Source organism: Odontesthes bonariensis, chromosome 6, assembly GCF_027942865.1.
Source record: "Odontesthes bonariensis isolate fOdoBon6 chromosome 6, fOdoBon6.hap1, whole genome shotgun sequence".
Taxonomy (NCBI): Eukaryota; Metazoa; Chordata; class Actinopteri; order Atheriniformes; family Atherinopsidae; genus Odontesthes; species Odontesthes bonariensis.
In genome coordinates this window covers 34,896,220-34,968,308 of record NC_134511.1, presented here as the reverse complement: position 1 = coordinate 34,968,308, position 72,089 = coordinate 34,896,220, and the positions used below count along the sequence as shown (strand labels likewise).

The 72,089-nt window shown below is 39.8% G+C and overlaps 2 protein-coding genes and 2 long non-coding RNA genes across 4 annotated transcripts; 2 read left to right on the top strand and 2 right to left on the bottom strand.

The window, feature by feature from the left end:
- Nucleotides 1-17,555: 17,555 nt before the first annotated feature.
- LOC142382988 (uncharacterized) lies at nucleotides 17,556-18,592 on the top strand. The gene is made up of 2 exons (XR_012769982.1): nucleotides 17,556-18,216; nucleotides 18,384-18,592. It is a non-coding gene; the product is annotated as an uncharacterized LOC142382988 (long non-coding RNA).
- On the bottom strand, nucleotides 18,261-19,211 carry LOC142382987 (uncharacterized). Its single transcript, XR_012769981.1, has 3 exons — nucleotides 18,918-19,211; nucleotides 18,614-18,822; nucleotides 18,261-18,519 (listed from the first exon to the last, which is right to left on the bottom strand). It is a non-coding gene; the product is annotated as an uncharacterized LOC142382987 (long non-coding RNA).
- A 2,286-nt stretch (nucleotides 19,212-21,497) lies between these two features.
- On the top strand, nucleotides 21,498-35,518 carry zbtb34 (zinc finger and BTB domain containing 34). The gene is made up of 2 exons (XM_075468510.1): nucleotides 21,498-21,673; nucleotides 29,057-35,518. The coding sequence occupies exons 1-2, from the start codon at nucleotides 21,656-21,658 to the stop codon at nucleotides 30,617-30,619; spliced, it is 1,581 nt and encodes a 526-aa protein (XP_075324625.1). The 5' UTR covers nucleotides 21,498-21,655; the 3' UTR covers nucleotides 30,620-35,518.
- A 7,056-nt stretch (nucleotides 35,519-42,574) lies between these two features.
- angptl2b (angiopoietin-like 2b) lies at nucleotides 42,575-53,827 on the bottom strand. The gene is made up of 5 exons (XM_075468509.1): nucleotides 53,199-53,827; nucleotides 47,830-48,716; nucleotides 45,616-45,809; nucleotides 44,445-44,715; nucleotides 42,575-44,333 (listed from the first exon to the last, which is right to left on the bottom strand). The coding sequence occupies exons 2-5, from the start codon at nucleotides 48,689-48,691 to the stop codon at nucleotides 44,134-44,136; spliced, it is 1,527 nt and encodes a 508-aa protein (XP_075324624.1). The 5' UTR covers nucleotides 48,692-48,716; nucleotides 53,199-53,827; the 3' UTR covers nucleotides 42,575-44,133.
- Nucleotides 53,828-72,089: the final 18,262 nt, after the last annotated feature.

Genomic DNA, 72,089 nt, shown 5'->3' with positions numbered 1-72,089 from the left:
CGTTGTTGTGCTAGATGTGTTAAATATCTGTATTCAATTACTTCTTTCAACAGCTTTCCTTGTTCAAACTATTTTCAATTGCATAGTAAACAATATGACCTGAACCCAGTGGGGCTTTTGACTAAAAGCTCCACTGGGTTAGACCGAGCTGTTGTCAGCTCGATCTAACACATGACTGGCTGCCGTTGCTTGAACGCTAAACATCAATGTTTAGGAGGTAGGTCAATAGTATGAGACAAAGTAAAAAAAATTTTGGCCATCTTTATCTTTTGAAATATTACTAGTAAGTGATGGATCTCACAGAGAACCATAGAAAAACAACATGTGCTCATAAAATAGAGGTTTGTTCAACACAAAGCATACAGTGTTTTGTTGTCTATTTTACTCTAAATGAGACTTCAATTTACTAAATGAAAACTGTATCCTAATAATGAAACCATCCCTTACGACCAAGATTCTAACATTTTTTAGGAAAACGTATCTGAATTAACAGATTAAGTATGAAGTTAGGTCATGTTGTCATGGATTTCTATTCAGACTTCCATAGTTATCCTGTACTGGCCAACAGAGATAATGCAGACAGGAGGGGGCAGTTCTGCATTGGCTTATCATTTCAGACCAGAGGATACATCCATTTTATGTATTAATTCAATTCATTTATATGATTACTTGTTTGTTTGTTTTAAATATACCATGTTAACCATTTTAGTTTGCTAGCAGGCTAACATTTGCTAAGTAGCGCTAAAAAAGTGCAGCTGAGAGTTTGTAAAATAGAATAATTGAGTGTGACATATGGGGATTAATCCTTGATTTATAATTTACAGAAGCACTTCAATTTAAGTTCAGACAGATATTCTTACTGTCCACAAATTTAATTTTGCTTTTATAATCACTGCATCAGCATAAGGCTGTGCAATGGTATAATATTGCAGACTACAGATAGAAGTTTATGCATATACACATATGTAATTATGGCATGCCTCATTAATAAGGGCCGACTGATGGTTGATCCATCAAACTGTACTCATGTGAAGAGTGATTGGTGATCAGTACTTTTTTTGTCAACGCTAACATATACTTGTGGGATTAAAATCATTCCCCAAGCTATCTTTTTGACAAATAGACAATACCAGTAGAAACCAGGTAAACCTTTGTTTGTGCAACTGTCAAACTACATATGTGAATTAATTCTGTCACTGAAGCAGGTAAAGGCAGCGTTCATATAATCCACAACAGTTGAAGAGAGTGCAATGCAGTTCAGGTTTCTCAAGCAATTTGCAAATCGTGTCAATAAAAAAAAATAAAAAAAATCCTTTTTAGCTGTGTTACTCCGATTCCAACAACATAGCTGCATATAAAAGGTGATTTTTATCTGTGTAGTCCGAAAGCTCATTAAAGTTTGATTTCACAGTAACTCCCTTTTCCTTGGAGTATATATTTGAAGACGAGAGGAGGCAGTCTCTCTTGGCTAATGCATGTCTTTGGTCAGACTTTCTGTTCAAAGCAGCTCTCATAAACTCTACCTCTGGTTGTAGGTTACAGAGCCCCGGACTGTATATACATACACATATATATATATGTGTATGTGAGTGTGTGTGTGTGTGTTTCAACAAAACTCACCTGTGAAGCTGATAAATCACTCACAGTGTACACACAGAGCTGAGCGTGGACAGTAAATCTGAAAGTCAACAGTCAGTGAGGGCTAAACCAAACTGTTAGATTTCTGTCTTTGGCAGTTTTCCTGTCATGTATACCCTGTTTATTATATACCCTTAATGGCTCCAATGAGAAGCTTTATATGGGCCATCAACAACTTCCAAGGCATATATTTGATCTCAAAATGGAGCTTGACCTCTGTCCTTTACCTAGAAGGATATAAAAATAAATCTGGAATAGTACATGCCTTTTGCTTGTTTATATGAATTAGATCGAATTTGAAGTAATCCCCAGAAATGTTTTTAAAACTGTAAATCAGAGTGCCACACTAACTATTGCACCTAGCTCATCTAATGACCACTGGGCCACATTTGACCAGCTCCATGACCTGTTCACGCTCGATAATCAGTACTCTCAGAAGACAGAGGTCAGTGCTACTCTGCCCTGATGGGGCTTTTTTCAATGTAACAAGAACCAACATGATTATCAGCTCATCATGACAATAATTCATATTGTTACATATGAATATTATTTGTTTGTTCTGTCTTTGAGTCCAACCCCCCCAGAGCCAGAACTCCTTTAATCGAGTTTTGACGTGCTGTGCATTGATTAGCCCCCTGTTCTCAGTTAACCGGAGCCAATCATCCTTTGTGCACCGCTCTGCCATTTGGTGTGTTTTTGACAGTTTTATTATAAGAAGCAAAATGGCCCAAATAAACAGAGGATTAACAGCCATCCCTCAGTAGCGCTTCAAAAGGTTAGTAAATCTCACCATATGGATTTTTTGGTGTCTCCACCAAATGTCATGGCTTAATTATTAACTGTGAGGCCATTTTGGAGAGAGATTTGCACTTTTACAATATTGTTATGCCTGGTGAGGTTAAGTGTTAAGAGTTCACGGAAGGCCATTGTCTTCCCTTTGTGTTTAATGAAGATGGATTTAGAGATGAAATGTTGAGTGTAATAAAGACAGCGTGACCTTTAAGGTTTTGCCACAAGTACAAAACATGCTGATGGTTTGAACAGACAAATAAACATTCATTCAAGACACACACAGGTTTCACTGACTGAATTGAACTGAGCGAAGCTACATGATAACACATTTAAGCAGTAAAAGGTATTCGTAGTATACACTGTAACTGATCGTTTTAATTTAATCGGTCATGTAGACATTTTTTTTTTTCTATTTTGACTAGATCAGGCTCTATGAACTCTGACTCAAGATTATAGCCAGCCATGAACAACAAAGGTTGTGACCTCCCAGTGTGGCCGTTATGAGTAAATATTGATTACACTCCAGTCAGACAGCTAAGTGAAGCCACCAGAGCAGAACACAGCCATGTACTGTGACATTTTTTCACACAAGTAATATCAGCTCTAATCCCAGCTTCAGTCCTGTTCTCTCCCCAGTCGGTGCACTTCTCTCTGCTGTGCATTTATCAGCATGTGTGGCTCTGCACAAGGCTCGGGTTTCCCAGAGCTCCTGCTTGGTGCAGTCAGACCTTCACTGCGGTGCATCAGAACAAGCTCCCACAATCTTTCGGTCCTCGTGCTTGTGCTTCCTCGGGGGCACTGACTGGCTGACTCCCAAGACAGCACAAAAGTATCTGAGTTCACATGTTCCTCACCCCCACCGTCATGCATGTCATCAGACTCAGTGTGCCCACCTCAGTGAAAGTGCTCTGTTGACTTCCTTTGCTGACAAGCAAGACCTCACTAGTTCCTTACCGTTAAGCTCCAATCACTGAGCGGAGCCGTGAAATAGAAGAAAACTCTGTTATGAAATGCTTCATACTGCCAAATGCATTATATTAGCTGTCATTACTAAAACGGCTATTTTTGAGAGCAGGCAATGACTTGTGACTAATTTGAGCATGTTATATATTTGTGCTTTTCCAGATTTTTTACTAATATTTACTGTCTCATGGTTGGTATTTTAGTTGGAATTAGATGAGCAGGATTGTCAGCGAATGGATACATTGTCCAGCAATGACCTGTAGCAATTCTCCAGTTGTTGTTCAAAAGCACCGTCTAACCAAACATATCTTTCCTCTGTAGTAAATAATATTACTAAAAGTAACTGAGCTACCCATAAACTATGAAAACCGGAGTTACATCCAAATTATATTTGTTTTCAATTGTTGTTTAAAGCACACAAATAAACACCCAAATACCAACTAGCTATTTCAAACAAACACATCATCATTCAGGAATCAGTGTTCACAACGGCATAGGTCGTTTGTGTTGACTCTGCTGTAGGCCCTGCAATGATCTAACAAAGTGGCATAAATCAAACATAGGTTTGGATTCAAGACTATTAGCATAAATCACAAAAAAAAGTCTGATTATATCATGAATAAAGGCTTTTGAGCCAATCACCAGCATATGTGTCAGCCTTCAGATTATCCTGATTTGCTTTGGAACTGGAGGCAGCAAGCCCTGACAGAGAGCTGCCATCGCACACAAACCTGCCCACAAAGTCCTTGCCTGTGGCTTTGCCTTTGAAAGTGCATGTCTCTTCTTGACATTTCTTGTCAACTTGCCTTGGGAACATTGAATTCCATCCACTTGGTCTAAATTTTTTTTTTAACTGTGTGTCATTATGCAGGAATAAAAAGAACTATACTGTCATTCAGGGAGGTGCAAAGTCCTATTCCAAAACCAATGCATCAACTAGCCGTCCCATGTTCTGGTTTGACATCATGGGTTGAGGTTAAAAATGCTACAAATTAGCACAGTTTCAGCTCATCCACGAAAATGCAAATGGTGCAGTTCAAAAGGACAGTTTTTTTTATTTACTGCTCTCTTTTATCAGAATAACAAGCAATTTTTCTACATTTTCCTTTGTATGTTCATGAGAGTTAATGAAGAATATGGCACATTTGTGTCACTCCAGCAATTGGAACAGAACAACATTAATAGACCATGCGGGTTGTAATACAATTATAACATAAATATGCAAAGCATGCTCGGGTGCCAGTGCTTTGCTGCATATGTTGAGACAGGTGCCAGCCATCTTTAGTGTTTACAGCAAAGATACTCCAGCAAATGGCATCACGTTGATCAGACCGGATTAATTTGTGATGTCTGGGAGCTTAAATTACCACATGAGTTCAACCTAAAAAAAACAGTAAATGATGTCAGCAGGAGGAACCTTGTTCTAAAAGTAATATGAGGTAGATTTGTATTAATAACATCACATTTAGAGTTTGCACTGTCAAGCAAACAGTCAGTGCTGACTGATGCTTTCATGAGAAGAGAGTTCCTACTTATTACTTGTTATTCTGCATAGTAAAAATTGTAAACACTATTATAATGTCATTATGCAATTCAATGATCATCATCTATATTTAATATTTATTTGATATCAAAGGAAGTGTGAAAAAAACTGCGCATGTCTGAACAGAAAACTGCTGGGAGGCTACTGCAGCAGATAGTAAACGTCCTGTCTGTTGAACTGACTCTGGCCTGCTGACATGTCCCTTCCTCTTGCAAGGTATTCACTTTCTCTTTCATCAGTCTCATTCTTGGTGGTCCTGTGTTCAGTTTGGCTGATTGAGCTGACGGTTCCACTTGCCTAATGGCAAATTCAACAGATTTACGCAAACTGTCAGTCAAGAAGTGACTATCCAATATTATAGCCCCTTCAGCCAATGCCCAAAGACATGTTGGCCATTACAGCGCCATTATCACTGAAATCCTTGTCTGCACATGCGGAGGGAAACTAATGTGCTCCTGTAACAAAAGGTAAGAGATGCATCAACAGTCGAATGGAGGAGATGGGATCAATTTCAAATTAAACTAGTAGCTCTGAGTATAGTGACTGGGTTGCTGCAAGACATAGTTCTCATTATTAAAAGATAAAAACTTTGGTTCAAAGAAGTTTCACCCTCAAATTAGAAACTTTGATTGTTAACATTAAAAAACAAAAAAAAACAAATCAAACCTTTACAGTGGTTTGTTTTGCATGCTTTTAGATTTCTATCATGAATGTGCTTGAGAACAAAGATTTATAAAGCAAGGCCTTTGTTGACAGCTGCTGACAGCTAACATGACCCAAATCACTCAGATTGATTTAGAAAAATCTTAAATAACAACAAACGTTGTTGCAGATTCTGACAACTGTAAGATTTACGATGATCAAATTAGAATGAATTTACATTTTAGGCAAAGTAGCAAAACTTCTGGTTTTAATCACAATGTGGCAATAGTATACAGTAGACAGCTGTTCACTGTAAAAATTAGCCATGTAGATAACTTCTGTTCTGCTATAGTTTCTGACGAACTTAATTCTGCACTCCCACATCTGTTTTTATTTTCCTATGGGTTTTAACTGTCTATCACAATGTGGTTTCCAAAATTTGTTGGGTGTTTCTCAATATACCCACACAAATCTTTCCAACCCATGTAATAAAATTACTTTGCATTTCTTCTGTGGTTACCCATATCTACTATAGTGTTTCCTCCACTTATTGTTTCAGTACATATCTTAAACATCGTAAATATGATTCTGTTATTTTGGGGGGCGTGGAGGTTGGCGTGGGCTGAAAACTGCCTGATTCCACCCTGACATTATGGAAACGAGCTACAGAATCTAAAGAACGTCTTCAAGCTCAATGATCAGGACGTTTAAGAGGGCAAGGGAAGCAAAAGTTTTCCTTCGGAGGGGGAGGATCTTGTGTCTTGGATTAATTAAGCAGAGGAACTCCCAGTTTGGGGAGCTTAGCATGTGCAGGGTGATGTTTTCTTCAGAGTCTTTTCCACAGGGATAGGTTTGCACTCATCTTTGATAGTTAACCCCATGCGACCCTTCCCTAGAGCTAGAGACCGCTCCCACTTCTCTGCTCCTGCTTCTCATTAAAGTCTGTCCACTAGTCTGACTTGGTCTAAGCAGACCGCCACCCCAGCCACTGACACACTGGTCCTTCCAAGTGATATAAAATACTACGTGTGTGCATTCTCATATTCAGACGCTGTGAGCTCACAAGCAGGTTTATCAGTTATTAAACTGTCACTTCAGTTCATATATATGAAAGTAATCTTCATTTACTACTAAATTAATAGGAATCCATGCATGTTTGACTGCAATTACAATGACACCATTTAAATTGTGTACTTTGGATCATTAATATTATTTAAGGCTTGTTTTTCTTGACCGAGCAGAGAAGAAATAATCTCATTTGAACTGCCCAAATATCACATCCATACAAATACAATGAGTTTATCTGTTAAAAGAAAAATGTTCCTTTTGTTTTAAAAAAGCCACATGTGATAAGCTGTTTCAGTCTTTTTTTTTTTTTTTTTACTACGGCTGAGGTGACAGAGTTGAAGCTGCAGCTGAGTCATTATCCTGTATCATTGCTATCTCAGTGTATGATGAGACATGAATTTGTCTGACCTGGGCAGTACAAAGGGCTGAATTCAAAGCAGGGCACCAAGGGGCCAAGCTGGCGGCTGGCCCAGCTGAGGAGCACCAGCCAGTCACCACCTGCATACTGCTGCCCGCCCGGTCTCCCCAGCTTGCCTCAACTACTCACCCCTTCCCCCACCTCCCCTGCTTCGACAAACCTCATCTGCATCCCAGTCATATCCTACTCCCACTCCTAATATCTGCCCAGTCCATCTCATCTGTCCATCACACCACCCAAATTCTATACGGAGGCAGTGCTGTGGCCTCAGCTGTGAACGCTCCTTTCATTCTGTCACTGCGCTGTTGTCCAGCTGATTTTGAGATCTCTCTGTAGGATCTTCAATACAAATCATGTTTAATATCTACAGATTAGAATTTGATTGTGGAATCCAATATTGCCCTTTTGTTTCATTGAGCATGTTCTATAATTTGTATTTGTGGACAAAAACAGAAAAAGAAAATCAATTTTACTCAGTAAAACTTCAATCATATGTTACTTGTGTCTTCTGCAAATATTCAGTCAAATTTTTGTTAATTTATTAAGGTGAGAAGAACATTTTGCATCTCTTAATTCTATTAGGAATGCGGTTATCTGATCAGTCTCCCCAGAAATATACAGTCACTCGCAGTCATTTTACCCAACAGTGGGTAATGAGCTGAGTGAGAGAAAGTCAGGTTTATATTCTATGTGTCGGACAGAACTTCAAGCTTTAATTCAATTGATTATTCGGTATAAATGTATACGAAACATCCAAGAATTATCAGTATGATTTTGATAATTTGCCTAATATGCTGTCCATGTGCTTAGACTCAACACAGCCTTGGTGTTACGAGTTTGTTTCTCTCTTAGCTCAATAGTGCCCCCTGGAAAACAGTGTGTGTACTGCAGTCAGGAAAAGTGAATCAGGATGTAAAAGATGACTGATCATTTAGTCTTTCCATCTGTATCCTCTGCTTTTGTGGCCAGGTAAGGTTTAAGGTTTATCATCGAAACACTTAGATATTTTCAGACACAATGCAGTCTGGATGGCTGTTAGACCACAACTTATGAAGCCAGAAAAAACAATCATGTCTTCATTGTAAGGGTTAGTTTTCATAAATGTGGAGGTGATATCATTCCGATTAGCATAGTTGCTAATGACAAAGGCTCTCTTCATCCCCTCTGTTTTTTTGTCTGCGTCACTCTGAGTTTAAATTTTCACCTTTATCGCGATCACTGTTTGCAATTCATTTCCCGTCAAACTCAGATGTCACAACCCAGCTGACCCTTGCCCTTGAGCAAAACCAATATCAAAACACTGGGCTGGGAGGACAGCGGAGCCAGACAGGGAACACTGGCATGCCAGACAATAAGAGGGCAAAATGCTGGATGGTAGAAATTCTCCTCCCAGCTGTAGACCTTGTTGGATCCCTATTCCAAATTCCTGAGCTTTTCTGAAGGAGCCCTCAGGGCTGGCAGAATGGCAGGGTGTGTTGTGGGAGTCTGTCCTGTTTCTGTAAGCCCAAGCAGGGGGTTTGGCAAGGGGGGTGGAAGGTGCAAGTGTTTGATAACACTGCATTTTTGACCCCCTCACGCTGTTGCTGTCTCTGCTGCAAAGTCTGATTCATGTGGAGGCATAGGCGGCCCTTCAGACCTGTCTCTTAGATTCATGCCAAGACTAATTCGCCGGTTTGTTGTGGGCAACAGTGTTTGACACCGAGCATCAGCTTCCACGGTGGACTAATGGGAGAGTTCACAAAAGGTTAAAGGGTTAGTGTGCTTTACTACTGCTCTAACCTTGATCACTGAGGTAATTATGAGTGAGGGAGGGACTGTGAACATGCCTGAGGCTGTGGACATGGCAGAATAGAAGAGCACAATCTCTATGTGTAAAGATTTTTGTGTGCACAGTGTGGATTGGCTCACGTATTAGTCAGAACACAAGCAAAAACAAAACACCACTGCAATATTTCACACATAGAGTCTTATCATACAGACAGGGATGTAATGTGTAATATTTAGGGTCATGATTTACATTGGGCATCATTTTCATTTCAAATAGGCAAAAAAACAGATAACAAAATGGCACAGAGCATCACATTTAGCTTTGGGGTAATCTGTGGCTCGGTTGAGTTACTAAATTAAATAAAGACAAGTTTAAAGCACTGAATGGTCACAAATGGTATTTTTCTTGCAATAGCACTAATGCAGAATATGAAATATGAAACAACCCTTCCGAAACTTCCAAAAATCCTTTTTTTCTTTGAAGTCATTTAAACCAGTCTTCAAATGAATACACAGTTCTAGCAAAAAAATATTTTCAGATTGAAATGTGAAGGTTTACTGTGAAGAAAGTGAAAATCTTGAAGGGGGACTCATACACCAAAGGAGGCTGTCATATTGCATGAAAGTTGACATGTCACACCATGTGTGTTCATCAACATGCTGCAGACCGCAGCTCTGTGTGCAGGACCAGTTCGGCCTCTGAGGGAGGCGGTTCTGGAGGTGATCCACTATCTGTAATGGGTCAGGGTCACACAATGGGGGCACTTTGTCAGATCTGTTGGGGATGCACTGCGGTAGGCAAAGGGGTCGCTTTGATCTTGTCGCGTATGCTCACCGGAGTGTGCCATGTCTGAAAACTGATCCACTCTTTGACATTGCCCTCCCATAACCATCTCAGAATCTATATGTCTTCTCTGGAAAAAAAAAAAAGATTGCCTATATTCTGTAAGTCATACTGGCTACCGCATGGGGTAAAATTACAGCCTCATGCAAGTAACTTCAGTGTAGATAATATCTTTGTCTTTGCCATTGGTTCTCCTTTGTAACAAAGATAAATGGGCAGTTAACAGTTGGTATGTGTGTGTGCACGTGTGCATGCAAGTGTGCATCTGTGTGTCTCAGATAGGAGCCCGGACAGCCCAGTGTTTGTAGTTTTTGTAGTCTTGAGGGCCCCTGGTGGGTGTGCTCACTTTAAAGGGCCCAGTGAACTGTGAGGACTTGAGACATGAGACTGTGCCGCCCAACTGGCCCCGAGGACACGGGTTCACCCAGAGAATGTGAGCTGAGCAGGGTAACTGGGCCGAGACGAGCTCCCACAAACCTCCACTCCATTCCACCACACAGCAGTCCCAACTGAACGACCCAGCTCTCGCTAGTCAGAGGAACACCCTACCTTTCTTCTGTCAATTTGCATCTGATTTGCCTCTATGACACCAACTCTGCCATAGTTGGTGTTTCTTTCAGTTTTTGACATTTTAGGTGTACATTAAGAATGCTGAAGAAGTCATAATGTTTCATCAACAGCAATCTTGCCACGTTAAACAGTTTCAGCAAATTGCAACATTTTATGTTTTGGCTCATCTTATCAACTGTGGGCACAGTCTGGTGACATTCTAAATTTCTTTCTTACCATGGAGAAAAAAGACATTCGAAAAAACAAGTAGCAATGCACTGATTCTAGTAAGTAGACATGTATTGTCAGAGACTCCATTCATGTCTGAAAACTATCAAAAATAACATCAGTGAGTTCTCAGGTATTGTACTGGGTGACATACATATAAATCAGCCTTCTGTGTTTAAAACTCACCAGCTAACCAAAATATTCTTTGACAGAAATTAGTAATCCCAAAACACATCACCCCTCAGCTGTTTACTTCATATTTTATATTAAATATATGTCTGTGACCATTTCTTTAAACGTTCTTCTTTAGTGGCAAACATTGAATTTGGGACAGAGTTAGAATGGTCTTTACTGAGAATAACAAAAAAATAAGTTACTTTAGCTAAAGTTTGATAAAGAATTTGGGCCATTAAACAAAAAAATCAAAGCACTTTGGAAATACTTTTTTCCCTTTAATATCAGAATAACATCTGCATTTCCGACAGATCACACCCCTAACACCAGCGTACTGTAAGTGAGATTTATTTTTAGCTATGCAGATAGTTTAAGGAAGCCCTTATAGATTGCCCCTTCCCAGGAGAGAAAAACAGAGACTCCAGAAGTAAAGCGAACCCCAGCTGAGTGTTGATATCAGGTTATGATGTTTGCTGTTTTAACATGAGCCTCCTTTTTCTTTTCTCCTGTTGTTTTTTCTCCTCTTCAAGGGTAGACAGGCAGACAGAGCCTGCGGCTGTATCTCCCCAGCTGGGATCTTAAGGTTAAGCTCCAAAGAGAAAAATACCAATGTTGTTTCTTGGTGCATTTCCTTCATTGCTACTCTATTTTACATCCTCCACTGGACAATTCCCATCCATGGCTTTGCTGTTGTAATATGGTCTCTGGTTATGATATTTATTTATTCATTTTTTTTAAACTCCACTTTCTATAAGGTAAAAGGTTATAAAAACACTGTCATTGCAAACTGCAACATAAGTCCCCTGTTTGTGTTGTTGTATTCATATCAATGTAAATAATTTGAAAGCACCCCAACAAAATCTATGATCATGGAGCAAAGCTGGACAATCTCTACTTCAGAGGTAACAATCACTGGAAAACATAAAAACATAATCAGCATTTTTTTGCATGTCCACATTCATCAGGTTGGGCTGCATAGGTGTGGTCTTGTGGATGTCAGTTAAAGGGTCATTTAAAAATTCAAGCAACAAAGTTTGTAAGTTGTCCCTTGGGTGCAGTTATGAGGTGGAGGGTTGAGGAGAAGTAATGCGGCCTCAGCTCTCCAAGGAGCAGCCTGAACGCCAGGCAGTCAGTGTGGATAGTTGGGAGGCATCACGGCTTGTGTTACAGTGTGAATTAAAGCTGACACTAAGAAGCGCTCCTCACAATGACCTGCAGAAAACAGCAGACAAAAGAGCCTATTTTTAAGCAGGACAAAGGGGAGGTTAGAGGAGATACCTGAGCCTGGGCTGGCCGAGTCAGCGTGTCTGTGGATGGACGAATGGCTGGTGCAGCGAGACCACCACAGCCAAACTCGACAGGAGAAGAAACACAGGGAAGAGCACATTCCTGCATACGCAGAACATTTGAAAATACATACGACACCCTCATGTATGCACACGAGAATATCCCGAGAACTAGCTGTAATTTGTAAGACATCATTTTGGTATTGATATCAGTGTTGTCAGTGGCTTGACTGGTGGTGTACTGGGTTTGTCTGGTCTCACATGATTTCATAGGAGTTCAAAACACAGAGACACAATTTGTTATGTTCCCTGGAGGACTTTGTCATGTGCAAAGAATATTTAACCTTTCAGATCTTTTCAGAAATCTAATTTTCTCTGCAGCAAAGTCAAATCAATCATTACCAAAGACATTTTGAGATGAAATTCAAAAAAATACTTCAGCGACTGCTCCATTGCTCTCATAGCAACCCTCTACCCCCCCAAAAGCAGCCAATGAGTGCTTGTGAATTCCACAGGAGTTTGCGCTATCTCCCTTCATCTGCTGTCACTATGGTCCTCAGCATGCTTTCACCTCCATCCTAATCCCCCACTTCATCTGAAAGTCGGAATGACAGCTTTGGCTCTTGTCTTCTGTGTGTGTGTTTGTGTTCACTCTTTCAACATTCGAAGCAGCCACCTGTTCTTGGTGCAGGGAGGTTACACAGAAGTTGTTGAAGAAAGTGGAATCTTTGTACTCAGATACTCCTTTCTTTTTGCTAATATATACATCAAATCTCTAAAACCCAACCACCCACCTCCACCACAAAATAAGCTAGCTTAAGACCTGACATACTCTTTTTTAAACAATAGATCATTTGCTTCAAGCCATGCTGAGAGCATCCTGGTTAGTGTAATTACTTTCTGCAGACATCTCCTGGGGTGCAAAGTGTCCAGACGACAGCAACATCCTTACTCTGGAACGCCGAGGGTCACTGTGAGGACACAGCTCACTGCGCTGCTGGGAAAACCATCTGAACTTCTGTCTTTATATTCTGTGTTGCTGTTATATGCAGAATGACTCACTTTCTGAAACTTAGATGAAAAGATGGTTGGTAAAATAGTTTACAGTGAAAAACAAATATACAGCTAAAGGCTTGGTGGAAAAGCTTGCTTTCCTGTTGTGACTGTAACAATACCATGACACTACACACCACAAAGTTGACAGCTACAGGAAAAATGCCAAGTCAAGACCTGTCATGTAAGAGAATAGCAATATGGACTGAATTATGAGAGATGGTAGAGATTCAAATCAATTTATGTTATCTACCAACACAAATGCTGCAGTTTAAAAGAAATCTTGAAATTCATTATATTATTGATATAAGTGAACACTATATCGAGCAATTTGTCTTACACATATGTAACAAAATGCACAATAAAATGTTTTTTTATTGTGTTTTTTATGTGTATTTTTTAAAATGATATTTTACAGGTAACATTTCATTTTATATGTTCAAGGAATAGCAAATATGTTCAATCAAAATAAAATCAAAACATACTGATCACAGTTACACTTGTGCTTCTCAGTCTCAGTCAAATGATCCTTCTTCAAAAAGGTCTTTAATTTATTGTTCAAAATTACTCTAAATTGACATGTTTGGTTCAGGACCTTTGCATTAATGTTATACTTGTTTTGTTGCAATTTTGGTAAAGAAAAATGTATGTTAAATGCAAGTTAGATTCATACAACATGCAATACTAAATACAAAATCTGGTAACACTGCACAGTCTGACAGAGTAGCCCCAGCAGGAAACCAGCAGCTTATATGTCTCCGGTCTCTACTGATTAACATGGATAACTGTGACCCACAGAACGGGTGAGGATTCCTGTCTAATTGAATTACTGTCAGTCTTCTTGCCTCCAAATATTGTCTTGAACTTATACCCCTCTCTGTTGCCAGAGACTATTTACATTATATATGCTTAAAGTTTCCCCACTTTCTACTTAAGTGCCATTCAGCTACAGGGTCTTTTTTCAGAGTCACTTTATAAATAATTACAAATGAGCAGCATACCCACACATCAGGCATCCGAACCATAAAAGAACCAGTATTTGAATGTAAACAGCTTGAGGAGAGGTAGGACAGGTTAAAGAGGGAAAGCTAGTCCTTAAGTGTGAGTCTCATTATTTTGTGGAAGCCAAAGTTGTGTCACTTATGGAATTGCTCTGGAATGAGGTCTAAAGCATGAATGCCAGCTCTTTTCCTCTCTTTGGTCTTTCAAAACCCACAGACAGGACTTATGTGCCGTTTTATGTACGTTATCTTTGTTTGTATCATGGGAGAACACAAAATAAAGGCCATTCTGCAAAATGCGTCCCCATTATGTTCACTTATGAACATCTAGCAACAGTTCCCTCACAGAACATACATTTGACTTTGAGATTCAAGACACGCCGACATGAACATTCTATAAAATATGCATATCTCAAATGTCCATGTTGGATTTCAAAGTGGACAGTTTAAGATTTATGGTACCATTGACCCTCATTGCTATAGTGCTTCCTCAAGAGAGCTTGCCACAGGCTGTGTGCCAAATGCTTTAAAATTTAAAGAGGTGATGAAGAAACTATCCAGAAGAGACAAAAACACATCAGTTGTGCCACAATAAGACTTTTCTCTTCCTTTCTACCAGCTTCCTCTTTTCAATTGATTTATCTTAAGCTCAGCACTCATTGCCAAACATTTGAACTAGGTATGCTGTACAGTTGTGCATAAATGAATTTGACATACCAAAATTATGAACAAGAGATATTCAAAACTCTTTCTCTGTGATTTTGTAGAGCTTTGCCTGTGCCTTTCCACAGAGAGCAGGATGAACAAGGCTCGTGGATGGTGATGGGTGTGACGGGTTTTATTTTCTTCAGGCCCTTTGCTGCAAGCAGAACACCTGCATTCTTTCTGGTCTTCCAACAGCACTCTGACCTCAGTTTTCACGTAAAATACTATCCAGCATTTTTTTGAATGTCAGAATGCCACATAACTTAATTGTTCCTGACATTCTGTCTTGAGTATCAGATCCCGAAACACCTCTCTAAAAATGCCGAAAGCTGACAAGCCTTTTTGGGAGGAGGACAGAGAACAAGAACTCCCATATTCTCACAGCAACAGCTCTCTAATCTGTCTACACTTGCTAGTAAACAGGGGGGATAATATCTCTAGAGTGTCTCATAAATGTTTTTGAATCGACCTTAAAGCATTTGCTGACAACAAACTGAGCTATGAGCAGGTGAGGGGGAGCGTCATTTCTCCCAGGGGCAGAAGATGATATTCTCTGACAGGCACACAAAATCTCTGTCTGGTACTCTGCACTGACCCTCAAGCACCTTCCTTTGCTCCAGCCCTCGAGCCTGAAAATTTCTCCTCTGCAGTATTGGGTTCCGGGACCCTCTACTCTCTCCTGGGACTGACCCAAGCCAGGGAACAGGGGGCTTTCATGGGAGATCACAGGTGCTTATATACAAAATGGCAATTTTCTTCTTCCATAATTCCATGTTACCGCATTACCAGATCTTATCGTGAGGCCAGTATCTCATTCCTGAGGTTTTAGACGTTAATGAAAGATGCTTTGCCTCCGGCCACTGGGGGCTAAATCAACAAGCCCTGGATTCCTGTTGGCCTTTGTAGGGGAATACCAAAGACAGGGAGCAGACTGAGCTGAGGTCAAAGTATGGAGCTGAAGATGAAAAAGCTGCAACCAAAACAACTTTGTATGCAACCGTGTGCTCTGGTGAAGTGAACCCAACAATAGGGCTAATTTTCTAGTTTTGATACATTTCACATCGTACAGAAAGCTTCTTATGGAAGTATTTTAACCAAATCATAATTTTCTGTCTCTTTTTTTTAGTTGATCTTCTTAAACTTTTCATGTCATCCATCCTCCTGTAAAAGTACTCTCTGGAGTGGCAATCACTTTACACTACATAGCCAGCTTAAATATATTGCCCTTATTATTCCCACATCACACATGATAATCACCTGACACTTGTCATAGAGTATCATTATATAAACAGAAATAGTAAAATGACTGCACTGTATCCATGCACACCATGGTATAATAACACCAGATGAATGGCATACTATTCTTTTCATTGGAGAATTGGAACATTTCGATAATTACTTTTTATGTCTTTAGTGTGCCCTGGAATCAGACTAAAACAGTCTCAACAATATGTGTTGAGGATATGTAATTTCACCCACTTAGGATCATTAAAAAGAGATCATATTGAATATCACTTCTAGACAGGGAAAGAGAAAGCGAGAAAGAAATAAAGAAGAGATTTGTTTGTCAGTCAATTCCGACTCACTCAATCTCCTTAGTCTTTGAGAGAGAGGGGGAGAGAAAAGGTCGGGGTCAGCTTTCTGTAAATCTTCTGATGAAATGTTGACAAAACAGCCAATTTTCTGTAATTTTGCTGGAGCCTTCTTTCAGCAGCTTACTCACTCAGAACCCCTTCATTTCAAACAGCAGCACACTGCGACCTCTGACATGTATCTCGTCCCCGGCTTCTTTGGCCAGGCAGAAAGACGTAACAGTTGTGCCTTTTAGGTCAGGTGGATGCCGTTTAAGAAGCCAGCTTCATAAAGGAAGCCTTTGTCTCTCAAACAGGCTCTCTTGGGCCCCAGTAAAAGGATAAGAAATGTAGTTAATAGCTCAGGAGTGGCCTAATCATCAGCTGCCATTACTGCTCCAATATCAGCAGAGATGACAGACTTATCAATAACAAAGGCCCAGCTGAAGTCTCTACCGCTCTGTCATTTTGATCTTTGCTCCACTAATCAGAGCTTTCATTTGAGCTAAGCACCGGGCAGCACACCTCTCATTCTCTTCATGCTGTGCCAGATATCACTCATCTTTACAAGCCACTCTGTATTCCCTCAACCCCTGGCCACCATTTTCACAAATTGGCTTAATTTCTCAGGAAAATGTATGGCACATCTGAGGGCTCATTATCTTTGCATTGCCAGTAATTATTGTGCTCACTGGCGAAACTCGTTTTAGCATTTGAGGTTTTTGTCCTGAATCGTTTTGGTTGGAATCCAGCTGATTTTCGAAATGAAATAAAGACATGTCAGCACTGTGTGATTTACAAAGATTTCATGAGCTTGTACTGTGTTTGCCTCGATAGTGAACAAAGCGTGAACGGAGGAGGTCAAATTTACAACAAGTGTTTGTGTGTTGTGAAGCATGAACATTTCTGTTAAAAAAAAAAGCCTGACAGTCAAACACAACATAACTGTTTGTGTCACTGTCAGCTTATGCAGAATATTACATAATCCATGGCGGTTGACGTATATGTGTTTTATACTGATGGTTAAATATATTTCTCTTGTTCATTCTTCCATACAAAGCTCCTCCATCAAGGAGAAACCTGAGAGGGCCAGAGAGGTGCTCCCGCACCTGGACGAGCTGGCCCTTTCATTTACAGTCATGGTGAGGATCAAGCTCTGACTCCCTCAGACACCTGCTATTGAGAAATATGCTCTCCATCAGGGAGCTATTGACTATTTCTGGACAGGAGCACTGGGAAGGCATTGTTCCCCACAGCACTGACAGCCAAGGTATTCTGGGACTCTTGGCACAAGTAGGAAACAATGGCCCTCATTTATCAAACTTGCGTAAGACGAAAAACGTGCGTAGGTCGTGTGTACGTTCTTTTCTGCGCAAAGGTTGGCATTTATCAAATCCATCGTGAACACAGGAAAGATGAAATCGCCACGACAGGTCTGAGGCCGTGTACGCACTTTTCCATTTTGAATTGCGGTGACTGCAATACAGCAGCGTCACTAGTGCGTGCTCAGGAGTCGCAACAAATCCCTATAGGTTAAAATGACAGACTTATCACTTTAAAGAAGGCCCATGTTTTATTTGACTTCAACATAAATATAAACATAAACGCAAATTAAATAAATTAAACAAGTACAACTCCGTAATTGGAAGAGTGATGGCTCATTATTCAACCTCACACCGAACAGGAGAGGCGCTTTAACACTGCGCATTCGCGCACGCGTGCCACTGTGGAGAGGTGTATAGGGCTCCTAAAGCTTGATCTGTCTCTCGGCTGCGGGGGGAACCCTATCCGCCCGAAAAGGTATGCAATATTATTATTGCATGCGGGGATCTCCATAACATTGCCCAAAAAAATGGAGTGCCATTTCCAGATGTACATCCAGAGGACCCCGTACCCAGAGATCCCTTCCACCAGCCTGCACAGCCAAGAGCGCTCAGGAGGAGAGAGGAACTTATTCAGCGATTCTGACTTTCGGTAAGCATTCTGTTATTCAAGGAAAAAAGAAAGGAGAACAACGATTTCTTTCAGCATTTATTCTGTGACTTCAGTGTTTCATTTATGTCTTTAAATGTACTGTCGATAGATTGCATGGTGTGTGTTAAAGCCATCATCCACTTCACGATCTCTGTTTGTCTTTCTAGGACCTCTGTGGTTAACACGGCTGGCCGGTGTGACGCTGCAGACCGGGGGGCAGAGGCAGAGGCAGAGGCTTCGGATGTTGACGGGCCGCGTATTCGTTGCGCGGGTCAGGTTGCCCGGATGCCACTTCGGATTCATCTGTGAATGAAAAATATTAGTTTGATTAGGAACCTCATTTGTGTTGAAAATTAAAGCAACTGTTTTATTTAAACCTCTTGGGAGTCATTCTTACCATTCTCGAGCTCTAGCATGGGCGCATCAGTGTCAAGTTTCCCTGGCACGCCTGATGAGGACGTAGCTCCGATCACGCCAGCCACCCTCTCCTCCAAGGCACTCAAATCCAAACCTGGATTCCCCCCCCCCTTTGTGACATGCTGCGTCGGACAGCTGCGACCTTCTTTTTTGGCCAATTTCATATCGGACCACTTCTTCCTGATCTTACTGGAGAAAAAGTAAAACATCGCTCAATTTTAGATTTAATTTAATCTGGAGTTTATCACATTTTATTGACCATCACAGTAGGGGAAAATACATACCTCGTCCGGTCTGCGATTTACATCACCAACGCTGTTGACAGCCGTCCCAGCTGTCAACAGCGTTGACAGCGTTTCTCTGCCGCCTTTCGTCTATCCATGTGGCAAATTCTAGAGGTGCGGCCTCTTAACCCCCTTTTGTAGAAGGCGTGGTTAGGATCATTACGATGGATTTCAGCCACCAGATTTATCAACAGCCGCTCGGTTTTACGATGGGATTGGTGTGGTACGCATGTTCTGTAAATCTCACTTGAGCCTCTGCGTACGACGAGTTCTCCGCTCATATCTACGATGCTTTCTACGACGGCTTGATAAATGAGGGCCAATGTGTTATTCATGTTAGGCTTAAAAATTGTGCTCAGCATTAATGAACAAATTGTGGATGGAGTAGTGTTTGTTGATTGTAACAGAATTGTTTGATAGCTTTTTATATTGTGACATAATTCCAAGCACTACATAGTCAAAAGAGCCACCTGACACATGATGGGATTTTTGTAATTGATGGAACAATCGATAACCTAACATACGAATATTAATACCAATAAGTATCAATTGACTAACCATATGGCTAGAATCGCATGTATAGAATACATATCTTTCATATCAAGCATAAGCAGTGGTCTTAGGCTTAACACAAAACAGTGCAGCTCCTTATTCCCCCAGTTTGATACATGATATGAGCTCTTTAAACAAATCATCTGGTCTCTGCTCCTATACAGTCTTATACAGGGGCATAGGGTTTGGGGATTTTGCAATGTCATCTGGGATTAAAAAGGTGCAGGACATCAGAGCTCCAGGCCACACCACCTGGAGCCCCTATACGATCCTTGGCGCTGCACCACTCAAAACCATCCCCATTAGCTTACTGCCAAATCATTCCTGTTCAACCAAATGACACTGAGCTAACAAAGCCTCATCTCAGAAAAGATTACAACTTCAACAGGAAACCCTTTGATTATGACTTTGTTTGAAATGTTATCAATACCATAATCATTCCTTCGGATCAACAAAACCATCTCTAATCACCATACCTTGGCTGCACCTTCACTTGTGCATCAATGTCCCGAAAAGAAAAAAGAGGCAAATCACTGTGTAGAATAGAAGAGTGACTTGTTTAACAAGACACACGTGCAATGACAGAGCGATTTCTCTCTCTATGTTGATCACCCACCTGCACACAGATTAGGTCAGATATTCACCTGAGCTGCCAAGCTGTCACTCACACTAGATAAAAAAAAAGAAACACACACAGCGCACATTCATTCCTCTCCACTACAGCTAGAACAGATAAAGTCCTCCAGAGAGTAGACAGAGGACAGAAGTTTACTTGTCTCTTTCACCAACATAAAAAACATTTTACAATTATTAATAAAATCAAACATAGCGTAATATTTCAGTAGAATTATATCCTATGAATAAAGGTACGAGTAAAACAAGGCATGGACTTTGTGGTCACAAGATACAGTTCAATACAAAATGTTGTTTACAGATTTCTATATTATGAAATGTATTATGATTTAAGTTCAGCTTTTGTGCTGGTGTTAAGTGCACTGCATGTTAATTTTGAAATGGAAATAGAAATTGAGGTATTTAAAAATTGCTTTGAGTAACAAAGCAGAAAACAAAAAAACGACAGAAAAGAATTTGATAATTATGGTAAACCTGTCAAAACTGATTCACAGACAACGCTTACAAGGATAAACCTGAATCATGTTTTCACTGACAGTATTTTACATTGTGCTAGATTCAAAGGTTAATTCATCAATTGAAGCTCAGATCAAAATTCATAGTCTGTCCACTATGTCTCATGAAATCATGTAGAGCTCCCGATTTTTTCATTACTTGCTGAATGCTCTATTGCCTGTCATGATGCATGAAGTTAATATGCATGGTGAATGAATTCAACTGAGACCACAAAACTTAAACCCACAAAAATGAGGTTAATGTGTCATCACTTTGGTCTCTGGCGCCCCTTTGTGGGATCAGTGAAAAAGTGCATCAATTTATCTTGATCCATTACGATTTAACCATGTGATTAATTAACAAACTTAAAGAAAGTAGAAAGTAGAATACCATAACAAGTTGAAGTGTTATGATCTAAACTTCGTTTGAGTTTATGAATGACTTTTGCGCAACTCAGTGTAATTAATATATAATTTAATGAGCGCAACATCTAGTTATCATGGTGATAAACCTATGCAGGATCTGATTGTAGGTCAAACAGGAATACGTCAAATTATGTGAATACGTAAATGTATGTTTGTGTTAAGATAGGTGAGGGGTGGATGGTACGCAGTTGGACTAATTTAATGTCAGATTTAATTAAAGAAACCACAGTGTAACTATACTGTAAGTTTATTTACATTAGGTGTGTATTGTCACTGTTTCAAAGTGAAAGTGGAATAAACTATCTGCATGAGTGAAGTTAGATAAAGAAATAGCATACCCATGTTATCTGTATAAAACAATTCTAAGAGGCCGACCATTGGCTACTTTTATTTTGTGCTTATAAGCTCCATCACGTCATATATTAGCAACATGATATCTCAGCATACATCACTGACATAAGCAAGGGAGGGGCTGCTGCAAAACACATTGACAGAATGAATGCAAAGAGCCTAAAGAACACTTCCTGTTGATGCAAAAAATGCAGCAGTAACTGTCTGACACATCTGGACTGGAGAGGGGGGGAGGCCTGGCTGTAGTGTTAGCGAACTACTGAGGGGAATGGACAACTTTTAATGCTAATCTGGAAGACGGTGAGTTTGGTGGACTTCATATTTGATAGGGACTGGTGACCTTAACGAGATTGTAATGTCGGCACGGATAGTCTTTTTCAGTGTGAGTAATGGGAAATAATTACCTGTGAAAGTACGCTAGCTAGTACCTGCTAGCAAGCCTTAGCAACTACTTAGCACTGGTCGCTGCTTAGCCCGTAATGGCTGCAAAGCTACGGCTAACTGTTAGCATAAGCTAATTAGCATAGTAGCTATTTCATATGACAGCCGACATACTTTGCACCCGCGTTCGACGTTCTTACTCGGCTATTATATCATACAACATTGTCAAGCATCTTTATTGTCTGGAAATATGTAACTAAACCTTTGGAAAACACAAGCTTAAATTCTTTGTTAAAATAACGCATTTCTCTCAAAACTCGACTCTAGGCTAACTAGTGTAGCTAGTTAGTCACTGCCTGTGTGCTGCTTGATACTCTGGGGGTCCGGCCCTGCAAGAGGATGCAAATTAACCAGCGTTAGTCGAAATGTTATGTTATCGTGGAAGTGAAAGATACTGGATTCCAAAAACTAAAAGCCGGTGACTGTGATGGTTAAGCTAGCGCCGATGTTAGCAGCACAGCTATGTTGACCAACCACCATCAATTCCCAATAATAAAATTGTTTGCATTAAAGTTAAAGACACCACACATTTGCTGCCCAGTGTATCGGCATGTATGCGTATTGAAACTGCAGCCCACGCTCATATACCCCGTTTAAATGCGTGATCATGTTAAAAATAACAAACGAAAGTCTAAATTAGGAAGTTAACTCTTCAATTTGTTGAAAAGTACGCAGTGTTTTTACCCACACGTACGAGATGGTATCAGGCCTGTACGTATACTGTGTCAGAAGCACCTGCATTGCTTTTCGTTTGGGCGTGAGTTATGCTGTAAGACTACGGATAGTGTACTTTGTAACAAGTTGTACCAGTTAACTAATTGAACGGGAACGGACAAAGTGCAGGGACGTGGCATATTCTATCCTGTACACCTGGGTCACCAGGGACGGTGCTTACTACTATACTACTTATTTGAACTAAAAGGCATGTTAGCACAGATTGGAGCCAAACCCATTACCACATTCTAATAAGGTGGTATTGTGTTTTTTTACGTCCTCCCAGTCATTTCTTACTTTCAGGTTTATCAACCGGTATTTGTTTGAATTATTAGCTGATTATCATTATTGCACAGTGCTTCAAGGCATAGGACATTAAATGGTGAAAACAGGACTATTGCAAGACTTGCATTAATCATTAGAAAATAGTTGGCATTGGGCAGTTGTTGCAGTCATTTTGACAGTACCCATATTTTGGTAACCTTCTAAAAGTTTCTTTGGCTTGTTATTTTGTTACATTGTTTGTGTAATTAGGTGGAAACATGCTCTCAGTTCTTAAAATCATTTCGAGAATTGATGAATAGCGTGAAATCAATAAATGGCAAAGATTGATAAATGGCCATTCACACATTAATAGGGCACTCTCCATTCTTCAGACCCATCACTATTTCCTAAATCACGTACACACAAAACAATAACACAATGGGATAGTTTTAAGTTCAGTGTCTTGTCTAAAGACACTTCAGCGAGGAAACTGGTGGAGCTCTTTATTGAACCACTACCCTATTAGAGGACAAACTGCTCCATCTACTGATCTGCAACTTTTCCCCAAAAGGGGAATACAGTAAAAATGACTGTACATTCGGACGTAGATGTTGTACATGCCAACAGGTTTTTCTTGTTTTAAGGACATTGCATCAAATCCATCACTACCAAATTGCAACCAGTCTTGTCACTGCAGGGTGGCCTTAAGTTGAAAGGCCATCCAGTTCGATGATCTTTGAGCTAACTGGTGCCTGTCATTAAAAGCGTTGTACATACGTTACTCGAGATGTGGAAAATTTGACGGTTATCATGCAGAAAAGAAGATTTATTTTGAATGGGTATCCTCATCTGAATTAGGCTAATGTGATTTTATGCTTGGTGAATGTTTATGATATAAATGGGACAAGAACATTTTCCTTCTTCTTGTGGGTGCCTTTTGTTTATTGTAGAATCTCGTGCCTTTCTTGCTTAAAAAGAAGAGCTCGGTGCAGTTAATACATCACATGATGTCACTGTCATATGATATGCTGTATAATTCTGTTAGGCATTTGCCCAGTGTTTTGATCACATCTAGTGGAAAAGAAAAAAATAAAAGGATAAAGATAATAAGGATGGATTCAAGCCTTTTAAGACCTTGTGTTTATCTGATAAACATGTGATTAGACTGGAATGAAAGATGAGCCCTTTCTTGTTTTCCACTTATGTACTCCAAGCTAATGAAAAATAAGAGGACACAACCAAAGACTTATATGTGCATATTTAGCTTTGCCCACTAAGCTTAACATTGTTGGGATGTGTGCAGGAAAGGTTTTCACGGTCTATCTTTGTATAGTTTTCCTACTATCTGTTTAAAATTGCTCTGCTTCCTGTGCTTGTTAAGCACTTCTGTCCTGCGTCAGGTCTGGCCCACAAGCTGTTTTTCAAAGTAGGTGAATGCTGCTGATGTTGAAGAAAGCTTACAGTGCTTACCTGCTGACTTTTTTTTTTTTTTTTTTCCTCCATTGAAATAATAAACTTTTTAAATCCAAACTTTAGGTGACGTCTGTCCATTGGGTTATGTTGATATTTTAGTCAGTCAAAGTGTCATGTTTTACTACTCTGCATGTGGTTTACGTGGCTTAATGAGGCAGCTGTGTCAGATAGGTTCATTACCCTTCGAAGAACTTGAGTCACAGATGGAATTTTTGAGCAGACTTTAAACATTTTTAGCTTTCCCGTGTGAGTCAAGCATGTGACCCTCTCTCAGCATGTGCATCTCAACTACTGAGCATGCATTCTTTGGCAGCCCTTCCACTTGGCTCCATCAAGTAGGCCTATGCATGCTGTTGGAAGCCATTGCTGGTATGTTTTAGTGAATATGTTGTATTTCAAGGGTTGTCATTGCTGTAGTGAAAGCAATGCATACCTCATTGTTAATATTTAGGTTTTGTTACAACTTTCTCTTTCTAATGCCAGGATTAGAACACATGGCTTGTTGGACAGGTGTCTTGGCAAGCTTTGGCAATTGGGGAGAGTGTTTACGTCCCCAAAGTGCTGACAGTACTCAGTGCACAGAGGATCATGCTGAGTAGCCAGCATGGGCCAGGAGGGGAGGAGGTGGTGCAGAGGAGATGGAATAAGGGCAGATGGAGTTGGGGGAGAGGAGGGCTAAGCTGGAGAACTGAAACATATAGAGCTTTTTGAGATGAAAGTATTTGCTTTTACAAAGTACAAATTAGATTCAGTAGAATTAGATTTTAAGGTTGCATTGTTCTAATGTTGCTCCTCTTTGACGAGGTCACTACCAGAGCTGGTTCAGAGCCAGCATCTAATTTAAAACCAGTGTTTTGCTTTTCAATAGTGAAAGTATCCCTCCCATTCTGGAAAACTTGTGCTAAATTAGCAAAGAACTTAGGTTTTAACTAGTTATGCTAGAAGACAGGAAATATGTTTAAAAGCAGCTCAGTTAGTATCTTATTGTGTCAGGGTAGTAAGCCACTGTTGTTGTAGCAGGGTCCTGTATGTAGTGCTGTTTTAGTCAAAACTCAAATTTTATGCCTAATACGTTACAAAATGCCTTAATTAGAGGTGAGGCTTTTGCGTGACTTTCAGGAATGAGAGGATGAACAAGCATTACCACATGTGGGGAAACTGCAAAAGCAGTTTCCTTCCTGATGCTTGTTTCTTCAGTCCTGAAGATAGTCGTTAGTGAGTCTCAGGAACAGTTGGTGAATGCTCATCTTCCAAGCCAAACCAGAATTTCTTCTTTCTCTGCCAAAGGCAGTACATGCGATATACATTTATGACCTGACTCTCATGACTGTTTTGTTTCAGTACATTAAGTCTGGTACATGTTCAGTCAGTTTTGCCTTAAAGGGATAGTTCGCCTTTTTTGACATGAAGCTGTATGACATCCCATATTAGCAATATCATTTATGAACATTGACTTAACCCCTGCTGCGTCCTGTGAGCCGAGTTCCAGCTGAGTTTTGGCGTCCACGAAGGTAGTCCGGCTAGTTGGCTGGGGCTAGAAAATAAAGCGTTTTGCTTCTCAAAACAATATGCGTTCAAAAGAGTAATACATTTGCATCACAAAATCATTGTGCTTGGAAAAAGTCAGACCTCACAATCACTTGGCGCTATTTTTGCGTCCCTTGATATCAATGCGTCCAATGTAAACTGTGCAGACCGAAGAGCAGACCGAGCACTCCCTGCTTCCGAGCAGCAAACACGTAACAGGTGCGGCTATCGCTTGGTGGCTTGACGCATTGATATCAAGGGAGGCAAAAATAGCGCCAAGCGATGTGAGGTCTGACTTTTTCATGCACAACGATTTTGTGATGCAAATGTATTACTATTTTGAATGCATATTGTTTTGAGAAGCAAGACGCTTTATTTTTCAAGCCCCAGCCAACTAGCCGGACTACCTTCATCAACGCCAAAACTCAGCTGGAACTCGGCTCACAGGACGCAGCGGGGGGTAAGTCAATGTTCATAAATGATATTGCTAATATGGGATGTCATACAGCTTCATGTCAAAAGAGGCGAACTATCCCTATATAGTTTGTCTATCTCACCACACTTTCCTTTATAACAGTAACAGCAGTGAATTTATAATGAATATAATTTTGTGAAATGAAGGGTGAAATGCATGAAACTAAGATCTTAAATTCTTTATTTTACCATATGCTCACCTAATCTATTTTGTTCTCTCATGCTCCAGTACTTGCTCTTGATTTTCTTTATGCAGTACGACCTCAGCAAAAACACTATTATCTTCAGTACTCATGTTACATCGTCGGTGCTGCTTTCGCTACAAAATGAAAGTAAAAAGTCCGCTAAATTTAAAAAGTGCCATTATAGAACCATATTTGTAAGCTGTGTAATACGACTTGGGCTGAAGACAGGGCTGAGTATGGTCTCTTGTGAAAGCTTATGCAAATTGTTTCAGGGTTAGTCAGCCTCAATGCTGTGAAATTTTGTACACGTTTAGCCTGATTTTCTTCACTTATGCTTACATGCATTCACACACACAAATGTTTTCAAGTCAGCTTTGTTTGCTTTGGTCTTTGGGATCTTTATCATACTTGAGAATACTACCATTGTTCTTGGTAGTCCTATTCGTTAGTTTAATGCATAAGTGGTACTCTTATCTTTTTTTCTCTTTTAGAAGAGAAAAACTAACTAAACAAATTATTGACAGACTGAAAATGGATTTATTTTCTTGCATGTGCTGTCTGTACATAATATTACTGTAACTAACAAAATGTTGATAAATCTTAGCATAAGTTCATGTAGAAATTGTACTTGATACTTAAATGTCAGTGGTCTGAAGTCAAAATGTAGAGAAAAAAAACCCAAGTCATCCACATTGGTCGAGATGAGTTAAACTGCTTGCTCTGAAAACAAAAAGGCCTTTAACAGTTTAAAAGCAAGTCTTATCAGGACAGGGAAATCCCAGAAAGCTCTTACAATGACATATTTGTAACAACAACACAACCCGAGTCTACTGGACTCACCAACATGCATGCTATACACCACTTTAAGGTCTTCAGAGGCCGTCTTAAAGAGTGCCTTGATTACTCTGATGTAAATTAGACTATAATAGATCGATGGATATTTCTTGTTTTTCTGCTTACAGAATAACTCGCTGCGTATACTATGCGGTCAGTTGCTCCGAGAGGTTGGCACATTTCCTAATCGGTGTTAAATGACGTAAATTGGAGTAGGGGTGGGCGGTATGCACGGTATCATACCTTATGCGGTATTTTTCACCAACGCTAGAGATTTTTTTTGCCATACCGCAATAGCTCATGAGTCCTGTAGATCGCAGTAATGCAAAGTTTTGAACATTCGCTTGGATATGCCGGGTGACAGTAATCGCAAGACAAGGTAACACGAGTAATTTGTTTTACCACCTGCGGGCTAACCATGCTCCGGAATATGAAACGAGTCAAAGCCGGTGTTCTGTCGATTTCTGCTACTTGTCGAGATTTGCTACTTTGTGGTTTTGCGCATGCGCCGAGCCGATTTTCTAAGTTTCGTTTTCACGCCCATAATGTTTTGCTACCCTGCGTCTCAGCTGGTGTGTAACGGTAACATCCTCAAAATCCTGATTATTTTCTCTTTTGGAAGACATGCAAAGTAATAAAACACTTATCGTATTAACAAGCAGTTAGCTTAACATGCACAAATGGGGTGTCTGAAACATGACGCATATTTGAGCATGTTGAATAAGTGGAAGGCGCCTATGAAAGTTACGTTATCCAAGAGGCAGCGCCTTTTCTCTCACAGAGTTTATTCGAAGAAATGTACCTTTTCTTATTTTTTAAATATAAATATAACGTATATATTTTTTATATTTCCTGTGTTTTCTGTTTTGCACAATACATTTAATTTAATATTGCTGCAAACATCCTGATTGAAAGTGTTTATTTGGTGCTATGGTAACCACTGAGAAACTGTTCTGTTGTAATTTATATACAAAAGTACCATACCGCGATATATACCGTCAGTGGCTCAAATTTTACCGTGGTATACATTTTAGGCCATACCGCCCAGCCCTAAATTGGAGTTTCACTGTAGTAATTATTAGTTTTTGCATACTTTAATGGTTTAGGAAATAATAAAAAATTGGAGAAATATTAAGTTTTCAACAATATATTATCCCTTTCAAGATGTGGATTGTGTTCTCAACCGAGATGAAAGCCCAGTTTATAACATTGGTATTTTTTGTTATCTTTATGAAAAGCGCATAGGTGGGTTTTATAGAAGACATTTCCTCTACATTTTAAAACTCTTCAGAACTGATTGTTGAATGAATGACTTTCTCAGTCCAAGAGGTGCATTTCCACTAATGTGTCAGAGTCAGAAAAGTGTACACGTTATTTAAAGATTTCTTTATTTCATAAGAATGAATACAGAACGTCCCTTCTATGTGGTAGTTGTTTCAGTGTTTTACCTCAGATATGTCTCAAAAGTCAACAGTTTTGATGGGTTATTCTCATTTTTGCAAATGTTGTTGTTGGGGTCAGCAATTATGGACTTTGGACTGAGTGGATAAATTGTTAAACACTACTATGTGGTATGCACTGTAGTTAAGTAGGACAACAAACTACGCTCTTGTTTCTTGCAGGATTTGAAGTACACTATATTTGTTTTACTGGTAACTAAATGTACAATAAGTTGCTACTTTTAACTGCAAAAATGCTGCTGTCTGTTGCAAATGCACTGTGTTACAAAATCTACTCCATACCTAATGTTTTGCCTTTCTTTTCCCACCAGGCTGTCGACAAACTGGAGAAACATATCCAAGAAATGGACGACGGCAGCTACATCGAGTTTGATGTGCCGGAGTTCAGTAACACTGTTCTGACCCAACTCAATGAGTTGCGGCTGCAAGGGAAATTGTGTGACATCATCGTTCACATTCAGGGCCAGCCGTTTCGAGCTCACAAGGCTGTTCTGGCTGCTAGTTCACCCTACTTCCGTGACCACTCATCTCTCAGCACTATGAGTGGCCTTTCCATTTCGGTCATCAAGAGCCCTGAGGTGTTCGAGCAGCTTCTTGCTTTCTGCTATACAGGTCACATGGCCCTGCAGCTCAAAGATATTGTAAGTTTCCTCACTGCGGCCAGCTTTCTGCAAATGCAGTCAATAATTGACAAGTGCACCCAAATCCTGGAGAGCATCCATTCCAAGATTAGCCTTCCAGTTAGCGTTTCCAGCCCTGAGAAGGACAACTTGCAGTCAAACCACAACGGGTTGAATGACAGCAACCTCTTTATAAACCCTACCCAGATCTCCCCCCCTTATTATTCCCGGCAAAGTCAAGCAGGGCACGAAGCGCGGTTGGAGCTTGCAGGAAAAGGCCAGTGCCGGGCACGACAACAGCAAGAGGAGGGCCAGTCGGACCGTTGCAGTAATGATAGTGTGTCAGAGCATGATGCACCTATAGAGGGTGAAACTGAGCAAATTGAACTGATTGGTAAAGATGGGCAAGTGACAGATGTGCATGTGAAGATAGAAAAGGCAGATAGGCCAACTTACTCAGATAGTTCCTCAGCTGGTGATGATGGCTACCACACAGAGTTGGTGGATGGAGAACAGGTTTTGGCTGTTAGTGTGGGTTCTTATGGTCCTGTCATCCAGTCTGCTACCTATTCTTTCTCAGGACTGTCCTCCCCGTGCTTTGTCAACCTTAGCAACTCCAGTCCTTCTCGTTCCTTGCTCAGTGGTTTCAGAGGTGGTCGAGCCAGAGCAAAGCGGCCACTGGCCATCCCAGCAGGCGTGTTAAGTCACATGAAACCAGGCTCCGATGATGGCGAATCACCTGTGGGAGCCACTGGGTTGGAGAATGATGTGCGTGAGCGTAGTCTGCGGAGTCAGTGGTACCCCTACAATGAGAGACTCATATGCATCTACTGTGGAAAGACCTTCAATCAGAAAGGGAGTCTTGATCGCCACATGCGTCTGCATATGGGAATTACCCCATTTGTTTGTAAATTCTGTGGCAAGAAGTACACAAGGAAAGACCAGCTGGAGTACCACATCCGTGGCCACACGGACAACAAGCCCTTCCACTGTCAGATATGTGGTAAATGTTTCCCATTTCAGGGCACCCTTAACCAACACCTGAGAAAGAAGCACATGGGAGCATCAGAGGTTAACAATCATGTGGACTCCCCAGAGAGGACGGAGGGAAGCTCAGGTCAGAAGGACCAGGAGGATACTTCAGAGGGGATGGCCTTTGAGGCACAATATGCAGAGGAGGCACCGGCCAATGATATGGAAGAGAGTTCAAAATGCAGTCCAGAGGAGGCTCAAGCGTCGAGATGTGATTTTTAGGTCCTGCTTCAGGTTAAGGAAGCTTTAAGAAATGTTTATTTTAACTCAATTTAAAGGACTCACTTCTATTTGAATCAGCTGCCTCTGCTACGGACAATTCTTGTGTCTAAGGTTTCTGTCAATTTTATGAGAGTTAGAAGCTAAATGCAGAGAGAAAATGGGTGCTTTTTAGAAATTCTTTCAAGCAAAGGGAGTAACAACTTGCTATTTTTGAGGTGGTCCCAATAATCAAGACCTCCAATTGATTTCTCTTTTTATCTTTCCATGTTTTTTAAAACATATTTACAGAGTTATATAGGCATGTTGCAATAATTGATAATGTGAAAGCTCTGGTAAGATGCTTGTCATATCACCTTTTTACCTGACCTGTTTTTGCACATGTGGCCACTGGAGGTCACTTACTCACAAGGAATGATTTTTCTGCCAGTGCAAAGCTTCGTGTGACATATCCGTTCAATACCTCATAATGCAACTACATACTCATAACAGTCAGTATTTTAACTTAAATGAAACTCACCAGGTTCTACCTCATAGCCAAGAACCTACTAGGCACAGATGTGTTCACCGTTTGAAATTCATTTTTATTTTATTTTTCATTTTTTGTACAGTTTTTATTTTATTGCCAAACCCTGTACAGAATACACAAAGCCTTGATACTTTGGGGAAATATTCCTTGCTGATTGTATGGATTAGGGACAAAGTCCTTGTCAAATGTCAGCCAGGTTAAAATGATGATCAAGAAGGTGCTATGTTAGGATTATGTTGCATTCAATTTGCTTGCTTAATTGTGCGCTTTTAGGCAAATGTTGAGAATAGATTAAGAGAACGGCCCGGGTTATATTTTCAACATACAATTTTGCAGTCTTGTAATATTTGTTATACAGAACACTTAGGTTTTTATCGCACATCACTACTGGAAGTCTCACTGAGTCGGCCAAGGTTGGTTGAAGATGCTGCCATCCACATAACGGGTGAATTACGTCCATAAAGTGAAGTCATTTGTATTCCTCTATACCCCAATGGCAGATTTATACTTGCTTTATCTTGAGGTAGGCTTCCAATGTAACATTCTGTGTTTGACAGAGAAAGGAATATGCTCTGTCATCTTAGCACATAAAGAACAGTCTGATCAATATGCAAACGGAAAGTACAAAGGAATCTCAGCCATTGGGACATGGTTTTATTCCATCATTTGCAAAAGTGTTCCTATATCCTGTTTTGTTCCAGCTTTGGAACATGGTCTCCTCATTTGTCAGTCCTATCTTAATGCATTGTCATAGATGTGGCATACCTGATTTAAGGGTAGAAGATAAATGTTTTTAAAAAGGCGTTTGGAGATTCAAAATCTTGATGCACTTTGCAGTTCTGTCTGGGCTGGGTGCCAAATCTCTGTGTCTCAGTCTTGATGCAGCAGGGGCAGTTTCAGAGAAGGACTTGCTTCACAGTAGTGAACCTGACTCTGAGTAATCTTTGATGACACTCTGCAATCTCATGAATACCATTGGCTACAAGTCATGCATGTGGCAGCAGTGCATTTTGTCTATTCTCTGAGCTATGGAGATCAGTTATGTTCTCAGTTAAGTTCTTTATAAAACAGATACCTGGGGTTATTTTCATGGGGATTTAAATATACGTTTTCACTGTTAAAAGGCACTTAGAATTAAAAGATTATTGGTTTGCAAATTTAAAGCTCCGCTGGGTGGTTCTCTCTGTGCTATTCTGCTTTTCTTATTTGCCATCCAGCTGTTAAATGCCTTTTCTTTTTTTTTTTTTTACCTGCTATATCCTTTCATGTTCTCCTATCTGGCCCATGCTTGATTTGTGTCAAAGGAGTGTCACATAATTTGTGGGAGAAATATTGTCTTGTTGTTTTTGTTTAACATTTCATGGAAAGAATAATTTTTTTATGACTTTACTACTCTGAATGTGCGGTCAGCATCCTTACTTATTAACAGTTAAGAGGGCAAACCAAAATTAGGGGGATTTTGCAGAAATCAGTATAGCTAGCTTTTCTTTATCTTTGTGTACAAATCGATCACAAACTCTTTTGGTTATCATCATCAACAGTCTGTCCGTCTGTACAATACTTTTGAAATGTTTACCAGGTCGAGTTTATTTCCGTCAGAAGTTGACACTTGCAGATTCGGTCGGCTGATCCGACCTGACCAAAAAAATCAGTTGCTGACTAATTTGAGCCTCACAATAATAGTTCCTTACCTTCGTTTAGACAGACGCCTACTTTTTGGGACGCTCATCAGAATTGTTTTGTGACTAAAGGGCAAAAACTGCTACTATCATTTAATGCCAAGACATCACACCAAAGACTAACTTGTCAATTGTAACTATATTGCGTAATTGAATGCTCACTAAGAAGCACAGCTTCTTAATTTGATTTATGACTATTTCATTGGTTATTTTTCAAGTAATGTTTGTTTCCCAGCTAAAAACAATCAGTTGTGTAAAATTTTCAAAAAATTGCTAAGAAGACATTGAGTAGCAACAGCATAATTAATATATATTAAGCCATACAGCAGCTGGTTATAGAAAAGTTCTGCAATAGGTTCCGCTCAACAGAAACAAAAGAGTGAATACTTCACACAGAATGGCATCTTAAACTTAGTGCCTTGCCACAAGCTTTATAGTTTAGATTCTGGCACTCGGATTCCGGTGCCTTTCATTATAAAATGATTACACGGACACATTATACACATTATAGAATAATACAGCCACATCATTCATTGTAAAGAAGTGCCGAGAATGAATTTCTAGGAGAGTGAAATTGAAATGAGATTAAATCGATTTCTTTCATCTTTTGCTGTACGTTCGGCTCAAATCCTGATTTCCACTTAGTATCTTTGGCATGGGATGGGCTGCTGATTTTAATGTGTGACTGATTTTGTAGCTGTGGATCACAATCAAACAAGGCAGACTTGTTGCCTGCAAGCTGGTTGCTCGTGTTCAGAGACCGTAGTCCAGGACAACGTGAGCCATGTACTGTAGTAAAGGAAGGAGATGCACTACGTCCTGTCACTTCTCTCAGAGCACCTGATGGGAAACCTCTGCCAGGATATTTAGCAGATAGTCTACGAGAGAAAAAAAAAAAAAGCTTACTCATTTACTGTAGCCAAGTTGCAATGTTGGTTAACCACAAATTTGCATAAAATTGCCAATTGATCTTTTTTTTTTTTTTACCTCGAGATTGTATTTGTATCATTGATTGTGCTCTTATGGTTTTTTTGTTTTGTTTTGTTTTGTTTTGTTTTGGGTCAAAACTACATACCAGTTCCATCTCCTTATATACCTATTAGGAACTCAGTTAGAAGTCCCTCTGTTATTATGGTAGGGAGGGACATTTTTCTCTTAAGTGGTGCTTTTTAGACAAGTCAGGTTTCTTTTTTTTTTCTCCTCATATTTAATGAATGGAGGCAGAATTGTTTAAAGGCTTGTTTTTTTTTTTTTTGTTTTTTTTTTAAATAACTTTAGTTACTTCTGTTAAAGTACACACTTTCAGAACCAACTGAACTTGACACTTAGTCACATCAACTCTGTCCACCTTTTGTTCCACTGCTCCAAGAGGAACAGGACGTGCATTTTGGGCCACAAGTAATCAAAAGGAAGTGTTTACAAGGAGGGCTGTCAGACTACTTTTTGAAATTGCAGCTCGTCCTTTTATAATAAACTCACTTCAGGTAGTTTACAAACACTGATACAGGCTTAGAAAAAAAAAATCACAAGTCTTCCATAGCTTTTCTGTCAGTTTCTCGTCCACTGTGTATTATTGAAAGAAAAGCAATAACCTTTTTGAAAGTGAAAGTGGTGTATTGGGATCATCAAGGCGATGGAAATATTTGGCCTGATGTATCAAACCAACGAAATGTCAGGGAGCTGTGGAAGTAAGACCAGGACAGTTTGCTATTGATTTGTTTTTTTGTTTGTTTTTTTAATATATTTTCTGAAACTTTGACAGGTTGACTTTCTCTTCAAAAAAATACACAAGTGATAAAGTGGTGTTGCTTGGAGATATTCTAAACAATCATCAAAACTCCGATGGTTGTCAGGAAACTCGAACAGGACCGAAACTGAGCGTGTGATTAGGTCATCAAACTGTGACACTGTTCAGGGTTGCACCTCCAGCTTTGTCAAATGATCAAAGGGATTTTAGGGCTGTATCGCCACTGTTTGGGAGCGGGCTACCTGTTGGCATGTCGAGGTTCTGTGATCTCCCCTGGATCTCCAGGCACCGAGACAGTAGTTGTAGATGTTCAGCAGAGGGGGAAGTTTTCAGTCCGAGCTATTGTTCCTTCTCCGTTTCCTAATTCCCTAAACACTGCACTACAATGTCTCTGGCTCGTATGTATTTGGTGACAAGACAAAAAAAAACAAACGTAGAACTCAGGGTATTTAATGCTAAAAAGTGGTATAATTGGACATGCATATTGTGTCCGTAGTATAATTGTGCACTTCTCTTCAGGTGGGGGGAACAAGTCTTCAGTCAGTGGTTCCTAAACATTCTGCCTCAAGGTCTCAATGAGCCCTTATTTTCCACAGAGCTGAAACTTGAGGCCCACTGGAGACCATGAACTGAACCATGACAGCAGAAATGTCCCAGCTCCTGTTTTGTCCACTCTACACACAACCTCACAACCCAACTGTGAACCTCAGAACTCTACTGTTTTGTACAACTATGAAGTAAATGAAGCTTGCTAGAGCTGATGTATCTTTTGCCATTTATGAATTTATTTTATAGCATGAAATAAATATATTTATTCAAATTATATATTTTACTCATAATCATTCTGTGCTGCTTCATTTTGGTTCTTCAGCTTGTAAATGGCCTTTTTATTATATACAAAATGTCCATAGAATTATGCGTTTGTAAAATAAAGGCGCTGATTTGGCTCCGATTTGTCTTTTTTGTTTCTCACAAGTGGACTGATTGATCACGTATTTACGTATGAAAACTCAAACTCATCAGATAAAAGCTTTTGGTGTGAAAGGGAAAGATGAAGAGTCTACTGATCTGTTTACCCACTTAGTTCAACATCAGCCGTCTAAATGTACTGCTACTATGCATGGAATTCACATAATTGTGAGAACAAATACCTGGAATAATGAATGATTTATATACAACTTCGATCCTCCAGAGGGAGCTAGAGAATAACAAATGGTCCTTAAAGTGTTGCTGATTCTAAGTGCCACATTTTCCTGTACAATTTAAATGAGAAGCATATTGGAAATGAAAACTCGTTACTTATTACATGGCACTTTAATTTCTCAATTTAATTGTGACTGCCATAAACAACGTATGAAAGGCCACAGGTGTGAAAACGATGAAAGATGAGTTTTCATCAGATGATTTTTCCTCTAGTAAGGGTTGCTTGTGGAAAACAGGCCGCTCACAGAAGTCATAGAAGCCAAGTAGCAACATATAAAACAATAAACCACATTAGTCTCAGATGACTGGTGATAAAATGAATTTATCACCAGTCCTACAGGATCTCCAGTCAAATTCTTGACATAATTTTCAGCAGTGTTATCCCTCCTGTCCCCACTGTGTTAAAAAATGCATCCGAAGGGAAAAAAGATTTTAAATGAGTGGCACATTTGCAACAACCTCCCTTGATGTCACTAAATGGATTTTCAAAAGTAAAGCCAAGAAAGAGCTACATTTCTTTTAAATCACTCTAAGCTGCGTGCCACATATCTGTTAAGAGGATTTCAGTGTCTTCTACTCTTCCTCCAGAATGGAAGCTAATTTCAGTAAATAAAAAGTGCTTGGCAACATGTGATGTGAAACATGCATCACTCATTGCTGGGGACCCAAATAAACTGGATGAATTATTTAAATGACAGTGTTATGGGACTGCAAAGATATCTGACCCTGAAATAACAGTCTAAATAGCTCTGTTCAGTGGAATAAGAGAATAAAAAGAACCGCAGTATACAAGGCCAGGAATCCTGAGGTAGTTGTGCTCCACAAGGCATCTTTAACAGCATTCTGTGAGAGTGATGTATTGTGACTGTAACACAGAGTTAGTTGGACAAGAGCAACTTGGGATGGTTGTTTCACACTTTTGCTAATGTGCACTTTTCGGATGATGTTTTGTGTTGGTATGATAAGATCTGCAGCGAGGACATGATCATTGGTTCTTCAACCCCTTAAAAACATTCATTGGACATTCAGTTGGCTTTGTCCACACCATGAAACAATGCACTGAGAGTCCTGTAGCTGCAAAATTCATCTCACAGGTCAAAGTGAGCCATTTTGTGGTCTATAGCTGACACATTCTAGTTTTAATTGTATGCTGCTGTAACAAGAGCTTTTATGCTGAGTTATTTGGTATTGTGGTCCATCAACTGACAAAGGGGATCTAGACATTTGAAAAGTGCTGTATGGAAAGAAAGGTCGCCAGCAAATGGGAGGAAGGGGTATTGTAAGTAGAAAAGAAAAGAAGAAGAAAACAGATGAGTTTTTCCACCTACACAAAATGAAAATTCAGTCCTGTGGTCAACAAGTTCGCTCATTCCAGGGGGGATAGTATGAAGCCGATGGAAAGAGTCAAAAAGAAATACCTGTGTGACCACTGAAGACAGTTAACCTCTTTCCACTTGTGCCCAATCTCTGATATGGAATGGAAAACATGATAGCTAAAACCAGTCAAATCTACCACATAAAAAGTCTGGCAACATTTCAGCCTAAACAGCTGCATATTATCGCTCTGTTGATTTAATTCAGCTTGTTGTCAGCTCGCCGGTGTTATCTGACGGCTGCAGAACCCCCAGCACCTCTACCGTTGCCGTCTCAGCCAATGTTGTTACACCGCTTGCTGTTTAAATAGTTTATGAACACTTGTTGGAAGCTGTTATTGATTAATTGTGTGCTTAAAATGACTATTATTGCGTGTTATTTATCACACTGGGAAAGAAAACAGTGTAAGAGTCTTAACATGATTAAATTAGCTGGTTTATTTAAATGCTCTGCTTTGGACTTTATTTTGGCCGACATAGTGCGCAGACACAGGTGTATTTATTGTGTAGTAGCCTTTTGTGCATTCAAAACCACAGCTCAGGCTGTAATTAATTACACTGTTTATTGTTATTAGTAACACCTGTGCTTCTCTTGCTATGGCAAATCAAATTTTTTCCCGTGAGAAGTTTAATAGCTTCGATCCCAACTGCAGACATGTCTGCTAAGAAGAAGGAGTAACTCTATGTTCATCTTACACAAACATGGAGTTTGCATGAATTCAAAAAAAGGCATTTTATCTTGATGGATAGAGGAGATTGGGGGGATTTTAGGTAACCTGAAAGCTTATTTAAAACTCAATCATTTAAAATATATAAATATATGTTTTGACATGCCTAGTGTCTGTAACTTTTACATGGAAAATAGTACAAACAAACCAAAAATGACACAAGTCTGAGGGCATTTGCTTGAGGCTCAGCTGAAAGATTTCCTCCTAGACATATTTTGGAACTATATAAATAAACTAAAATATGTAATTAAACCATTTAAATCTTGTGAGTTAGTATAAGTGGCTTAATTGGTAAGCCATCATAACTATTCTATAAAAGAGGGGAACATCTGATTCTGAGAAACCCCTCCTTTTCCCAATATAGGCCTTTTCTCCTTGTTCATATTTTCCTTTATTAAAAGGCCTGGCTGTTGTATTGAGGTTGATCCATGCTCTGGTAATTTTGACTCACGGGCTCAGAGGCTCTTGGTGTAGTCCTTTTTTAATTCTTTAATTTCTTTTTCTTTTTTGAGAGCTTCGGTCACAGTTTTTTTTTTCTTTATAGATGTGCATGCACAGTGTCAACAATTCACAGCCATAACAATTAATATTCCTTATTGCAAGATTGACCAAGAGTAATTCTTCTGTCACTTATCTCAGCTGTTATCTTTTACTTATTGTGAAAGTAATTCAAACCTTTTACACAGACCTGTGTTGCAAATATTTTGACTTTTGATACAGTTATAGCCTACTGATAAACACATAACGCTGGTGTGTCCAGGTAACAGAGCAGGTTTGTTTGTTTATGTGTCCTTCAACTGTATACGATTATTGATCAAGATAGCTATGAAATATATTTACTGAACAGAATGTGGTTATTAAAGATCAAAAGCAGCACATCAAGGAAAATGTCAAATGTGCCATATTTAGGTAAAACTATGCAACATATTAATTGTAAGAGATTTTTCTTTGTCAAGTAAAGTATCTTGCTGACATGCTTTTGTTGAAAAAGCAGAGGCTTTACCTTACAATACACACACATATCTATACATATACTTTCATTGTGCATTCTTCATATCAATCCTTGAGATATTTCCTGTAAGCTAATACCAGATCTGCACATCTCCACAGTTGGAAATCAGTTCACATGCCATTGGAAAATGGAAAAAGCACAAGTTCAGCATTTCCACTATGTAAGTAATAAACAATGAAATGACTATTCTCCCAAAGAGAAGTCTTGCCACATTATTACACATTTCTATTTTTAAGCATCTCTAATTACTTCCATATGCATCACAATAATTTTACAGCAGAAACGAGGAAAGTTTTCAGTAAATGGCTCGGAAAAAGATGTTGGTAACTTTTAATTGTGCAGAAATTTGCTGCCTTGCAGTGTTTCGTGTTTAAAAGTTGCACAGGCTTGCTTTTTTGTTCACCTGCTGTTAGACTATGACAATGATAGGTTCTGCTCCGGCAGTGTTGGGTCAGCTCATTGGAATGCCTCATTACACAGATGTCAGACATGCTTTGATTTCAGAGACAGACGCTGAAATTATAGGATAGCTCTTGTACCAGAGTATTTTGTCTTTTAATGAGTTATAGCCAACAGATGTAGTGATCACATAGGAGAAATAAAATCAGTGAGGAAAATGTGATAATGATTTGATTAACCTGAATGGTTGGAGTTGCCATGGAATGTGTTTTAATGAATGTTTAAAAGCGGCATTACTAGTTTTCATGGTCCTAAAAGTTGACAAAGTGGACCTTAATGTGCTACAAAAATATAGTTATTGGTCTTCTTTTTTTCTTAAATCAAAGAGTATCTGAGTGGAAAAGGATACGTGAACGTTCATTCATCAACGTTCATCTTCATAGTATTTACTATGAAGGTGAAGTTGGTAAATTTTTTTCAGTTAATGCAATGAGTCAGTCGTGAATTAGGAGCAGATACCTCTAGATCCATAAAACCACCACAGCTGGTAGCACTAAAATTTGTCCAAATATGCTCAAAGACCACGTTAAAAAATGGCAGATCCACGAGCTTTACAACTGATACTCTTTGTTACACACACACTTGGCCAGGCATATTATCACTGGTACAATTGGCAACCCATTTTTTATCTGTCCAGATTAGACCAGTCCTGGTCTACTGTGGAGCCGCATGCTGCACACTGATTTAGCCCCTCTCCCCACCTCCTAATCCATACATCAGATCAATGCTTGATGATACTTGGCCTGTTGAATTAAACTGTTAACAACTGAGAATTTTATTGTTGGATTTATCCACTTTCCAGATTACTATAGTCACTTCTTTTCCAAACAAAGCACTTGGCAAAACACAGCCACATAAAAGAAACACCTACGGAGTCAGCATTACTGTAGATATCAGAGTGTACAGTGTGGTCCATATTTAACTACATTAAACAAAAATATGGGAGTTGACTTGACAGTCAGTTCAATGCGTGGCTGAGAACACAAGGAGCAGTGCTGGTATGTGGTTGGCGGTGTGCACGGATATCAGAAATAGTTAGCTTTGGGTCTTACTAACGCACAATGAAAAGCTTCCACACCACACAGGACATGCTCGTGTGTGAATATGTGTCACAGTCTGTGTTACTTCGCTAGTTATGCATTTACTTGACCAGTAAGAAATTTATAGAAATTAAACAAATTAATAAAAAAATCATTTCTCTGATCCTGATCTGCTTGCAAAGCTGAAAATCAACCGATTCCATTAGAGAATTAGTGCATCCCTTGTCAGAGCCCAAGGCTTTGAGCAAAAAAAAAAAGATAATAATTTGTCTCCACTCAGTTTTCTGTGCAGATGTCTTTGTTACACAAAGGCGCTTTCACATAAAATCTGCCAAAACAGCACCTTCTCACAGGGTTATGGGGAGGTCTGGACTTGTTTACTTGTGCTAAATAGCATCATTGTTGGAAAAAAAAAAAAGGTTTTATTTCAGATTGACTTGTTCTGTGACTGGTCACTTGCTCTTTATGGCGAGGAAGTGTTTATGCTTACAAACTGTTTTACAAACGGTAACCACTTAGTGTACATTTAATCCAGTAGACATCCCACAACTGAAGCTGTTCTTTACAAAGGAATGAGCTAAAATTCCTCAGATAAATGGGGTCCAAAACAAAACACCAAGGTTGTGGGGTTTTTAGTTTTTAGTTTTTTAGTTGGTTGTAACTTCAGTTACCCAAGTATATGCAGTCAAGCACAGAAAAAAAAGTGCACCCTCTTTAAAAAAGATTCACAAGTTCTGAAACTAAATGTAGAAATTATAGTTGCTCTCCAAGAATGGGATGCGTTTTTTCAAATATGACTGGATTCTTTCGAAGCCTGTGATTTTCACCAGGTAAGTGATCGTATGTTCTAGATGTTCTAGATCTAGATATTTCTGTTGTTTTGCTTGTTGTAAAAGGAAGAAATGTTTGTGATCAAAGCTCCAAATGAGAAAAAATGTATGGTCTCTCCTGGTGTGAATACGTTTTTACTGCTGCGGTTAAGGGAAACAGCTTTGTGAAAGCTCTGGAAAGTTAGAAATCCCTCTGTTAGGAGCACAAGGACACCAACTTTTACAGATGTGAAACAACAATGCAGGCCAGTTTGAAGGTCCAGGTTTGAGGGTTCAGGAAATGTGGTTCTTTTTGTGCTGAGTGAGCACTGTGTCAGCTCAGGATTTTCCATGTTGGTTGAGGAGTGGGACTGAACAGGCCACCCTTACTGAAGGGTTTTCCATCGTGGTGAGTCTTCAGACATACACGGCATCCAAGGAGTCTGTCGTCTCTATTTACGGAGCCAATAAAACACCATCTTTTGTTTGACCACGATTAGGTTAATAGACAAAGCAGACTTGAACTGGTTTTAAGTCATAATTGCTACAAAAAGTGTTGTATCTGATAAGATAGAATGACTTGGTAGAGCATGCAGTTTTAGTATCCCATCCATCTTTAGTAAAAACTCATTTGAAAAGAGTGACAGTTACCATGATGGATTCCTTCCTCAGACCCAGCCAAAGCGTCTTTGTGATGCAGAAGAAAGACTTTTAGCTTTTGACTGATGGGCTGGATTTAACAGTCACTGTTTGTCAGTTTAATATGGGACAAGTGATTTGGCTGCTATTACATAAGCATCGATCTTTGCTTTGGCTGTAGAAAATGCCATCGCAGCCAAAGTAAAGCCAGTCAACTTTGGGGCATGGGAATTTAAATAAAATGCCACATGGCATGTTTTGTTCTGTTTGGTCTCAAACTATCATATTAGTGGAGTTTGGGTCATTGCAGTGTTGACATTTTTGCTTCGTTTTCCAGTTGTATTTAGAAGTCTCACTGACAAGTCGTGAAATAAAGGAGGTTTCTGCTGTCTGTGGAAGAACTGCTGGATGCATTAGCTTTACTTGCCTGTCATATTTCATTAGTCAATGTGGTACGCCAGCTCTATTACGCTAGTTGAGTATTTGAGCTCTTATTTGTAGCAGCGTGTATGAGGAGTTGTGTTATTTCTTTTCCTTTTATTTTTTGAAGTTTTGATGTTTTCTTGTAGAACTTTTTGATGACAAAGGTTTTTTTTTATTTCCTAATGATTGATTAATTTAAACTGTGTTTTAAGAATATATCTATTTACTTATTTTTCCATGCAAATTGAAAACTATTGATATAGATATGTATTTAATACTTTTCTTTCAGTTACAGCATAAAGGTATCACACTATGACATCACAACAGTGTGACAATAATCATCGTCAATAAGATTCACATTCATTCAAATGTTTTGCTCAGAATATGTTTAAAAGTTCATTTTGATAACAGAATTGGAGTTACAAGACATGTAGTTAATTTGAGTGATTCATTTCAAAAAGTTTTAAACACAGTTTTTACACATGTATGCGCTGAATGTGCATGTGCTAAACAATGTCCGAACAAATCAGATGGATGTGAGAAAATAAATACTCAAATCAGTACAGAGTTGGGGAAAATGTCCAGTTTAGTCCTTGTGTGAATTTCCTATAAAATGATCTTTTAACAGTTTTGCAGATGGGTTTGATATCTGTATAGACACACAGATTATTATGACGTGGCAGACGTTATCATGCTCAAGACTCAAAAACGCCATTTTCAAAGTTTTATAAACAAAATACTGCAACTGTTGCAACATAATTTAAGCAAAAATCTTGCCAGGAAAGACGAGGGGAAGACATGCAACAAAAGGCCACTGGTTGGATTCAAACTAGGCCAGCTGCATCAAGAACTTAGTATTCATCCCCTTTTGGATGGAGGGTGATGGGTGTGTGGTATCAATAACACATTATAAAACAATTAGGTTGAGATAGTTGTTCCTTGAGCATATTTTTCCAGCTGCATAAGCTCAAATAATATTCCTCTCAGTCTGTTCAAAGTGTGCTTTACCGACAGACACGAGAAAGAAACACACGGGCTGTACATATCTTTATGCAACTTAATAGTGTCCTAACAAGTTTTAATACATTATATTACAAGCATCTTATGTACAAACGCAATGTGTTGGATCTATCAACATCAATAAACCACTTCAATTTATACAGTAGATACAGTGCTTGATTGATACAAGCAAATTAGTGGATACCTGCGTAAGCAATTCACAATTTCAAAATGTATAAGAAGAAGAGAACATACTTCCTTAAAATTCGGTAATGAAATGATTAATAACTTTTTTTTGGCATTTATTTTATATCCAAAAGTAACAGTCTGTTAAGAACATACAATATTTGTAATGACACTTTCGGTTTAGAACAAAAACTGTAACTGATTAAATGGGCCAGAATATCAAGACTGCATTATAAATTTACAATCTTTTCTATTTGTGTAAATTACACATTTGAAAATGTATATTGCATGAAATTGAATGACAGTCACTGGATACATTTCCTGTGTCAACTTCATTTGTTTGTTATTTACCAAATATATACTGCACGGTTCCTATTGCAGAGCTACTTATTCAGATCAAATGAGAGCACACTCACTTCAACTTCCTGTTCACCAAAGCGTATTTAACATTGCTCCTGAGCAATAGGCACATCTGTACGTGTGTTATATGTAAAAGGGCCAAACAATCAGACAACAGAGACACAGCGCACAGATTTGTTAAATGGGGAGACCCTGATGTTTTGATATTGCACTTTTAGCATCATCTTTCTCTTTGTCATCTGACTTGATCTGGTGCCACTTCATGTAACAGAAAAGATATAAAGTATTTAGTTTTTCTGAGAGATGCATTACAGTATGCGTTCTTGGAGGATTAGTGGAAGGTGTTAGGGTTAGGGCGGATCATCATCACTACTTTCTTGAGTGAATAAGCTCCTCCTCTGAACTCTGCCCAGTAGACTCCATCTTGGTAACGGCTGCGGTAGTGTCCTCCTCTGTACCAAACTCCATTCAAATTTGAATGGGCACAAGAGTTGTACCACCAGCCTCCCTTCTGGTAGTGGGCGCAATTTCCTAGAAATTTCATGAAATAAATTCAAGTCAGACTGTGTGCATGAACATAGTGGAATAATTTGTCAGTCAAAAAAGTTAAAAAAGTCTTCCCTTCAATGCTGGGGTTTTTACCTGTGTATGCATCATGATCCCTGTCCAGTGTTGTGAATTGTTTTCCATTATGCCAGGTGAGGGAGTCCCCGGCGTTGCCGTGGTAACGGCCCACCCTTAGCCTGTAGAAGTCAGATTCAGGCTCCACTCTGAAGCTGGCATACTCTGCAAACACCTTCCTGCCAGACCAGTCCTCCAGTGTGACCAGTAGTTTGTAGTTCGCTTGGTTGGTGAGCCAGTAGATGTTTTCCAGACCCAGCCAGTACTCGCCATCAATGTTACCAAACCCTTGCTGTGAATAAGAAAAACATTATCAGTACGATTAGGAAATCCTTCTCTGAAAATCTTTGAACAGTGAGTTTGGATGTTTTTGGGGAGGATTCAGGTTTGTCCCTAATGGTCTGGAGGTAATTATGAGTTTTAGTTCCTCTGTGGGGTTGTTTATCGTCAAGGAACATTATAATAAATGGACCAGCTGAGTCAATGTTATAGCTTGCACCAGGTGTCCAGATTTCCACTGTTATTTTCTCATTGAAAACCCAGCAGGATGCACTCCATTCAGTGAGAAATTGCTTTTATTTGGCTCTGCTCATACTGTAAGTTGGTTTGTGGTCTGTTGAAAACTAAAAACACTCCCTTTGCACTGAATGTGCAAAAGTATTTTGAAATATTTATGTGGTTTCAAGGTTTTTGCAGAAACTTTGGGAAATATCTCTAAACTAAAATGTAATCAGGTCCTCTGTGGATTGTTGGCCTGCAAACAATGTTAACCAGTGAGGGATTTCCCATTCAAGAAACAAGAAAAACAGTTCCCCCTGGAGAAAACATAATGATACAACCCTTACACAGATATGTTCCAATGTAATTTTCTGAGAAGAGGAATTCTTTCCTCCCTGGCACATCAGAATTACTTATAAATCAACTAGTGTGACATTTAAGCCTTCATACTAATTCCCATATTTATGTTATAGTGTGTGGTACTTTCACAAGACCAGTGGATATTGTTGGAATTAATGAGTCACAAGGCTGCAACTGAGGCAGGTACCACATCAGACTACATAAGATGCTTTGAAAGCTGAACAATAATCTATTCATTAGTTGTTCACATCTGGTTAGTGGCAAAACACCTTACATAAGCCACCGGTTTCCTTCCAGACTATGAGGTCCTTGATTTGGTGTGAGGTTGTCGCACCTTGTATGTCTCCCAGTTCCTGAAAAAGTTGACTGAGCCGTCCACCCGTCTCTGGATCACAGTCCAGCCACCTGGATCATGTCTCTGGTCACACCACACCTGCATGAGGCGGTTGGCATTTTCTGGCTTCACCAGGTACATGCCGCTGGCAGTGTGGCCATCTTCCAGAGCCTGCAGACAATCCCTAAATGGACCTAAACAGGCAAATTTGAACAACAGCATATGGAAGATGTAAAACTCAGTAAATTGCAGTTGTAGCTCATAAATAAAGATAAGAAGTAGAAAAAAGCCAACGTGACACAAAGAAGCATTATAGGGAATCCCATTTTACAGCAAAAGTGCTCATTCTAACAGTAAGATTGACTTTGGCTGCTCCTCTCGCAAGGGAAATGGCTGTCGACTGCAAAGCCAAAAGAAACACTGGCAAGAGGGCAAAGGGAATCCTGACTACTGAATGATGCAGAAAACAGTAGAAACTAATGCTAGTCATTTATGATGATTAACAGTACAGGATTTTTCACTTAAACCTTTTTATTCTGTTTTATATTAGATTAGATTAGAATCAATTTAATTGTGCGTGCCACTTTAATGATATTTTGTGATTAGCCTAATTAAGATTGTAAATCTGTATTTTACACTCCATTAATTTGCCAAAAAGTCTACTAAGGTTGTTTCAAATACTCCCATGAGCTTTGTGATATACCAAAATAGCCCCAATAGTATGTATAAAGATTAAGATGTATAGAAATGTAAAGCTTGTGAAATCAATGCTTTCAAACAATCCGTCTGACAAAAACAAATGTGCAGTAGTAACCCTTTATCATTCTCCAGCAACAGTAGTCATGCTGCAGATATTTTATGACTTTTGTGAACTTTTTATGGGATTTCATGGTGAAAGTACCTGAAACCTATATCTGCATGTTTGCTAGTATGATTTTACCCAAAACTCCAATGGCAGATATGGGAACCTCTAAAAGGCTCTCGCTTAAATTTGTTGTGAAAGTGTTCACGTTGTCAAGATTTCACACTTGTGTGGTTTGCCAAATGGCATATGTTACAGAGTGTTAATACAGCAAAAGCGATTTGAAAGGTAAAATGTGTTTACACAAAGATATAGCGGTGATAGAGAGGGAGTATCAGAAGTTTGCAAGAGAGAACAAAACCTGAAAGCAGTTAGAGAAACAAAATACTTATTTTACATGTGCTTTAAAGGTTGCTTTTGGTTTCAAGAATTTGCTCTGAATGATATCTGTTTCTTTGGCCCTGCTCAACCATCCATTTACTCTCAGGAATGTCTCTGTTGAGCAGATATAAGCCAGAAAATTGCCCTGCTCTGGCCTGCTCTGTTCTGCCTGATAAAGTCTGCTCCTTTGGTGGAACATATGACTGATTCCTCCCTAGTGGAACTGGAACAAATGACATCACTGACTCCGGGTATCTCTTTCTGTTAGTACTCCTTACACCCTCCCCTTTTTTGTAGACTCCATCCTTCGTGTTTTCTCTCTGTTTCTCTTTCACATCTATCTATTCCTCACTATATACTTGCATGTTGTACAGCTCTCTTTTTGTGCTATGGTAACCATTCGTGCAATTTTTTGGGTTTTTTTTGGGGGGGTGCATGGCCGTAGGCAGGAAATTACTTGCCTCCTTTCAGACAATCCGTACAACTGTTACTGTTCTCATGGCAAGCGGTAGTGCAAAATGTCATTGGAAAAAGCTCCCACTAGTCTTCTTGGAAATGGTGTGTACTTTTTTTCCACCGTTTACCACCAAAGCATAGTTTTCTAATAAAAAGAAACAGTAATAGGCCATGCAAAACCCTTTTCACATCATTTTTTAGATCTACTAGTATGTGTTTAAAGATCATTGGGCTTAAGGCCAGCCATCCATTTAGGCACATGTATTTACTCTGCTAATATTCAGGTTTTTCTTTTTTTTTAAGGGTTAAACCATGGCAGTTAGATGATATGCATCTGAAAAAGACAGAAGACAACAGCTTTACTGTTCTAAAGTTTAGCTCTTTGCTCTGGGAATATGTGGGACAAATTCAAATGAGTTCTAACTGGAAGAATGCATATAAAGTGTTTTCTCGTGAGTGATGATTAAGCAGCTGTGACACACAATCTATTGTTTGTGACTAGTGTTTGACATAGAAACTGGTTTGTTTGGTACGATGGCATCAAAAATGAATGCTCTAATTGAACTTGGACTCACCAGAGGGTTTGTCAGTGGTTGATGGGCTGTGTGTACCAGTGGGCATTGTTGGAAGAAGAGGTGGCAGAGACTTTTGATCACTCTGGATCTCATTACTGATTGGGTTGCTGTTACGTGGAAGCACAGGCGGCTGGTGAGGTTTGCTGACAGGTGGTGATGGTGGAGGAGACTGAGGCCGTGGCTGAGGGACATGCGCACGTCGAGGAGGAGGTCGACTCTGGCACTGCTCCTCCAGCATGGCAATGAGAGTTGATTGGTTTGTGGCTAAAAAAGCCAAGTGCTGATATTTGTGCTCAAGATCTTTGTACCGACTGGTGAGCTGTTGCATCTCAGAGGTTTGGTTCAGAATCTTGTTCTCCATCTGGGCCAATTCTAATGCATTGTCTCTCTTCCTGATGATCTCATGGAGCAGCTGCATGTACAGCTGAGTGACTCTCGAGTTCATGTTTCTACTTTCCTTCCTCAGAAGCTTGACCTCATTGACAATACCTCCATCCACTTCCACCAGTTGCTGCAGGGTCTCGATCTGCCTCTTCTGTTTCTGTAGCTCAACATTTAGCAGCTCTAACTCTTGTTTGTTGACCCGATTCTCCAGCATTGCCTCTGGCTCCTTGGAGTTAACACAAATTGCTCCGGTCACTTTTTGTTGAGGGACGATGAAAGTGTAAGAACACTTGTCTTGTGGCTGTTCAGCTGGAGCACGCTTGCTTCTCCCAGCATAGAGGAACTCTCTCTCTAAACCATCCTCACTGCTCCCAAATTCTTGGGTCCTGTCCCTGCCATGACTCCTGTCGGACTGGACACCACAGGCTAGTCCATAAACTAGAAGGACCCCCAGCAGGACCGTTGAAGGGGGCTCCATGAGATCGTCTCCAACTCACCCAAGCCTGCATAGAATGGGTAAGAAAATGGAGTGCATGATTATGATGTATTATAAACCTGCCACAAGTTTATAATCTTTTGTAGAGTTTAAGAAGACAACTATAAGCCGTACTTATTCTTATTTTTTCTTGTTTTTATATTCGAAAGCTCTCAGTTTTAGATAGCGTCTTTATTTTGACATAAGTTCAATGGAGACCCTCTTGCCCTGCTGTACACCACTGTGGCTTTTGTAATTTTCCATGTCAAGCAACAAATAACATTCTTATGTGGTAAAAATTTGAATTGTATGAAACAGAAATCTCATGGTGGCTATGTTGTTTTTATCACTACTTACATAACCACACACAGCTGTATTCCCGATGGCTTTAACGTGTGAATCACAAAATACAACTAGCTTTGAGCCTGGCGTGTATAAATCAGCTTTCTACTATAAAAAGTCACACATGTTGTTTTAAAGGTCAAAAAATCGTTCAAATAAAACCCTGATCTTTTCAATCAGTTACATTGCTATTGGGAGAGTGTTCAGCTTAGTTTGCTGTCTTGGCTCAGGTTCTCTTTGGATGATTGCCATGGCCTGTCCTTTACACACAGAAACACTCCAATCTGTTTGCTTCTGCAGGCCTGGACATATTAGCTGATGGAAAAATTGAGACAATTGCACACAATGCTATTCAAGGTACTGTTTTAAATATTGATCTTGTTGCATCAGTCCTGTCTTTAGCCCTTTCCAAAAGAAGAAAATATGGTAAGATAATTAATCAGAATTTATTTACCATGATGATATTATTGAGAATAAGGTACGTTGTAGGATATTATCCCTGTTAGCATTAATCTCAGTGTTAATCCCTGATAAAATCAGTAGCCCTTTTCACCCAGCTCATTTAGGGCCTTTGTTGTGCGTGTCCTGCAGGTTTAACAGTGGAGGAATGAAGGGTTAAAGTTGATGAGTCCCTGACTCGCATCTCAGCCGGCAAGGGAGGCAGACAAAACGAAGAATTAGCATGTGTACATAAGGGCGAGCCAGCGCAGTGGGAGACACCACCGATGATGCTGTACACACAGTGATGTAGCACTGAGCTTTCTCTGTTAGACCTCTGTGATTACCAAAAGGAAACAATGACAGGTTGAGAGGACATCTTTTTTTGTGATGGGACGACTGTGTGAAAAGGTTCTAGCCTCTCTTTAGGTATGTTTACCTTATCACAAGATATTTTGTTAAATTCTAGAATTTTCTTTAAGTGTGGGAGAATGAAATGCTTGACTTTTAGAACTCAAAATCACATTTAGTTTTGTATTAAAAATGATAATTGCAGGCAGTAGTTAAATATGTTGTGGTGTTATTACAATCGGAGGACATGCCAATGACTGCTAGAACTAATGTGTAAGGATAACAAGGCCTTGACCTCCCAGGATACCTTAATTGAAAGCTGCTGCATGTTGGATTACAGCGAGGTCCTGTGTAACACCTCTCCAGAGTCCAAAGGGGCCTGTCTAATCATAAAGCATTATAGAGAGGCATATTCTGATTGAGCATGAGCTGCGTAAGGATTGTCAGTCCTACATGTGCTTCCCTCTCACATTAGTTGTGTCTTACCTTTTTGTGAAAGATTAGCCACCATATAATCTTGAGCATGAAAGAAAGTCAGAAATGTTTTTGGCTTGTTAATCCGGGCGTGCGGCCAACACATTAAGTGGAGACATGGAGAAGAGAAATGCAGCACAATTGACCCCTCTGGTTGTATCTGTCTCGAAGTGATTGTGTGAACACATTTTCTTACTGGGGAAAACTTGCATAGAAAAGGATTTGTGTATAAGCTGCTCTTGTTTACTGCCTTTCTTATATCTTAATTTACCTTCGCAGAAAGAAGCCTATGATGCAGAAGAAACAAAGTCCTGATTGTCTCTGGTATTTCCCTGAAGCAGTACCTAAATCAGAGCCTTAGGAGTTGTAGCAGCTATAAATGAATCTCTTTTCTGCCAGTCTGAACTCTGCGATAATACTTTTCATTTCAACAAAGCCTGTGCTGTATGATGTCACCTCTGCAAATACCGATTGAGGCTAAGATTGCGGTGCCGCAGTTATAGTTGCTGTTATCACTGGAATAATTTTTTTTAGAGTCTTAAATTATTCATTGAAGAAATCACTAATGATAGCTTACAAGTAATCCCACGCCAAGATAATAGAGCAGCTCAGAGCCTGTCTCTTTTAATGTGCTGATGACTGTATTTGGCCAGTGGCTCCTGTGGTTTCTCCCCTGGAACATGAGCTCTGTCTCTGAGAAAAGCCGTGTGATTTGCCCCTGCTGCGGAGGAGTCCCATTTTGGATGTCGTTAGCCTGGAATCTCCTGCTCTAGGCTTCACTACACTTCAAAGCTGAGAGGAAACTGTTTGTAGCTTGTTATGAAATATGTGTTTGTAAGTGTATGCGGTATGTGCATGTCTGTGAGTGTTTTTCCGTTCTTGTGTGTTTTCAAATAACAGCACTTGCTGGGCTCTGTCTCCCAGGGAGCAGAGAGAGTCCCATCTGCCCCGGTAGAGAGAGCCTGTTATTAAGCCATCCACAGTCTGCCAGAGGGAACAACAGAAAGCCTTCACCTCCTTCCTTGCTGTTAACAGCCCCCATGGCTCATTATTGTCTTAAAATTGGTTTGCTTGACCGGCCAACAGCTGCAGAGATTAACTGGTGTTGAAGTGTCATATATGTGTGATCTGCTCAGGGTAGAAGCACAACTGAGTGATGCATGGTAAATAACTCCTCATAACTCCTCATCCATATGATTGGCAGCCTTCGTAGACGACTTTCTAAAGTCTGCATCACACCAAAATGTTTTGCTTTGTCTTTAGGTGGTTAGTCTGTGTTTACATGACTCCTTGTTTTGGATGTTACTCAGTGTTAAATTAGGCATGAGAGGCTGGTGTAGTGGGTAGGTCACTGTGTCTCTGACCAGCACCGCACTCAAGCCTTTTTGGTCATGCTCAGCGCATTATTAATTAGAAGGTGGGCAGCCTTGCTCAGACTAGCTCACGTCTCTCACCCCAGCCCTTCTCATTTGAGCGTGAGCATGGCATTCCTCACATTCTTCGTCACCTCATTAGAGTGAGTTGCCATACTCACATGGAGAGTCAATGGCAGTGGCAGGCGGACCCTCAAGATGCGGGACCACCACCTCCCTCATCCTCGCTGTACCTATAAGACATACTTACCGACCCAATTCATTCTCAGCGCCTTACTTTCTGTGGGAATGCTTCATAATCACATCATCATCACCCGCTACAGGAGATCACAAGACAACTACACAGCACCTCATTTGTCAGTAGCCAGAATGAGGAGGACACTTAGTGGAAAGGCTTTGTGCTGTTCAAATTAGCATCAGCTCATCTGAGAACTAAGTATGACACCCAATATGTGTTGGATCAGAGTCCCACTCAATTTGCTCATGGTAATTTGCACTATTACTTTACCTTGAGGGTAACCCAACTCTTCCCCAAGCATGTAATCTCTGTGTGTAACTTAATATCTGAAACATGACTGACTTTAACCAGGCTCAGTTTGGTGGTAACAGACAGCAATTGTTTTGACTGCCCGTCAAGCTGAACAGTTAACGTTTATTTCAGATGTTGTTTTCATTCTGTTTCTCTCTTGCAGAATGACACATTTTTCTATACCTTACTTGTGATCTCAGATATGGAGGCAGGGGGTCTTGGGGAATTCTTTTTGATAAGTTCCAGCATTTTACCTCAAAGCCCCCTTATCCAAACACTACCCTGGCAACAGAAACAAAGATGGGATTGAACTGCCAGCGTCCCTGTCATTTTGCTTCCAGGGGAACATCCTGAAGCTGCTGTCTGCTTTCCATTGTAGGAAAGGTTATCTTTTATTTCCTCTGTAGCGGTGAATGGGTCCTTTTTTAGATAATAAAAATAAACCATTCAAAGATCTTGCTGCATAAAACATTCTATGGACCCTCTTCACAACTTATTTGTCTTTTATTTGACATGTTTAGAGTTCAACGCAGGAGGTTGGTAGAGGAATCTCTTTTCTATCAACTCCCTCTGCTGAAATAAGCTTCCTTGGCCAAAAGTATTTGTCTAAGTCAGTTCATTTAGTCATAATAAAGTAGAATTAGTCTCTTGTACCAAATGGTGAGTCAGATAACAGATGCTGTATGACAACAGCAGAACTTAAGATGAATCATAATCATTGTGTGGAACTGAGTAGCTTGACAGTGAATAGCCAAAGTGTGACTTCAGAGAGCAAAGCAACATGATCATCTAAATGCACTGGGCTGACTGAGTCCACCAACAAAATATGTCACCTCAACAGAGGTCATCATTTCCTCTGTAAGTTTATAGCTACAAGTGCGGACCATTAATCATGGCAGTAAAAAGTCATTTGTGTTTTAATGTAATATGCACATGAACTTTCTCAGAAAAATAAGCTATCACATATATATATATAAAGAAAACAAGGTTATTTAATGCTTACTAGATAACTGCACAGTGCTGATGAGGCTCCCTCAGTTGCCTTGCCCTCCTGCCAAAGATATTTGAAGTTTGTCCTGGTAAAAAGTCATCCCAAGTGTGAAACCTGTGTCTTCTCTCTCTTTCTGCGCTCAGCCTGTCCACTCAGTCTCTTATTATCACTTTAGTCCATTCCAGTACTGGAGAAGCAGTAGGCTGTTAAAGCTTCTTATTGATAGACTGTCATTTGCTCAACAAAAGCCCAACTTCGCAGAAACTCTTCCATAAATTCGGAGGAAGTTGTTCTTAAATCCTTTAGAAAAGTTTGAATTCTGATGAGACTACTGGTAGCTGTAGTTGGATGGTGGAGGTAATTTCCTGATAAAAGTTGTGAGTCCAGGGCAGGTTGTGTGCTGCCTGTGGCCCGTTAGGAGAAGACTGTCACTTTTCTGTGGGCTGAATCCATCACTTCTGCCTCACAGCTCAAAGAGGCTGTCTCTCTCAACTGCACCTCTCTCACTCTCCCTCCTTGGTGCTTTTAAATGATGAAAAATTCTCTAGCAGTTTTTCGGTAGGCAGAGCCTCCCCCTCTCCCTTAAAACGAACACATTCTTGTTTAAAGCAGCCGTCTTTCTCCACCCCTCCTCCGCGTGGCACAAAAGAGATCCACAAGCATGCACAGCAGAGGTTACTCACAGACACACACCCACACTACTCAGATTTCCAACCCTCCACCCCCTTGCCACAGGTTCACCACCACTATTTCTGGCCAGGGTTGCTTTTTTTTTCTGGTTGCGGACAGCGGGGATGTTACACTGATCAGATCATAATTGGGCAGGAATGACCACTTGCCCTTTGGAAGAGACAGAAAGAGACTGACGGATAGGAACTAGCACCAGGTGTTTGACCAAGACCTGGTCTGGGTGTGCGACCCAGGATTATAGCCTGGAGGTGAGATGTCTTAGACAGGCTGGATCTCTGCACAGTAAACTAAATGTTGCAAGGGGATGATTACATCATTACTTTGAAAGGGTGTTGTACATACTTGTGTATTTGTGTTTTGTTGGTCAAGAGGATATGAAACACGTCAGTGTTGGTGTGGAGTGTCAGCAGCTGTGCCAGTGATCTACGAAGTCCTCATGCAAAGACTTTTTTCTGTTGTTTTCTATTTTGTCTCCCTGTTTTTAATAAGAGTTTGGTTTATGCCCAGACAGTTACGTTGTCAGCTGAAGTTTTAGTTTTTATAAGATTATGTAATTTAGATATATTCTTTTTAAAATATTTTTTTACTCTGTGTAAAGGTCATAGAACTAAAGAAAACAAAAATCAGGAACTAGGTGCTGTGATTCATTGAAACGTGCAAAGATAAATGGACATACAGTTTATAAAGCAAAAACAGAGTTTGTACCGTTTTAACAAGCTTGAAAGTCAGTGTTTGGTATGATCACCTGTATATCTCTACATAGCTTGAACCCTCTTAGACAAGCTTTCTTGTAATTTCTTTAAGTCTCTATGTCCTCATGAACAGTTCTCCAGGCTTCTTGAAGGACATTCCAAAGCTCATCCTTCAATGTTGGCTGCCTTTTTTTCCATTCTCTGTCAAAATGATTCCACACTGCTTCAGTAATGTTGAGATGTGGGCTCTGGGGAGGATTCGTCACAATGAGATCTGTTGCTACTGATTTTAGTCCAGTTGTTGTTTAATTTGGCATACCTCAGCCTTTTCTCCCTGTTTCCCTTCCATAAGAATGACCCCTTTACGGTCACTTTCCATGGAAGCTATTTCCAATGAGGCTTCAGTGAACAGTAGATGGATCAACTGAAGGTCCAGATGCATCTCTCAGGTCTTATGTCCGGTCTTTGCTTGATTTTTTTCTCCCGTTTCTAAAGGACATCACTTTCAGATACTGTTCATCTGTTGTAGATAGTTTTTTAGACCTGACGCTTCTTCTTTTGACCTCTACTTGTCCAGTTTCCTCAAATTTTTAAAGGATAAACTGCATACAATACTGAAATATGGAAAGTTCAACAGGTGGGTTTAATCAAAGTGCCTAAAAATACAATTTAAAACTGGTTCTTTGCAAATTGTCTTTTGTGTGTAAAACACAATCCTGGTTCATCCTTTGAGAATTCAATGGTCAATGTTAATTGACCTAAAAAACGAATGAAAAAGCAGTCAATGTCCAAAGAAAACATTCGAAACACATCAACAAAGCCTGTGGAACTGTTGCCCAAGATCTTTCTGAAAGATTACAAGACAGTCTGACTCCTTGGACATGACAACTTTACTTTTACACAGTATTGTAAATTACAGAGGAATTTGCGGAGCTTTTGATATAATCCAAATGTCTAAGTGCTTTTTCGTTAAAAAAATCCACATGCTTAGACACAAACTGAAGTAAAACCAGGGCAATGGCTCAGTTACTGTTAGTTTGTTTTGCCTTTTTTTGTTCCAGCATGTGGAAATTGGGCATCGTGAGGCCACGCCTAAAAAGAGTAATCTTGTCATGTTTCAGCTTATTACACAGTATATATGTGCAAACAGTGTTTTATTGTGGTTTTGTGTTGAATACAATTTCAAGTTTTGCTGTAGTGCTTGTTTTACAATGCACAGGATGTGTAAGTCTCCCTTTTGGAGTATAAACATAAAATATGTTACAGATGGTGGCTAACGTTTACTGCTGCATGGTATAAACTGTTAAACTGCTGGGTTGCTTATAAAAATAAGGGAGAAAATTGTGCAGTTTCAGTAACAGCGCGTTTATTTCGAAGTTAAATGCAAAGACATTTCCATTAGTAGCTTATTAGCAAAAATAGTTCAGTCTTAAGAAATTGAGGCATAATGTACAAATGCAGTACAAGTTGATGGCTGAGGTTTTTCCATCTGGAGTAGGAATTTATGTCTTAAACTAGAATGGCACACAGTTTTCCTTTAAGTCTACAGCCCGATCCAGCAGTTAAAAAAAAATTATCCAGATCTGTACCAGAAATCTTCCCTTGGCCATTTTCTATTTCTCCATCAAATTTCATGAAAGTAGGCACTGTAGGCTGTAAATAATCTTGCTGACAAAAAGTTAAACATGCAAACAACAGACTTTCATACCAAACCATTTGTTTATATAAATTTTCGTCGTAGAGTCCCCGATAAGCCTATACACGTTTTGTTTTAAGTGCATCAATGAAATCCAGGCTGTTGTGCTCTTTGCATGCATGTGTTTTTCTTTTTATCTAGTGATGGTCATTGTCACGAATAACTTAAACAAGACTCAAGAAGCGATTCGTAAAAGATAGCATTTAACGTCATTGTTGTCAGTTGCTATTAAAGAATCTTTTCTAAATATTTCGACATAATTAATGCGTTCAATATGCAAAAGCAACAACTAATCATAGCTTTCAAGATAAAAAAAAATGAAAATGAATTGGTGTCTATAAGGAAGAACCTCATAACCACAGTAAGTATAGTCTGGAAGATATTACATAAGGGATTATTTTAGTTTTCCAGTCATGTATTATTTCTTTGTACAGATCATGTGTGATTCAGTATTTGAAAGAAGACAGCTGTTATTGTTTTTCCACTGTCAGCTAACTTTTTAGTGAATGGAACTGTTTCAATGTTTCCCCTGATGACACAGCAAGAATGTACAACTGGCTTTATGGGACAAAGTTCCTGGCAGATGATGTTGGACCAGCAAGAAGTGGACAAATTAATTTCATAACATCCAAGACTGAGCAAGACCAAAGGACTGGCCTCTTATTTGAAAAACTAATCCCATAAAGAGATTTTTGATCAAAGCAAATGTAATTAAACTTCAGCTCTTATGTCACAAGTCATACAGGTATTAATTTGTTTTTACCCACATTTTCTTCTTTTTCTTAAATGACAGCATAGCTGACTAACGGGTGAATGAGAATGCTTTCAAGTGAGCCATTAAGTCTAATCCAAAACCACGGTGCTGGTGCAGTGATTCGTTCTCTCTCCATCTTTTAATCCTCAAAAGGCAGAGGAACACTGGATCATAAAAAAATGTCAGGGGAAAAATGTTACACCCATATTGAAATAGTAACCTATCAGAACATTTTGAAGCTGCGAGCTCCACATGTGAACAAATCGTGAAATCGGTTTCAGGTTGAAAATGTTTCACAGATGGGCTTCTATGCCGGTTAATGAATGAATATGTTCAGAGAGCTGCCTGGTTGCTTAGCAATACACTGAGTTTAGAAGCAGAACAGCCTTTGTTATGAGTACAGTATGTGAGGTTCCACCATTGCATTATAAATGTCAGATTCACTAAAGTGCCTATTCAATTAAGGGTCACATAGCTTCTGTCAAACTAGTGATTTGTAATAGTCTGTTTCTGCAGCAACTAGCAAAACAAGGTCACAGAGCCACAGAGGTCACAAAATGAAGAGATGGTGGTGGGACTGCAACCCTTCAATATAGCAGACACAGTTTTTCCAGTCCAGTGTGGCTGTTTGCTATTCTTATAAAAAATTTAAATATGTATCGTGAACAAGATTGTGCAATGTAACCTGCAACTGTGACGTCATGATGCTGTTGCTCATTGTGATGCTGCGGTTGAAAGTGTAAACAGTGAAACACCCTTGGCAAGTAACAACTTTCTGAGAAAGGGCTTTAGAATGGGTGGATATACAGAACTGATTTTTGTATTTTTCCATGAGCTAATGTTTTGACAATAACATGCCCTCTGAAAGGAAAAACATGACATCATCCATTATTGCTCGTGTGCCAAATAGATGTAAGAAATCTTCATAGAATACAAATGGAATAGCATGCTGTGGACTAATTTCAAAACTAGTGAGGAGGAAGAAATTCACAGGTTTCCCTGAACAGCAAGACAAAATGAATAACAACAAATATGTCTAAGCAGATATATTCTCTTGGTTTACAGCTAGACAATTGGAAAACAGAGAAGTAGAATATTTTAAGATAATAAGATGATCAGTTTGTTATGACTGGTTAAACATGGAAATGCCCTCAGCCTGACCCCAGTTTTGTGTACAGTGTGTCAGTAGGTTTGTTGTAATTCAGCTAAACACAAACCTTATTTAGTAAAATTCACCATGTGAGCTCACTTTAAGCTAAAATGATATGGTCCCACTTATTGTTCAAGTGCTGCAAATGAAAAAAAACTAGACAAATAACAACAGAAGTCCCGCTTTGCCAGGTTGCTCTGCCTTTGAGGTTAGAAAAAATAAATAGAACAAAGTAAGTGGATTTAATTGTAGTTAAAATCTGATGATGGTGAATTCTGTATGCTGAGGTAATGCTGAATGAATTTTTAACTCAGGTTAAAAATTCTAAAGTAGGAATTCCAGCAGCTTACTTCCATGTAATCACTTAAAGTCACGGCTGAGAAGGAAAAGTGATAGATATCAGTTTCAATGGAGTGTGACTTCACCTCCGCTTAAAAGACAGAGACTGATTGGAAATTAAATTACTTAAAGTCACAACCCCTTAATGGCTGTAATTGCAGTTAGTATTTTTAGCGAGGTATACTTTTACATCAATACAAACTCAATACAAACTGTCAATGCAAGTAATACAAGTAAGTCAATATTATACAATGTCATTTTCTTTTGTTTTTTTTTAATGAGATGAGATTTAAAGAGATGAGATGTAATGAGGTTTTGTTTTAGCTGGCAGTCTGCAGAATGTATCTAGCAGTGTTGGGCAATCTAATGACTTTGTATCATGGGGTCATCGTAATTTGGCATACGATCATCCTCTCCCAGAGGAATCACTGTGATCCCACCAAAATGTGATTCATTCAATATTTGACTGTCTTTGTGCTCTGGCAATTGCACACAAACAATAAATAATGGGATCAGAAGAGTTTAGATAAATGTATGCTGAGGATTGTGACTCATACTGTGGATTGAGAGTCTACCTCAAAAGATTGTCATATGATCTTTTGGCCAAACTAAATCAAACACAGGTAGGTTGTTAGTTGTGTGTTTTTTGTCAAACATATTCAAACCATAAAATCAGTGGTGTAAACTGTTGTTGTTGGGGACTTTTTCCTATCTGGCTCCGATATGAATCAGAGGGTATAAAAAAAAGAAACACAAATATAAACATTCACATTTTCATCAGTGATATGTCATGGAAAGAGTTTGCTTAATTATTCTCGGCCTTGTCGTGCTGAACTCATTGTGCGTGATGGCTAGACCTACAAGGGCTGTTCTGTTGGAAGGAAACTTTTGAGTTTTATGATCTGAGTGGAAAGAATGGGGCTGGCTCAGGATTTTGTCAAGCTAACCCCAACGGTTGCAGAAACCACCAACTGAGACCAGTAAATATGCAACGTGTGAGAATTCAGACGAGCAGAATTTCATTCAGACTTCATTAGACTGATGTTGAAAGCACGAGCAGCATGTGTGGCCTTGTCTGAAATTCACTCATTCATGGAGTGAGTTAAAAGTGCATCGCTGACAATGCCTTAGCTGCAAATTACATTAGGAGGATCTGGCCATATTTTGCGGCATGTGACCAACTTTTATTAGTACATATTAAAAAATCCTGAAGTTTCTATATTTTCCTGTTGTTCGTCTGTTTGCAGCCTGTTTCCTCATAAGAATTATACCTTGACCTTACTCATCAACCAACATGCAACTTTTGACATCATGCCTTGTAGCATTGACTTGAAAGAACAAGTTTAAATTACCTATTTTTCATGAGTGCTTAAGATTTATCATATGGTTTCCAGATTCCGTTTACAAGTCTGGTCTTCTTTACATCATTTGGAAAGAATCACAAGGAAAACACTCTGAACATAAAGGCTTGTGCAGGTGCTGTGATATTGGAGCCATGGAAGCAGTACGGAACAACAAATAAAGTGCTGTGCTATAAAAAAGTCATCTTGAAAATATGACAATGTGTGATCCTATGTGTGTGGGGGGGTAAATTGGGAATAATTTTCTGAGGATACTTTAAGGGAAGAACTGTAAAGCGAACCGACCGATGCCCTGGCAAAACTCATGCTGAGTCTTGAGGAGTTAACAATAAACATGTGCAGCCCTGCCATCAGTGGAGGCTGTCAGTGGTAGAGTTCAGGTTTCTGAAAGCCCAGTTCACTGTGATGATTGTAACCGTCTTTTTTTTATTCAGCAAAATAACTATTGAGCTAATGCAAAGTACTCCCTATTGAGCTTTCCTAGTGTTGAAAGTACAGTAAGTTACACAATCACACTGATTGTAGCTGGCAGAACACGTCTGATTGAGCCAGTGTAGCAATGAAAGTCATTCTTTGGGCAAATAATTTATCTTGGTTAACTTTTATGTTAACCAAGACGTCTGGGTCTCTCTGCTCAAGCTGCTGCCCCCGCGACCCGATCCCCGGAGCAGCGGAAGATAATGGATGTATGGATGGAACTTTTATGTTAATACAGTCATCCCACATGTTTTTTTGACAGATTTGTTTTATTACAGTGGTGATTAATCTTTAAATGGCTTCAATCTGTTTTTCTTACAATCTAACTGGGCTTTTATTTTCGTAATTTATCACCAAGTCGAATCAGAGTAAAATTTGTGTTAATGCAAAAGTTAAAAACTGTTTTCCTTTACGCTCAGCCAGGATAACAGGGTATGCTTTGTTGTAACTGTATGTTTTTAAGTTCAGGTCTGCAAGCTTTAATGGCTGAAGTTCTGCATAAAAAACAGCTTGGGGAAAAATTGGAAAGGCATCCTGCCTAAGGGGAGACTATTGCTTATTAACCTGCTGTTTGTGGAATTACTAATGACAGCACGAACACCACCAAATACTCTTTTGGTCTTTATCATAACAATTTGACTAGTATTGCCCCTATTAACATGTATTTGATGTCATCAGTACGGATGTCCCGATCAGATTTTTTTGCCCCCCCCGAGTCCGAGTCCGAGTCATTTGATTTTGAGTATCTGCCGATAGCGAGTCCCGATCCGATACTTCTGCTGTACATTGAAAAAATGAAGAACAGCGAAGAAACAGATCCAGGATGTTCCTGATTTTTTATTTTCTTCACTTATTTTATCATTTAACACTTATAAACAAAGCACTTCTGTGAGGTAGCTTGAACAAAAAGTAAGAAAGTAATAAACAAATTCTTCACATTGTAGTTTAGTGCAACAATCTCTAATATAAAAACGAGCAGCAGCTGAACTTGAAATATCTGGCAGGCATGTAAACAAATAAGCAAATAAAAGTGCCATAGTGTTGCATAGTGGAAACAAGGCTAAAGCAAGGTCAGTAATGTGCTTTTCGGAACTGCACTCCTAATTCTTACTCTCCTCCTCTGGCTTCACAGAAGGAAATGTGCGTTTTTCTTGATGAAAACCAACATCTCTAAGACAGGGCTCTCAAGTCTCACGCAATGAGCGTGAGACACACGCATTTCAACAAGTTCACACGCTCACACGCCACACATGCCATTTCTCACGCTGAGAAATTATCAACTTCGTCGCACAGAAATTATAATGGCCGATACTATAAACGAGTCAATGGCAGGTGCGCTCGTACAGCTCAGAACTATAGCTCTGGTACAGCTGTCTTGATTTAGCAACCCATCGGAAAATCACAAAATAGAATTTCTCAGCCAATCAGAAAACAGAAATTCTTGTTGCCGGGTGAGGTCTGAAATAGCTTTAAGCTGCAAGCACGCGTCCCATGAATGCACAGCGGACATAGCCTATTATGCTCTGAATGCGTGCAGAAGTTGTAGACGAGCTGGAGGTGGAAGAGAACCGTCAGGATCATCAGCAGGTCATATCTTCATTTATTTGAATCTTTTGTTAGTTACTATAGTTTTCCTACTCTTTGTAAAAGACCAATACCTGCCGATTAAAGTGTTCGTTGGAGTAGTAGACCTAAATATTCAGCACACACCCTTTGACATGAGTAACTTAATGAAAAATGAAAAATATGTAGGAGTGTAATTAGGCTTCCGTGGTTAATTCTTTTCAAAGGTGACTGGTATGAGCAGGTTCCCAAGGCTATCTACAATTGCCAAACTGGTATTAGTTCTGCCACACTGAAATGCTGATGCAGAAAGGGTTTTTTCCATGGTGGGGCTTAATAAAACCAAGACCAGGAACACGTTGGCTCTGAATGGAACTCTGTCATCCATCATGACTGTGAAAATGGCTGACATTGAGCCACAGTGCTTTAAATGGGAGCCCCCAATATCAGTCATCAAGCATCAAAATCTGCCACAAACACTTACAACAGCACTCATAAAAAAAAATTTGTTTGTTAAGACTTTGCATACCTAAAACAATTTATTTTAAAATATAGCAGAATTTAGTGTAAAAGTGAAGATTTGTGATTTTGGTATAAATAAAACAATTGTTCTTTAGCTAGTTTATGGCGATGGAATACTACAAGGTACCAGCCCCCCCCCCCCCCCAAAAAAACGAAAGAAACCCTCCCCCGCGCACACGGCCCGGCCCCTGCCCCACCCGAATCTCACTCCAAGCAAACTTGAAAACTTGAGAGCCCTGATCTCTACCTTGTCAGGTTTGAGCCTGTTCCTGTTCTCATCAAGGATGTTAGCCATGTCCTCGCCATCTCTTGAAATCCCAAGTTTGCATATGTCACAGTTTGCAATCGCAACGTTTTTGTCATCCACTTTAAAATACCTCCACACAGCAGACATTTGGCCCCCAGCTTCAAGCTGCTGCCGTGTTCTGCTTCCCTTTACGGCACGCAGCTAGTGACGTCATGCCGCATGCTTTGTTTCTGTTTGGAGTTGAGACCATAGACATAAAAATTATGTTAAAGGGGCACTAGGTAGCATTTTCACCTAAAATTATAGCCTTCAGGAGTTTACCAAAGGTTAAACAAGTCAATGGTAAGCGAATGAAGCCTGTCTCGCTCCCAACAGGGGTCTGTATGCTGAAAATCCCATATGTAACTTCGGCAGGAGCGACCCGCTTCTGAAGTGTCGTGATGCGCGAGAAGAGTCGTTTGTGTTTACGGCACTTAGCTAGGTACTGTATGCTAGCTGTAGTTGTAGGCTATGTGTTCGCTTGCGTTGAAGAGCCAACACCAAGCGTTTCCTATTCTGCCTTTCACAGACTGAATATGAAACGTTCGATGTTGGCACTTCCCATCTTTGTGAAATTTCTCCAAGCGTGATCTTGTTCATCTACCATAGTGTCTGACCTGCGTTTTAGAGACAGGTGATGACGGTGCTCTAATTCCTCCTGAGTTCGAGACGTAGCCTAGCTTCAGAAATACACGGACTGACCTGATTATAATAAGAATAGCGTTTTGATCCGAACAAGAATTGTTATCTACAAATGAAAATTGATTAATTTGTGATTGTAATTGGAATAGTGTAGAGCTAGTCTGCGTTTATTGCAACGTGTGTGTTGGTAGTGCTTGCGCGCATCTGTCTAAGATGTAACTTTTGTAAGTGTCTGCTAATACAAAGGAATCACTCCACGAATACACCATGATGAGGGAAGAATCCCATTCAAGATCAGCAACAGTCCATCCATACATCCATACATCCATTATCTGCCGCTTCTCCGGGGGTCGGGTCGCGGGGGCAGCAGCCTGAGCAGAGAAACCCAGACGAGCTGTCCCCGGCCACTTCCTCCAGCAACAGGATTATAGCATATTATCTTGAGTTCTCTCTTCAGAAAATCTCTGATTATAGTATCTTACGTGGGCAGTCTACACTTGTGAATCAGATGACCTAACTGCACTGACTAAATAACACAACGGCAGCATTCGCCACAATGTTCAGTTAGTGGGTGTGTACAGGTGGGCATTTTTACGACAGTGTAGAATTTCAGTTTGACCAATAGAGATCGCTATACTGCCGCTAAACTACCTTGTATCCCTTTAAGTTATGATTATTGTAGTTGGGGATATACACCGTCCTCAGTATAAATAAATGCAATGTGGAGACCTTAGAGACCCATCCAAGATGGCGGCAGCTGATACGTCGGCTCCAATAGGCAGCGTCAGTCTATGAGGCGTCTACGTATATTATGTCCATGGTTGAGACGGTCTGACGGTACCACCCCATAAAAGTAAATACTAAGCTGTTATTTTTTCCCATTTGTTTTGAAATATTATAGTTCTGATTTTTAAAAAAAGAGAATAAATATACATATATAGATGGGCTATATATCCGATCCTTGATCGGGATGAAACGTCGTGATCACCACGTGATTGGCCGATCATAATCGCTGGTCAGTGGAGCATAGCAGCTGACTGTTGGGATCATTTTTGAGCAGTCAGTAATGACTGTGAAGAACCCACAGCTACTAAATGTTTGAGCACTTTACAAATGTATATGAGCTGAAATAACTTGGAATACCCAGACTTTTTCATGGGACTAATTTGGTTCACTCTTTTTTTTCTTAGTTTTATGCTTTCTGAAAATATTGCTTTCTTTATTTTTTCAATTGAATTTAAAAAGATCACATGAATTTTGTTTGCCACCCTAAATAAATCGATTTTCATATGATTTGGCACCATAAAGTGCAAGCCACTTTGCTATAAATGAAAATTTGAACACCCAATTTGCTGTTTATGAACAACATGTCTCATCTCATGGGTCTTTAAAAGAAAGTTGATGCAATGAACAAGTGTTACACATGTGAATAGAAAAAGGACAGGCTCCAGTGTGTAGAAAAGAAGAGGGCTCTAATCTGTAAACACAGACACATTGGGCATTTTGTGTCCGTGGCGTTGTGGGTACAGCCGGCGCCCCATGTACAAGAGGCTATAGTCCTCGCTGCAGCTGGCCCCGGTTCGAGTCCCGCATCGGACGGCCCTGTGCTGCCTGTCATTCCCCCTCTCTCTGCCACCTGCTTCCTGTCTCTCTAAACTATCCTATCCATTAAAGGCATAAAAGCCCCAAAACAAAAATAAATAAAAAAATCCCCCTCTGTATAACATCTCCATTAACAGTAGCTGGCATTTCCTCTGTTTTGCACACCAAATACGTTTTATAACAAAAATAAAGAATATTAACTGCATCCTGTTATTCTTACAACTATAACAAAGCTGTTAAACTGCACAGGTTCAAACTTGAATCATGGAACAAAATACAGGCATTAGTTTACATTTGCGATCTTGCTATTTAAACACTCTGGTCAGTCTTTACAGTGAAAAAACCCATACAACACGCTACGCATACTTCTCCCTCACTTCCAGTCACACACACATTCACTTCACAGAATAACTCCACCGTTTATACCTTCCTTCTACATGCCCCATATCTTATCTCTAATCCCGATATCACTCACCTGTAGACACAGACACATTGTGCCTTTTAGCACCACGCTCTCTATAGCCGCATTCGGACAGAGCAGTTCGAAGAACGCAGTTCTAAGAACTGCCCTTCCCCAGGGGAACTGTTTCATTTTGCATTCGCACATGAGTCGGGACCTTGATAGGGACTGATGCGACACAACCGCCTGCAACAGTGACGTGTTACTTTAGTGCCACACTCAACAACAAAACAAAACAAAACCCGCAAAAGGTAAGAAGAGAAGAAAAAAAACAAAAACAAGAAGCTATCATGTTCATGGTCTGCATGACGGTAATATTAATCATGGACCATCACATTGGGCGTCTAACATCGAGGCTGGGAGAGCGCCGCAGACAAAGGAGACTACGTGTAAGTTTAACTTTTAAACACGCGCAGGTTGTGTCTGTGTGGTATGAGTAAACATTTCAGCCGTTATTCTACTGTTTGCATTGAGCAGATTCAAGGGCGTCAGTTTGGTTTTAGAAGTGGTGGGGACAAAAAACGTAATGCGTAACCACGGACCACTCACCATCCAACACATTAAAAAGTAACGCATTCTAGATCTATTCCAGTGTCATGTTTAATAAGCTGCCCTTTTTTTGATGAACACATACAGAGTTTATAAATGATATCCTTTAATTTCATGTTTCCATATCATTATGATCTGATTCGAAATTATGTACTTATTCATGAATTAATTACAAAAGATTTAAAAAGTTAATTTTAACACCTGTCCGCCATAGCCCTTTTCATCTCGCGTACCCCCTAGAAGCAGCTCGCGTACCACCGGAGGTAAGCGTACCACAGTTTGGGAATCCCTGCTCTACAGTGTATTGTCAGGTGTTGAAAATCCTATTCGAACAATAAAAGTTGAAAACCACAGATTGTGTTTTGGCTTGTTTTGCAAAACGGCGTTGGAAACACCAGGGTATTTGCTCAGGATATGTAATACTAATACACATAGGACAAAGAACAGTGTTGGCAATTTAACACTTCTCTTGACATCAACAAAGTTTACCAGACAAACAATGCCAGACTGTAAAGGGAGTACGAAATGAAACGAGGTACTGAGCATCAGCCTTTTGAAGACGAGCCAGGGCTGCTGGTAGCTTATGTTATGCTGCATTAAAAAACAGAAGAAAAAAAAACAACCGCCCAGAGAATTGATTGTAGACTTCACTCGTTACATCATAAGCAAATTGCCCGCAAAAAAAATCCCTTACAGTTTAGGATAATCACACAGGTTATGCGAGAACATATTTATGTTAGGATAGGCCTACCAGGCTCCAAGTCCAACGTCACATATCTCAATCAGACAAAACAACTATAAGGTTCCACATTGGTATAGCAATCCCACCGTGTGTAGCTGGTATTAGCTGGCCACCAGCCAGAATCAGACCACAATCGTAGCTTAGGACCATGGGTAACCTTTGGCCAGGTCATCACGAGCAAACAAAACCAGCAGCAAAATTACGTAAACCAATTTATTACCTTGTGGCAGACAGTCCACAATCCACATGCAGGCTACATGTATCCATATCGTTATCCAGTGTCACAAGCATGCTTTTTACAGGAAGCAAAAGGACCGGCTATTTTCTGAATAAATTTTGTCTGTCTGTCTTGAAAATGATTTAAGCCACTTCTTCATTATAACGCTGTGTACAGACAGCACACGTTTACCCTCCTGCCCCTCCCCCCTGCGATGACATCAAATATTTCATAAATTATACAAACAAAAAAAGGCTTAAGTCACACAGCTATTTAACTGGATCCATAATGTCCAAGAGAAAAGCTGGAACGGATATCAGATCCTTTTTCAGCAAGCAAAAATGCGCTGTAAGTGCAGAGAAACTCCTGTCCCAAGAATTTCAGTGCCCAGTCCGACTCTGTTGTTCTGTGTATCTGACAATAAAAGACTTGACTTGACTTGACTAGAAACCTACAAATTACCTTGTGTTACGATGTTTGACATTAACTCCGTTAACTGCTAGTTCTTTTCTATTGCTAACGTTAACGGTAAGCTAGCAGTAACACTGCAGTTAGCTACATACATACCGGCTTTAGCTTTGGCTACTACAAATTTCTGTCTTCCACTTTTATTGGTTGAGTGGAATACCTTTTGTACAGTAGCAGCGATGGTTTCTAGTGTTCCATATATCTCAAGTTAATTCCATGATATTGCGTTAGCCTTTGCTAGTACTAGAAGTCATAAAAGCTAGGCTAGGAAATCTAGCCTTCCAAGTTAACGTTCTCTCAAGTCACAATGTTCAATCATGCGCCACCATTGGAATGCACCGACTCCGCTGTCATTTTATAAATTCATGTTTCTACAGTGGCTCACAGTCGGCAAATCAAACGACTAGATATCAAATTGTGTTTTTCACATGTTCGTGCGCGCCTATAGCATGATTTAGACTCGACGATTTCGGTTGAGTATGTGGGGATTTTTTTTCGGTTGCAATTGGACATCAGAGCACATTTTTAAAAGTGGTGGGGACAAAATTCAAATCATAAATAGTAGGAACATGATGAAGCGGAAATCTGACAAGTGGCGTAGCTTACCAACCACCAAACACTTACGTCAGATGTGTTCCTATAGAACCCAGAAAAGATCCAGCCTCGGAGAAGTAGCTAAAATGGTTATAGGAACTGAGGGCGATGGTCCCCATTTCTTGTATGTCTGAATGCGGGAAAAAACGGCCCGACCCCTGAAAAGGTTATAGGAATTGCATAAGGTTCCTACGGTGGGAATCCGCCTATTGTGAGCATTAACTGCCCAGGCTATTGCCTACCTGCATATAAATGAATAAATCTGTTCTACAGCATTATACAACTGACGATTGTGTGTTACATCTCACTCTTAACCGGAATAATTATTACCCAAATTAAATTAAATATGGGTGGGGGGTGTTCCTGTTTCCTTTTATTCCTGTGTCCCACACAAGCAAAATCCACACATCAAGACTGATCCATGAATTGTGTCTTTTGTTCTCAGTTTTATCCATCTTTGCTTTTTATTAAAAACAAAATCTCACTTAAAGCTGCAGTCTGCAGGATTTGTTGTTGTCATACGTAAAGTCCTACTTTTTGGCATTTTAAGAGTTTACATGATCTATCAGAACGCTTGAAGTTGAAAACGGTGACCTCCGTAGTCGCAAAATGCAAGAAATGCTTATTTTTTAACCGAAAAATAAAAAGTTATTCAACTTCCTGTCCCGCCCCATCAAAACACATGAGAACTCGTGCACGTAGACGTGCACGCCAGATGCGCCTACACGACTCCTCATTCATCAACTCACCTGTCATTTGCGATCATGGAAGACACAGTAAGTAGACAAGCCCGTAATGAAGTTCAATAGTCTAGATAAATAAGCGTGGGGACGAGCCTACCTTGTATCGCGCGTGCACAATCGGTGATTGACAGGCAGCAGAGCCCAGCTCGTAACCTGATTGGTTACCTTTTACCGGTCCGGTCTGCAATTTTGTAAACAAACCTGCTGGCTTTGGAGGGACCTAGCGGGACATATAGGGGACCTAGAGAACTCATTTTTTTTTGTATTGGGGTATTTAATGTACTACTTTCAGAATCCCCGGACAGTTCCAGGCATTATGCTTGAAAAAGAGTTGCAGACTGCAGCTTTAATAAGCAGGTTTCCAAAAGAGAGCCACTGACCTGAAACTCCCAGAGAATACTTGCTCCAGTTTATGTGACCAAATTCAGTCAAGTGTGGCCTTTTCCATCCCTGAGCTTCAACAAAGCATGTGTGTTTGCATGACCCTACCATAAATGTTGACCCTGCTGTAAATATTAAATTCTTGGCAATTCTGTCAAGGATTTAAATGTGTTAGAGTAATCAGTAACTCTGCCAACAACCTCCAAAGCACTTTTGAATTAAAAGTTACAGCATGCTTTTTATACTCCATAGTCCTTCTATTCCCCACTGTGTTTTGGTCTGTTGACTTAAGGTGACAATTTAAAGGAAAAACTTCAAGAAAATAACAAGGAGTCTAAGTATTATGTGGGTCACCACAAGCCTCAAGAGGAGCCGTTGTGCTTCACAAAGAATCTTTGTGAAACTTCATAATTGCTGAAGGTCCGTGGCTCAAATAAGTTCCTGGTCTCCAAATAAGGGCTTTCATTAAAAAAAAATTCACCATCACCGTGAGCTCCTGTCGCTAATCTGACCATGACTAATGTTTCCATTGGGTGGCCTCAACAGCATGTGAAATCACACATTTCCACTTCTTAAATAGCTGACAAAATCAGTGGTAAATGTGGGCAAATTCTGATCCTCAAACTTGCTGCAAGCATATGATGTTAAAGTGTTTCCAAGAAATAGCACACAGTAAAAATTAAACGTAGTAACTTAGTTTTCAACTCAGAGGAACTTCGCCACTCATGTAAAACGAAACGGTTTATTGTCACATTAAGGAACTTTGGCGCCGATTCAGACTCCAAGGACGCCAGGATTATGATTGGAGCAGATCCTGGCAAAGCACTCTGCAGGTGGGCGTCTGAGCCTGCCCCATAGAAGCAATGAATGATGGTACCCTTTTGAAAATGAGAGGCGATGTAATGGAAAGGTTAAATGCAGGCAGTTATTGGATGAATAAGAAAAGAGTGAGGAAGAGAAAGAAGGCGAGGAGGGGAGACCATGAAAGTACCAGGTTCACTCTTATCATTGAACCACACAATCAACTTTCAATTCAGAAAGAAAAAGAATAATATTTACAGGATGCAAGCAGTGACAGTGGCTCTCATGTCTGGCTTTCATCACTGACCCATTATGTAGCATTTTATCTAAGCCATTAGCCTGAAAATACCTGGCAAGTATAATATTGTTGCATGAAATTTCCAGATTTCACAGGTTGATAGAGATCACATAAACACACCGTTAACAGTAACCGGATATGCTGTGGATTTTGCATCACTAACTGCTGTTAAGAACACACTGAGCATGTCTGCACAAGAAAAGATCAACACTCAGGTGTCTCATTCACATTAAATTGAATTAAAAAAATAGTATTAACAAATTTGATAGACAAAAACAGAAACTGACACGGTCAAGAGCACACAGTTTTTAAGAGAGAAACCTCCCGTGAACAAGTGTGAGGAAGCAGTGAGGAGAGGAAACCTCAGACAGGATCAGACTCAGGGTGGGCTGCCTCAACCAGTCGGGGCAAGAGTCACAAAGTAAATAAGCATTTTTCCTAGAATGTTTAACTTTTGCACGCTGAAAGTAAGTGCAGCAACAAACACAACTCTCTTTGTTATTTGCTGTAAAGGAAGGCTTTACTCAAATTTCTTTGAGATGTAAAAGATCACAGGTTTAGTCTGTGCAACCTGGCACTTGGCCACACTTCACTTTAGACCTTGTGTGGGTTAAGTACCTAATATGAAACACTGTGAGTAACCATGATTCTATGCCTTAATAACCAATGTGCCCTAGTCACACACAGCCAGAGATGTGAGAACAAGTTCAGTTAATACTTCTCGTTGTTAATATGACTATTTCTAACACTAAAGTAAGCTATGGTCTTTATGCAGTTGTTACAAGAGAAACACGTTGTGGCCATATATATTATTGTGCATTACAAGCCTGGGAGGAGGCCCCAGGGCAGACCCAGGGCAGACCCAGGACTCTGGAGGGATTATACATCCTTTCTGGCTTGAGAATGCCTTGGGATCCCCCAGGAGGAGCTGGAGAGTGTGGCTGGGGAGAGGGATGTCTGGGTTTCTCTCCTGGACCTGTTGCCCCCGCGACTCGACCTCGGATAAGCACCTGAAAATGGATGGATGGATGGATGGATTGCAAGCCTCTATTTGAGAACCATACCATTAGGTACCATGAGGTTTGATACGATGAAGTGGAGTCTGGAGCTGTCATAGCTACACTTTGAAGCTGCATGCCATTCAGTTTTGATCATCTTAGGTTAAATAATTAGTCTTACATTGAACAACATTGCACTCATCTTTCAGTCTACGGAATATGGCTGCTAAAACCAGGTTCACCCGAAGGTTTTCATTAAACACCAACACCGTTCGGTTATGTATAGAATTTTTTTATTTTAAAGAAATCCACAAATACTCTATTCAGTCTATTATTCAGTCATATAGAGTATATAGACTCAGCATAAGAGTGTTTCCACATCATTTCATCTCCTGGTAGCCATATCTTTTCAAAAGATATTTTCCACAATACGCCCCAGCAGGAAGCAAATGTGGATTAGATTTTCGAGATACTGTCCCTGTGGTGATTTTGTTAGACAACAGCTTACAAATCATTTGTTATGGTTTCCTCTGTGAAAACAGTAGTTAATCAAGAGCCGGAAAGCTTTGGCTGTCTCAATGTCTAAAACAGAAGGGAATCATCCTGCTTTGAAGGAAGGCCTTTCTTGGTCCATTTGTTGTGATTACTTCTCCATGTGTGAGGAGCAAGTTTTTGACTGAACACGGGAAACTTTCCATGCAGAGCTGCAAGACCTCATGACACACTAGTGTCTTCTATTACAACTGTACGAGCAGGAGGATGGTAGAGTCACCTGACAGCTCAAAGCTGAATGAACGTTAATCTTTTAAATGATCTGGGGAAAGCACAACTTATTAAAGTAAGAACTAACGATCCTAAAAATGTTACCTGCGGGATTC

Excerpts from the sequence above, each read along its gene's own strand:
- angptl2b (XM_075468509.1), bottom strand. The coding sequence starts at position 48,691 with ATGGAGCCCCCTTCAACGGTCCTGCTGGGGGTCCTTCTAGTTTATGGA. Across the intron at positions 45,810-47,829 it reads AACCACTGACAAACCCTCTG|GTCCATTTAGGGATTGTCTG; the intron begins GTGAGTCCAAGT and ends TTGCCTGTTTAG. Across the intron at positions 44,334-44,444 it reads GGATCATGATGCATACACAG|GAAATTGCGCCCACTACCAG; the intron begins GTAAAAACCCCA and ends TGAAATTTCTAG.